We start from the raw sequence: 72,089 nt of genomic DNA, 5'->3' as shown, positions 1-72,089 counted from the left end.
GAGGTGACAAAGTAGAAATTACCACCAAGGTCCGTGGCAAGGAAATTGTGCTTTCCGAGGGCCGGTTGGCCGAGCTCTTGAAATTGACCACCACGGGTGTGTCTGACTATGACCGAAAGGGGTGGATTGATACCCAAACCACGGGATACAAGGACTATCTTGGGTACTTACTCGGGAAAGAGGACGGGTTCACCTCGGCCACTCGACCAAACCGAAAGTGGCTATCGGCAGAGCAAAAGATATTGGTTATGATTGTAACCGATAGCCTCTTGCCCACCAATAACAAGAGCAAGGATGTGGGGAGCTTGGAGTGCACCTTTGCGTATCTCCTAAAACATAAAATCAAGTTCAACCTGCCGGCACTCATGCTAAAGCACATAGAGTTCTGCAAAACAAACAACCGGCTTAGCCTACCCTACGGGATGATCCTAAGTTGGATCATGGAGAAAAAGGGGGTGGACCTAAGCCACACCGAGGTCAAACCCGCCAACGGCATGGTTTTCAATGCCCAAAACCTCCGCCGCAAAGACATCTACTACACCGAGGGAGGACACTATCTCACCCTCGAAGAAATTTGCCAAAAACCCGAGGAGGAACGTAGGGAATTGGTTGATCGATTGGACATCTCCAACAAAAAGCTCAAGCGAGCCATGCAAGATTGCGGAGGTACGGAGGGAAACGAGGGACAAGAAGAGGAAGACGGGCCTAACCCGTCAGTGCACCCACAGCCAGGAGGGAACCCGAGGGGACAAAACGAGGGTTCGGTCAACGAACGCATACTCGCTCAGCTCGACCGGCAGAATCAAATCATGGAAGAAGGGTTCTCATCCTTGATTCGCACCACACGCGCACTCGATCAAAGGGTAGCAGCGATCGAGGCCGCCTTGGGCACTCGCGGTGCATCCAGTTCCAGCGCAGGAAACCGAGGTACAACCGAAAAATTCTCTATCACAACACCATCAAAAGTTCAGCCTACCCCAAGCCAAGACAAACGTAAGGCCGCAACCCTAATCAGGAGGCCGAGCTACGAGGTGTCTAGGGGTGAAAGGATGGACTATAACACCGGGCTTCGGGGACGAAGCCCCTTGTAAGGGGGGGAGAGTGTAACACGCCGTGTTACGGCCCCTAAAACCATTTAATTAATTAATCAATAGCCCAAGAGAAAGAATAAATCATAATGATTAATTAGGGAAAAAGGCCCACCATAGTCCATGGGCCCTCATATATAAACCAAACCCCTAAACCCAATCCTTAGTTCCAAAAGGAATAGAATTAGCGAGCCTATAATATTAGTTCCTAATTAGGACTCCTAAATATATAAATATGGGACTTAGGAGGCACCTAGAACTTCCCACAAGAAAAACGCCCCACCACCAAAAGAGCTCCAAGAATCCCCTTAGGAGAAATCAAGAAAGCAAGGAAGCTTAGAGAAAGACCCTTCATAGCCAAGGAATTAATTAAGGCTAAGAGGTAACCCATGTCTCAACAAAACCTATTTTCATAGTTATGATTCCCCCATTAGGGTTTCCCCCATATTATTGTGTTTGGCGAGTTATGATAATTATTGTTGATGTTTGATGTGATGATCCCATGAGGGATCTTGATAATCTTGATATTGGGAGATTCTTGATAATTATGGAGTTCTTGATGATTATATGGAGTTCTTGATGATTATGTGTTGTTCCTGATAATTGTGTGACGTTCTTGATGCTTATAAGTTATTCTTACCGAATCTTGCAATTAGAAGACAAATCGTATTCTTGTTGATATAAAAGTGATTAGAACCCTAGGTTGTATCGTATGATATCATTCTTGGATTATCGGGTGGGGAAATCGCATGTTTGGGTGTTGATTATATTTAGAAAAGCATGATAAGTTATGTGCCGTTCGTTTCTCGTATTTGATCCGTTAATCGTCTACGTGTTGTTATTAATTGCGTTGTAAAGTGTCTAAGCATGGTTTCGGGTTCCACAACGGTTCCCGGGGCGTAATTGTGTGATAAGAGTCAGTGGGGGGTAGGTGGGGGGTAGGGGACCCGCCACCTACCCACGGCCGAGAAGTCGTCTCCGGCAGCGGGCAGCCGGCGGGCGGGCAGCTGCCCGTCGGCGACCCGCTGCCCGGAACAGTGAAACCGGCGGGCAGCCGGCGGGTGGCCCCCCACCCACCGGCTACCCGCTGGAAATTCCCCCAACTTGGGATCCCGACTTCCCCGTTTGATGTTCCCCGTTCCCCGTGGTGTCCCAACGGACTCCGTTTATCGTGCCTATGTCTAGTGTGATGTTTCGGGTACCGTTCGTAGGTTTATGAGTCTATTATATTGCATGCTAGTTGAATTGGTATCCCGTTGACCTAGGTGGAAGAAGTATGAACCCCTTAGGACTATCCTTAGTAAGTGATGGACCACGCATAGGTTTTGTTATACGTTTTCTCCCCCTTCCTAATGTGTAATGTGGGTTGCATGTGCTTGCTACGTGTTATGTGTGTGTTACCCCAATTCGGTTGCGATCGGATTGGTTATCCTGAGCTGCGGTTCAGAAGCTGGCTGCGGTCAGATTGATACTCTTGGGCTGCGGTCCACCGTTTGGTTGCGATCAAACGTTTCTATACGAGCTGCGGTTCGTCCTTTTTCCTGGCTGCGGTCAGATGACATTCTCTTGGGCTGCGGTCCACTGTTTGGTTGCGATCAAACACTATGATGAGCTGCGGTTCATCGGTCGGTTGCGATCGACCCCTCCGTGTTGCGATACGGGGCAGGGTGCTGCGGGGCCGTGTCAGAGCTATATGCGCTGGCCCTCATGTATGGGCATGCGATTGGTCCTGTGGCGCCAACAAAGTGTGTTATGTGTTGTGACATGGACGAGTTGTGATTACGAGTGTCTTGGGGGATGTGACTATGGGATTTATATTGGGGATTGTTCATGTTGGGTTATGATCATTGTTTATGCTTGCCTTATCTGCCTTATCCGTTGTGAACTGCATATGCTCGTTATAACTGTTGCTTGTGTCTGGCCTTATCTGTCGAGTTATTCCCGGTTTTAAAGCTAGAGTTCGTAGGATATATCTTCATGCTCAAAATGGTTTTCGTATATCTATATATATCTCTATATGTATTGTATTTCAACGCGTTGGAGTGGGTTACCAGCATCTCTCGCTGAACAGATATATTTGGCTTTCAGGCACAGAGGACTAGAGCACTGGAGCGCGCTAGAACTGGAGCGTAGAAGTAGAGTAGTTCCCCTTTCGGCCTGCGTGCCATATTATGCATTGTGTTTCAATGGGTATTAGTTAGACAGCCTGTGCACCTGGGTTCTCTAGCCCAGGTGTGGCATAGCACCCCGTACACTTATGATATACTTTGGGATGTAATGAGATATTACCTTTATTATATAAGCTTAAAATGTCTTGAAAATCTGGGGTGTTACATAATCACTTTTATACCCACAAGAATACGATTCGTCCTCCAATTACAAGATTCGGTGCAAATAACACATAAGCATATACAATTATCAAGAATGACATATAAACATCAAGAACTCCACATAATCATCGAGAACATCATAATTATCAAGAATCTCCCAATATCAAGATCACCCATGGAATTATCCCATCAATCATCAATAATAATATCACAAATCATCAATACACAATAATATGGGGAAATCCTACGGGGGAAATCATAGCTATGAAAATAGGTTTTGTTGAGACATGGGTTACCTCTTAGCCTTAATTAATTCCTTGGCTATGAAGGGTCTTTCTTTAAGCTTTCTTGCTTTCTTGATTTCTTCTAGGGGGATTCTTGGAGCTCTTTGGGGTGGTGGGCGTTATTCTTGTGGTGGGGGGTTTCTAGGTGCCCCTTAAGTCCCCTATTTATATATTTAGGTGTCCTAGTTAGGAACTAATATTATGGGCTTGCTAGTTCTATTTCTTTTGGGACTAAAGATTGGGTTTAGGGATAAGGGCCCGTGGACTATGGTGGGCCTTCCTAATTAATTATTGTGATTTAATTCTTTCTTTTGGGTAATTGATTAAATGATTTAATTGATCTTAGGGGTCGTAACACGGGGTGTTACACTCTCCCCCCCTTATCGGGAAGCTTCGTCCCCGAAGCTTGGTCCTTGCCGAGTGACTTTCTCTTAGTTACCTGGTTTGAAAAGTTCGGGGTAGCGTTCCCTCATTGTGTCTTTGAGCTCCCACGTTGCTTCCTCGGTCCCATGGTTGGTCCAGAGGACTTTCACCATTTCTATGGCTCGGCGACGGGTGTTTCTTTTCTTGGTGTCCAGGATCCTCACGGGTCTTTCTTCGTATACTAGTGACTCGTCGAGGTTCACGACCTCGGGTTGAAGCACGTGGCTCGGGTCGTGTACGTATTTCTTTAGCTGGGATATGTGGAATACGTTGTGTACTCGTTCTAGTTCGACGGGTAGGGCGAGGCGATAGGCTAGGTTCCCAACTTTTTCTATGATTTCATAGGGGCCGATAAATCGAGGGCTGAGCTTTCCTTTCCTTCCGAATCTCATCACCCCTCGTGTGGGCGAGATTCTCAACCAGACCTTGTCCCCGGTGTTGAACTCGGCTTGTTTCCTCTTTAGGTCGGCATAGGACTTTTGGCGGTCCTGGGCAGCCTTCATCCTCTCCCGGATGTGCTTGACCTTGGTGATTGTATCCTGTAGGTGTTGGGGCCCTAGTGTTATTGGGTCGACCATGTCTTCCCAACATAAGGGGGTTCTGCATTTTTGTCCGTATAGAGCTTTGTAGGGTGCCATACGAATGCTCGCGTGGTAACTGTTATTGTATGAGAATTCAATAAGGTCTAGGTGTTCCTCCCATGTCCCTTGAAAGTCCAACACGCAGGCTCTTAGCATGTCTTCGAGAGTCTGAATGGTCCTCTCGGTTTGGCCGTCCGTGGTGGGGTGGAAAGCAGTGCTTAGTTTTAGTTGTGTCCCCAAGGCTAATTTAGTGATTTCCAGAATTGTGAGAGGAACCTGGAGTCTCTATCGGATACGATGTTTCGGGGGACTCCGTGATACTTCACTACTCGGCTCAAGTAGGCTTGGGCTAGTTGTGTCATTGTCCACGTTTCCTTCATGGCGATGAATCGCGCTGTTTTGGTTAGTCGGTCCACTATGACCCAAATCTTATCCTTGCCGGTCTTCGTTGGGGGTAGTCCTCCGACGAAATCCATGGATATGGAATCCCATTTTCCTTGTGGTATCTCAAGGGGTTGTACGAGTCCCTTGGGCTTGCATCGTTCGGCCTTCACCCTTTGGCAATTCAGACACCTAGCCACGAAATCCGCGATTTCCTTTTTCATGTTGGGCCACCAAAACGACCTTTTTACATCTTGGTATAGCTTGTCACCCCCTGGGTGAACCGAGTATGGGGAGTTGTGTCCTTCCTCCAAGATTTGTTGCTTCAAGTGGGGGTGCGTTGAGGGCACGCACCACCTACCTTGGTAACGGAGACAGCCGTCTTTGTGTATTTTGAAGGGTCCTTCCTTCCCCTGGGTTAGGTCGAGGCGGATTTTATCTAGTTCCGGATCCTGCTGTTGCCCTATTTTGATTTCCTCGAAGAGCGTAGGTACGACTCGTGTGTTGAATAAGTGGATGTCGGGGTGGTTTTGACCTTGTTTTATTATTTCCAAATTCAGTCTTTGGAAGTCCCTGTACAGTTGGTCCGGTAGGATCCAAGTGGTGTTGAGGGAGTGGTTAGTCTTCCTGCTTAGGGCATCCGCCACCACGTTAGCTTTTCCCTCATGGTATTGGATGTCCAGGTCGTAATCCTTTATGAGTTCTAACCACCTCCGTTGTCTCATGTTTAGGTCTCTTTGGGTGAAGATGTACTTTAGGCTCTTATGGCCCGTGTAAATCTTGCATTGCACCCCGTATAAGTAATGCCTCCAAATATTTAGTGCGAACACGATGGAGGCTAGCTCGAGGTCGTGGGTGGGGTAGTTTTCTTCGTGGGTTTTGAGCTGTCTGGATGCGTAGGCTATTACTCGGCCTTTTTGCATTAGCACGCACCCCAACCCCTTCTTGGATGCGTCACTGAAGACCTCGAATCCTTCCTCCCCGGAGGGGATGGCGAGTACGGGTGCCGTGGTTAACTTATCCTTCAATTCTTGAAAGGCCGAGACGCAGTCGTTGTCCCATTGGAAGGGGGTTTCCTTTTTCATGAGTTTGTTGAGGGGTTGGGCTATCCTGGTGAAGTCGGGTACAAATCTCCTGTAGTAGCCCGCCAAGCCTAGGAAGCTTCGGACTTCGGTGAGTGAGCTTGGTGTGGTCCATTCTTTAACGGCACGGATTTTGGCGGGGTCCACCTTAATCCCTTCCTTGGTTATCACGTGACCCAGGAAGGCCACGCTGTCTTTCCAAAATTCGCATTTAGAGAACTTGGCGTATAGTTGGTGCTCCCTTAGAGTTTGCAGGGTTAAGCGGAGGTGTCTTTCATGTTCTTCCTTGTTTCGGGAGTAGACTAGGATGTCATCAATGAATACAATGACGAAGTCATCCAAGTGGGGTCGGAATACTCGGTTCATGAGGTCCATGAATATGGCAGGCGCGTTGGTGAGTCCGAAGGGCATTACGGTGAATTCATAGTGACCGTAACGTGTCCGGAAGGCTATTTTCTGAATGTCCGGTTTGGCCACCTGTATTTGGTGATACCCGGATCTTAGATCAATCTTTGAGAATACCCCTGCCCCTTTAAGTTGGTCGAACAAGTCGTCGATTCGGGGAAGGGGGTACTTATTCTTTATCGTGACTTGGTTAAGTTCCCTGTAGTCGATGCATAGGCGCATGCTCCCATCCTTCTTTTTAGCAAACAACACTGGCGCTCCCCATGGGGAGGTGCTAGGACGGATGTAGTCCTTGTCTAGCAATTCTTGCAGTTGCGTCTTTAGTTCCTTCATTTCTTTTGGTGCTAATCGGTAGGGAGGTTTAGAAATTGGGGCAGCGCCCGGTACGAGATCTATGGTGAACTCGACTTCTCTGACTGGGGTTGCCCCGGGGATTTCGTCCGGGAAGACGTCGGTGAATTCGTTTACCACTGGAATGGTTTGTGGTTCGGGGGTTTTGGTGCTGAGGTCCTCGACCAAACATAGGAAGGCCTCGCTTCCCTTGTTTAGGTATTTCTTCATTTTCATCATGTTCACCACTTTGATCCCGGCTTCCTGGTGGGTCCCATGGTATGATACCCTCTTACCGTTTGGTCCCCGTAGGACCACTTTTTGTTCTCCGCATAGGATTTGTGCTTGGTATTTCCCTAGCCAATCCATGCCCAAAATCACCTGTACCCCATCCAGTTTGAATCGGATTAGGTTGCTAGGAAATTCCACCCCTTGTATGGTGATCATTATATTCTCGTACATGCGGTCGCATTCTAGGATTTCGCCAGAGGCCACTTTGACCTGGAGTCGGACCTTGGTGCTGGTGTTGAGGCCGAGCCGAGTGGCAAACTCGGTTGCTATAAACGAGTTGGTAGCCCCCGAGTCAAATAACACTGTGGCGGGGGTGGCGTGTACTAGGAAGGTTCCGGAGACTATGTTGCTATCCCCAATTTTGGCTTTGCTTAGAGTAAGGATTCTTCCTTGAGCGGTTGGCGCTGTGACTTGGCGGGGTGAGGCGGCCCTGGGGTTTTTAAGGCCGCGGGTGGGGTTCATGTGATTTCCTTCTGATTTCCTTTTGTTTCCCAGGCGTGTTTCCCGGGGTTGGTTTGGCACTTGTTGTAGTTGGGATGCCTTGGCATAGGCTTCCCTGAGGGTTCCTGGCTCTTGTGTGGCCAGGGCTTTTTGATATTCGGGGTCAAGGCCTGTTATGAACCTTTCGATCCTGATCCTTTCGGTGGGTACTAGCTCGGGGATGAGGCGAGCCAGTCGGTGGAATTGTTGGTAGTATTCCGTGATCGAGGTTGCACCTTGTCTTAGGTGGAGGAATTCTTCGTATATGGTGGCTCTTAGGTGGTTGGGATAGAATTGTTCTCGTAGCCGCGCTTTTAGGGTTTCCCAGTTGAATCCGGGGTCTTGTTTGCAGGTGGGTCCTTCGTGAGCCCACCAGGTGTCGGCCTCGTGTCTGAAGTAGAAGGAGGCCATTCTTACTTGGTGGTCCTCGGGGCATTTAGTTGCCCTGAATATCTTGTCGAAAGTCCCGATCCACTCCTCGAGGGTCGTAGGGTCTTCGTTTCCTGAGAGGGTGGGTGGTTGGTGTGTCGAGACTTGGTGGTGGATCTCCAAGTTCTCGTTTGGTAAAGGCTGGGGAGCGGTAGTACTTAGTGCCTGGGCAATTTGGGTCAGGCGTTGCAGATTCTGAGTCAGGAATTCCTCGGTGGGGAGTTTCGGTGTTCCTACCTGTCCTCTTCTCGGTGCCATCCTGGAGTTCATAGGTCGATGTTATTTTGCGTCCTTACCTTGATGCAATAAGCGAAGGGGGGAGTTTCTTTAAGTTAGAAAGGGATAAAGTGAGGAGAGGTTATGTGTAGGTTTCACAATCTCACCGCGCGTCCTAAGATTCCTAAATCCTATGTTCCTAAGTACCTAGTGTTTAAGCTTAATGTCCTAAGGTCTAATCTTAAGAGTCTTATCCTAGGGTCAACTTTAGGCTCTGATACCAAGTGTAACACCCCAGATTTTCAGGATATTTAAAACTTATGAAACAAAGGTGAAATCTTATTAAATCCCAAAAACAGAATACAAGAGTACGGGGTGCTATGCCACACCTGAGTTAGAGAACTCAGGTGCACAGGCTAACTAACTAATGCCTCAATAATGTAAATGTGTGAACATGGCACGCAGGCCGAAGGGGAAACTAACTACTTCTATGTTCCAAGTTCTAGAGCGCTCCAGTGACTTACTGTTCTGTGCCTGAAAGCCAAATATATCTGTTCAGCGAGAGATGCTGGTAACCCACTTAAACGTGTTGAAATACATTACATATAGAGATATATATATAGATATACAAAAACCATTTTGAAGCATGAAGATATATCCTACGAGACTCTAGCTTTTAAAACCGAGAATGACTCGACAGATAAGGCTAGACACAAGCAACAGTTATAACAGGCGTATACAATCCTCCACAGGCAAGACAGATAAAGCTGAGCACAATTAATAATCATAACCCAATGTAAACAATCCCCAGCATAGATCTCATAGTCACATCCCCCAATATAATCATAAACACACTCATCCATATCTCATCACATAGCACACTTTGTTGGCGCCACAGGACCAATCGCATGTCCATACATGAGGGTCAGCGCATATAGCTCTGACACGGCCCCGCAGCACCCTGCCCCGTCTCACATTACGGAGGAGCCGATCACAACCGACTAATGAACCGCAGTTCTATATAATATTTATATACCTGACCGGTCTCTACCAACCTGGTTAACAGTTGGGATGGTTCTCAACCAATTCAACTACCCGTATAGTGGACCTTTGTCCTATATAATATTTATATACCTGACCGGTCTTTACCAGCCTGGTTAACAGCCGGTATGGTTCTCAGCCCATCCGACTGCCCGTATAGTGGAACTTAGTCCTATATAATATTTATATACCTGACCGGTCTCTACCAGCCTGGTTAACAGCCGGTATGGTTCTCAGCCCACCCGACAGCCCGTATAGCCCGATTGATCTCAACCAATTCGGGGTGACACGCACACATAACACGTAGCAAGCACATGCAACCCACATTAACACATTGGGAAGGGGAGGAAACGTATAACAAAACCTATGCGTGAACCTTCACATGCTAAGAATAGTCCTAAGGGGTTCATACTCCTTTCACCTAGGTCAGCGGGATACCAATTCAACTAGCATGCAATATATAAGACTCATACAACCTACGAATGGTACCCGAAATATCAAACTAGACATAGGCACGATAGACGGAGTCCGTTGGGACACCACGGGGGTCGGGGAAACATCAAACGGGGAAGCCGAAATCCCGGGTTGGGGTATTTTCCAGCGGGTAGCCGGTGGGTGGGGGTCCACCCGCCGGCTGCCCGCCGGCGTGCACTGTTCCGGGCAGCGGGTGCCCGGCGGGCAGCTGCCCGCCCGCCGGCTGCCCGCTGCCGGGACTGCCCGACTTGGCCGCGGGTAGGTGGCGGGTCCCCTACCCCCACCTACCCCCCACTGACTCTTTTCATCACAAAACTCCCCGAGAACCATTGTGGAACCCGAAACCATGCTTAGACACTTTACAACGCAATTAACGATCAACACGTAGTCAATTAACGGATCAAATACGAGAAACGTACGGCACATAACCTATCATGCTTTTCTAACATAATCGACACCCCAAACATGCAATTTCCCACCCGATAAACCAAGAATGATATCATACGATACAACCTAGGGTTCTAATCACTTTTATACCCACAAGAATACGATTCGTCCTCCAATTACAAGATTCGGTGCAAATAACACATAAGCATATACAATTATCAAGAATGACATATAAACATCAAGAACTCCACATAATCATCGAGAACATCATAATTATCAAGAATCTCCCAATATCAAGATCACCCATGGAATTATCCCATCAATCATCAATAATAATATCACAAATCATCAATACACAATAATATGGGGAAATCCTACGGGGGAAATCATAGCTATGAAAATAGGTTTTGTTGAGACATGGGTTACCTCTTAGCCTTAATTAATTCCTTGGCTATGAAGGGTCTTTCTTTAAGCTTTCTTGCTTTTTTGATTTCTTCTAGGGGGATTCTTGGAGCTCTTTGGGGTGGTGGGCGTTATTCTTGTGGTGGGGGGTTTCTAGGTGCCCCTTAAGTCCCCTATTTATATATTTAGGTGTCCTAGTTAGGAACTAATATTATGGGCTTGCTAGTTCTATTTCTTTTGGGACTAAGGATTGGGTTTAGGGATAAGGGCCCGTGGACTATGGTGGGCCTTCCTAATTAATTATTGTGATTTAATTCTTTATTTTGGGTAATTGATTAAATGATTTAATTGATCTTAGGGGTCGTAACACGGGGTGTTACACCAAGCAACATTGTTGGCATTGTCATCGCAGACGACAAGTAAATCTCCTCCAACCATTGCAACTCGGTTTCCGGTGGCATCATCATCATCTTGCTCCTTGTCTCTTTTCAACTTGAAGCAATGTTTCTTGATATGTCCTTTCCTGCCACAATAGTGACATTTAACATCTCTACCCTTCTGACCCTTTTGCTTGTTTCTCCCCCTATCTTCTGTAACCAAAATCTCTGACTGAGAAGTGGAGGTGTCCTGAGATCTTCTTTTTGCTTCTTCATTCAAGATACCACTCTTGACATACTCCATGGTCACAACGCCGTTGGGAGCAGAATTGGTCAAAGAAACCCGAAATGTTTCCCAAGAATCAGGTAGAGTGTTAAGCAACCAGAGACCAAGTACCTCATCCTCAAATGTGATGCCCATGCTTGACAACTGATCAAGAACACCCTGAAAATCATTAACATGATCATTGATCAACGTACCTTCCCTGTATCTTAAGTTCATCAACTGCTTCAACAAGAACAGCTTGTTATTGCCTGTCTTGGAAGCATACAGGGTCTCAAGCTTATCCCACAGGCTCCTGCCATTCGTCTCATTAATAACATGGTTCAGAACATTATCTTCGACCCATTGTCGAATATAACCACAAACTTGTTGGTTATATGGTTCAGAACATTATCTTCGACCCATTGTCGAATATAACCACAAACTTGTTGGTTATCAAAGTCCCATTCCTCGTCTGACATATTTGTTGGCTTTGCACTCGCAAAAACAGGTAGATGTAATTTCTTCACAAACAGGAGATCCTTCATCTTGGCCATCCAAATGTGAAAATTTCTACTGTTCAACCGCACCATATTTATCGTATTTGCCTCCATGTCAAATATACCCGATCAACAACCAGAGCTCTGATACCACTTTGTTGGGAAAAATCCCACTACCTGTGACAAATCAAAATCACAGAACCGACAAGAGCACAAATACGAGATGGTACGAAATAGCCAAAATAAATAACAGATACAAGGGACACAAGATTTACATGGAAAACCCCAAAACCACGGGGAAAAACCACAGACCACCACCAACACAATATTCCACTATAACAAATCTTAGGTACAAAGTTGCTGGCTACCACCCGAGCCAAACACCCTAAAAATCATCAAATACAACAACTAGGCCAAATACAATATATCACGTTCACAGGCCTAAAAAGGGATACCAACTCGTACTCAAAATATTCAACCACCACGAACAAGGTGAATAGAATACAAATATTACGAGCTTACCCAAAACGATGATGCTTGGAACAAACACTGACCTCTACAAATATTTGATGAAGAAAAGTACCCTAAAGATCTTCGGCAAACCTCACGACAAATCCATCAGACGTGCGACAAAACCTGCCGACACACGCCACCGTCGTGCCACCAAAGAAGCTAGGCAAACCCACGACAAAGTAGCACAAAAAGAAGAAGAAATAGATGTTTCTCCTTCAACTGCTGCATACGGCCGTGCAAAGAGAAAGAAAGAAAACCGAATTTTTCTTTCTTTTTGGCCTACTGCTTCTGCCGAAAAAATACAAAAGGAATATGTGTAGTATGTAGAAGTGTCTGGTGTTGTGGTGAGGAAACAATGAATTTTCCCTCCTTTTATAGATACAGGCAGCCACCTTGGAAATAAAGAAAGCTAATTAATTCATCAACTTCCTCCCATAAACCTTAGGAAACCTCTTCCCATAATCCTTAGGAAACCTCTTCCCATAATCCTTAGGAAATCTCTTCCCATAAACCTTAGGAAACCTCTTTCCAAGTTCCGTTAGGAAATCTTTTTCCAAGTTCCCTTAGGAAATCTCTTCCCAAGTTCATCCCAAGCAAACTTCTGCCCAACAACTTCATTCCAACATCCACTCTTTAACTTCTACCCAATAACCCATTCTCCAACCCAAATAATTGTCAGCAAACTTTTCCATCAAGCTAACAAATATTGCAGTGGAATAGGCTTGGTCCAAAATGAGCTATTTACCACATAGGAGGGAAGCCCCAACCTAACAAGAGGGAGCTCGCTGGGCTGCTCAGCTTGCCGACGTCGACCACCGAACTCCACTGCCGCTACTTCTGCCGGAGAAGAAAGGAGACTGGCGCTGCCTTGGATGGACTGATCGCTAACCGGAGGACAACGCTACTGCCGGTGACTTGCTTTGCTTCTTCACCGGAAAACAGAGGAAAGGCCGGAGCTTTGCCGTTCGTTGGAGGAACGCTTCTCGCCGGAGGTGCTCGCTGGAACTCACGATGCGGCTTCTCACGCTCGTTGGTTATCACTTTTGTTTTCCACCATCGCTGCTTGGCCGAGGAAAGGAACGGGAAGGGTGGGTTTGGGATCCGAAGAGAAAGAACGAGAGAGAGAGGGAGAGGGAGGTGATGGGAGGTGGTAGATGCTTCGCCGCCGGAAAGGTGATAGTGGGAGAAGCGAAGAGCAGAGATAACGGGAGGGTGCTACTGCCTAACTTAGCTCACATTTCAAATGGGGAAGATGAGGAGATCGGCCGAAATGAAACATAACATCTCCATATTTCATCTATTTTGAGTAGGTTAGGTTTCTATTTTGGATTTGGGTTACAAAGAGGAGATTGGGCTCACACTTGTGTTTAGATAGTTGGGTTGGGTGACTCTTTTGGGTCAAAGACCATACACACCCATAATTTGGGCATACAAAAATAGTATCATATATATATATATATATATATATATATATATATATATTTACACATATACTCATGGGCTTGACTATTTAGGATCAAGACTTATATAATATATAGTCTTAGGATAAATAAGCACTTGGGCTCAAAGAATAATTATTAGGCCTTAGGGATTAAAACCATTTTGGGCTCGGAATGTTTGGATACAAAAATACTGGTTCACCACACTAAATAGACCCGAGCCCATTTCAAAATAAATATCTATATAAATATTTTTATTAAAATATTTAATATCGGGACTATAATTTATTTTTCGGAAAATACGGGGTGTCACATCCTTCCCAGGAACTTCAAATCCCTCAGGTTGGTACATGTAAAGTTCTTCATCAAGCTCTTCATGTAGGAAAGCAGTCTTTAAATCATGTTTCTCCAACTCCAAATCAAAAAGAGCAACAAAAGCAAGTAGAACACGTATAGAAGTATGACGAACAACTGGAGAAAAAATCTCGTTAAAGTCAATACCTCATGTTGATCGAAACCTCGAACAACTAATCGTGCCTTCTACCGTGCTTTTTCAACTCCAGGAATGTCTTCTTTCTTTTTGTAAATCCACTTACAGCTCAATGGGCGTTTACCTTTCGGCAACTCTACCAGCTCCCAAGTCTCATTCTTATGGAAACTTTCTATCTCTTCTTGCATAGCAACCAACCACTTGGAAGAGTTGGCACAGGAAATAGCCTCAGAATAGCATGATGGATCACCATCAACCTCCTGTGCAACTGAAAGAGCATAAGCAACCAAGTCGGTTTCATCATCACTAGCATACATAGCAGGTTTTTTTATTGTCCTCCTAGGCCGATCTTGGGCAATAGAGTACTCTCGCTGTGGCTCGACGAGAGGTGCGGTACTAGTAGATACATCATCTTTAGTATTACCATGAGTGGTAGTAAGACTATTAGTAGGCATGAACTCAAACTCCACCTTCTCTCCAGTACTTTGGTCTCACCTGTACTGGAACTTTTCCAGAAGAAAGTAGTGCATTTTCATCAAAAGTGATATCTCGACTCAGAATGATTTTCTGAGAATCAGGAGACCATAGGCGATACCCTTTTGACTCAGAAGCATAACCAAGGAAAATGCATTTGACAGCTCTCGCGTTTAATTTACCCGTACTGGAATGAGCATATGCAGGACATCCAAAAACTCTTAAAACAAAGTAGTCAACAGGATTATCTGACCAAACTTCCTCTGGAATTTTGAAGTCAAGGGACGAATGTGGAGATCTATTCACCAAATAGCAAGCAGTAAAAACGACCCCATAACCCAACATTCGAGAGCATACAACGAGCTATTTCCAGTAGAGTCCTGTTCAAATGTTCGGCAACACCATTTTGCTGGGGTTTACCAGGCAAGGTCTTGTGCTTGGCGATTTCATTTGCCACACAGAAGTGATTCAAATTTGACTCACAGAACTCCAAGCCATTGTCTGTCCTAAGCTTCTTGACTTTTTTCCAGTCCGAGTCTCAACAAGTATTTTCCACTTTTTGAAAATAGAAAATGCCTGATTTTTATGTTTCAAGAAATAGACCCAGACTTTACAGGAGAAGTCATCAATAATAGACATAAAATATCTACAACCTCCCATAGACTGAAATTTAGTCGGTTTCCATAAATCGAAATGTATGTATTCTAATATATCTTTGGTATGGTGTGTAGCAGTAGAGAAACTAACACCCTTTTGTTTTCCAAAAACATAATGCTCACAAAATTGTAATTTACCCGTACCTGAATCACCAAGGAGACCTTTCTTGCTCAGAAGATACATGCCTTTCTCACTCATATGCCCTAGACGCATATGCCATTGTTGAGTGAGATCCGCATCAGACATCGATGAGGATACCGCTACTGAACCTGTCATAGTACTGCCATGCAACACGTACAAGCTTCCGGAACGAGAAGCTTTCATGAGAACAAGAGAGCCTTTTATAACCATCAAAACTCCACCTTCAGCTATGTATTTGCACCCCAGAGACTCCAAGGTGCCCAAGGATATCAGATTGCGTTTCAAATAAGGAATATACCGAACATTGGTAAGAACCCTGACAACGTTATCATTAGTTTTAATCTGCACACTTCCAATTCCACTAACCTTGCATTGGGTATCATTACCCATCAAGACAACTCCACCATCAACCGGTTCTAGAGAGACGAACCAGTCTTTGTGAGGACACATGTGGAATGTACAACCAGAGTCCAGAATCAACTCAGTTTTGCTCCGTTTGTCACCGGAGCTAACAGATAGCATGACATCACCTTCTGAATCACTTTCAACAACACTAGCTTCAGCGGACTTCTTTTCTCTCTCTTACTTGTTTTTCAGGTTGAAGCATTCAGTCACATCATGACCATGCTTCTTGCAATACTTACAGGATTTGTTGGACTTACGTCCTTTGGACTTGGATCTAGATTTTTTTATTGCTACTCTTTGTTTCAAGTGAACGACCCCTTACAGTCAAGCCTTCACCTTTGTCCTCAGACTTAATTTCAAAGTCAAAATTTTTTTTTGGACAACGGGTTTGACTTAACGTTGTCAAAAGTAAGGGTATCACTACTATTACCATACAACATAATTTAATTTATTTGAAATACTTGTATGATTTAGGGAGAGAGACAAGCAATAAAACAGCACGATCCTCATCTTCAATTACGACATCAATATTTTCTAAGTCCAATAAAATATAATTAAATTCATCCAAGTGAGAGTTAATAGAAGTACCTTCCGCCATACGGATTGTGTACAAACGCTCCTTCAGACGCAGCGTGTTCGCAAGAGATTTGACCATATAAAGCGACTCCAGCTCGGACCATAAATCTAATGTAGTCTTCTCACTTACCACCTGACGTAGAACCTCTTTAGACATGCACAATTGGATGGTTGAACGTGCCTTGTCATCCAAATATTTCCAATCGTCTTCTACCATTGCAACTGGTTTCTTCTTCTTCCCAGCTAGCGCTTTCTTCAAACCGTTCTGGGTTAGAACTGCTTCCATCTGAACCATCCAGATAGAGAAGCTAATTTTCCCGTCAAACTTCTCGATATCAAACTTGGTAACAGTCGATATCTTTGAAAATAACTCTCAATTAAACCGCTCTGATACCACTTGTTAGGAATATAGCGGAATAATGCGGATGCGAAGAATCGAAAATTGAGAATTATAGAAGTTAAATAATAGTAGGGAAAATAAAATGACAAAATAATAAACGAATATATATATATATATATATATATATATATGTATGTATGTATATATATGCGTAAGGGACAAAGAGAGAAAGAATTAAATAAGATGGAATCAGAATAATGAGCAATTTTAATACAAAGCAAATAACTAGACTATTTATACACTAAGAAGAAGCAGAAGATGCGGCAAACAAATGGAGAACCACAAAGCTCGGAGAGGATGTGTAAGAGAAGACCATGTTGCATGCGCGTATGTGGTTGTGTATGACATGGTCTTAATGAATTTGGACCACAAAAATATTATGGTTTAACATAAAGTTTAATGATAAATCAAATGAGGTGAGATGTTGTTGTTGTTGTTGTTAATGATCAAGTTTGCATTGTTGATGAAGATGGTGATGTCGGCAGTCTGTATTAATTATATAAGTTAATGCTTTAATGTTGTTAAGACTTAAGTAGTATTAGTAGTGTTTATGGATTAAGTAATCAATGTAGTAGAATGTTAAGGAGTTAGGTTAGTAAAGAGAATACCTACGTTTGAATCTTGTTGAGGATTAGTTGGGCAAAAAGAAGTCTAGGGTTCAAATCCCCCTTTTTACATTTTAGTTATTTTAGTCCCAACTTTTATATTATGATCTTGGGTGGATTAATGAGGTGTTAATAGCCTGTATTTGATAATGATTATGGCAAAGGAAGTTGGGATTAAGTGAAGTAGTTATGGTTTAATAAAGACAAGGAAAGAAGTACTAAAAGAATGATATTAAGATATAGTCTAATGCTATTATTGTTAATAATAATAGTATGGGTAATGAAAGAGAATCGGTTGATCTACAGGTTCCTCGTTAAAGTGGTTAGCTCGGGAGTGAGCTCAAGAATCAAGTACTTGGCTTTGGAGCACGATTAAAGGTATAACCCATGGACTCCCAAAGCTATTTCTATACTCTGTGAAGTCTATTTTTGAGTAGAAATGAGTAGAAATGCTAATTTATTGAAGTGTTTGAGCTATTAAGTGATCTATTATTGAGTTATGCTGTGTTGTTGATATTTTGGAAGTTTTGGAATGTTTGAGAAAATTATTGCAGGTGAAAGGAGTCCACTGGTGCACCAGACAGTGTGCACTAGTAGAAATCACGGACCTGACCAATGACCCTCAAGGGAGGCCGTTGGCCAGCCCCGTGGTTAGCCGGCTCTAGGGGGCGGCCCTAGGAGAGGGCCGTTTCCCTGAGCCGTGCAAGTGACGGGCCAAGGGGTGGAACTCGTCAAGTTCTGCCAAGAACCCCGTTAAGTAGAACCTGTGTAGTGGCCGGGCCCTTGTGGGTCAGTTACGTGTCATTTCGGACCAGGAGTCGCGAGCCCTTGTGGGTCGGAACCTCGGGGTCGTCTTGACGCACGTTTAGACTTTGATTTCGTTGAATTTGGTGAAGAAATGAGCTCTTAGTGTTAGTTTTTGTAAAGAAAATTACTACAAAAGTTGTTCCAGTGAATGAAAATGAGAAGTATTAGTGTTTGTTTATCTATCTGAAAAGCATGTTATTATCTGATAGAGAAGCATGAACATTATTTGTTAAAGTCTTGCTAGAAAAGCATGCCTAAAGTGTATATTATGATTTATTGAGATTTTTGCCAAGTTCCTAAATGTTGAAGTTTACAGAGCATGAATTCCCTGAATACTATTACACAATGAATGAGCATAAATTGAGTACTTTGAGTTTTAAGTGCATGTTAAATACTTGCTAAGTGTTTGTTGAGAAGATTTTCCAAGTTATGATTTACAAGCATGATTTTAAGTGTTCTTTGAGAGTTCACAGTAACTTGGAATTGAAGCATGTTTACAGTAAATTGCATTTTGAGCATATCATGTTTTAAAAGTGCATAAGTGGTCAACGTGAGTCTAAGTATTATTTCCAAGAACTCATATCCATTTTGGAAAGTCATTATCTTGTCATATTAAGAATTTGCTGAGAAGTTATGTGCATATTTGCATAAGTAAAGTGCTGCATGATTCGAGTTGCATGAGTGATATCTATATGTATATATTGTGAGGAAAATCTTGTTTTGGAGGACCCGTTGGGACTATATATGTACTTTCGGAGTAAAGGTGAAAGAAACGGACATTGCGATCCGATATCATGTAATGCGGGGTATTCCCACGTTACGAGGTTGGAAACTACCCGCCAGGCTTGGAATCCTGGTCAGGGGGTGTGCACACTGATAGTTCGATACCTGATTCCACAGAGTTTGAGTTTTGGAACCACGAGATTGGTTCTGTGGGAGGGATGAGAGATTGGCCGGCTAGATGCCGAACCCAATAGGTTCATTCACATTATGGTGAAGTCCTACCTCGCCCACGAGTAAAGAGAAAGCAAGTCATCACGACTCTAAGAAAGCAAGTCATTGCGACTCTAAGGAAGCGAGTCATTACGACTCTAAGAAAACGTGCCATCACGACTCTAAGAAAGCGAGTCATTTTTTGCTCTAAGAAACCTCCACAGAAAAAGTATTCTTTTTACAAAAGAGTGTATATGTATATCTATACTTATACTATAGCATCATCTTATGAGTTATATGTCTTGCACGAGATTGCATGACTAGTAGTAGATAGCATGAGATTGCTTATGAGTTATATGCCTTGCACGAGATTGCATGACTAGTAGTAGATAGCATGAGATTGCTTATGAGTTATATGCCTTGCACGAGATTGCATGATTAGTAGTTAATAGCACGAGATTGCATGATTAGTAGTTAATAGCACGAGATTGCATGATTAGTAGTTAATAGCACGAGATTGCTTATAAGTTATATGTCTTGTACGAGATTGCATGATTAGTAGTTGATAGCACAAGATTGCTTATGAGTTATATACCTTGCACGACATTGCATGATTAGTATTTAATAGCATGAGTTTGCTTTATGTGTTATTTGATAGCATGAGATTGCTTATTTGATTATATGAGAAAACATGAGATTGTTGAGTACTTGAGAAAGCTTTAGATTTGTTTACAAGTTTTGAAACTGTGAAGTGATGTTCGTTGTATAAGCATGCCTATTCGTTAACTAGGTTGCAAGCATCTAGAAGTTAATGCCAAAGTATGATTTAAGTGATTAAGTTGCTTGATCTAAGAATGTGGAACAAATGTTTTCCAAAAGTATATATTGTATTACTTTACAGGGTTGAGTGGCGTTATACTTAGCTTCGTGCTAACGGTTTTTTTTTTCTACTTGTTGTGTGTTAACCCCTTTCAGGTGGGCCTAGTTCGTAAGAACGAGAAAACATGTTAGACTAGTTTAGCTTAGATAGCTTTGTAGTCTAAACCCTTATGTTATTTTGGATTTGTAGTTGACTACTTTCTTTTGTTGGTGTTGAACATCGGGGCTTGGTTCCCCAAGTTTGGTTGTAGTACTTTGAGCTTGACTCTTTTAGATTCCTTTTGTAGCATGTGCAGTCACCGTGGGCGGTGATTGTGGCGGTGACACCTCTTTATGTTTATTTAGTTGTTTTAATCCGCTACTTTAACTTATCTTCAAAGGTTTAGTTTGTTAATTAAGTTTAAGAAAAGTGGGGTGTTACAGTTCTTTGGTAGCAAATGTTAACCCTTTGCAGAATATAGGGTTTGTCATTTCAGTTGGTCTAAAAATGGGCCATTTACTCTCTTCTTTCTCACCATCACTCACAGGGTCCTCATATGATAAATTAACTCAATCATCACCTCCATTAGTAGCATGCAGGCCATTCTCTTCACAAACTACTATTGATCCCACACCTCCATACTCAACTGTTTCATCAACATATTTTTCAAACTCTATATCATCCCTTCTCCCTTCATTCATTTCATAATCAGAATCAATAAAGTGTTCCAAAAATTCATGATCACTATCACTTTCTTCTTCTTCATCATCTCTAGAATCCCTATCACTTTCTTCTTCACAGCCTACAACCTAAATTTCTAACTCCCTAGGATTAGCTTCCAAACAATGATTACCCAAAGACTATGTTTCAGAATCAGAAACCAACTCAGTCAACCCACTCCCAATTTTGATAAACAATTTCACCTGTAGATGCAATAACCTAATTCTTCTACTTTTTCCCTTAATGTAATCAACCCCCTCATCCACATTCATGTAGTCCCACCAATCTGTCATACCTCCTACATATTCTGATTTAACTTTTCCTCCATGTCTAATCTTAAGTGTGAATAAATTACTTTCATGCACTCCATCTGTTTGAAGAAAAAAAAAACACACACACACACACAAACACACACACACACACACACACACACACACACACACACACACACACACACACACACACACACACACACACATATATATATATATATATTTACAGAATTGCATACTAAAGTCAAAGCAAATTATAATACATTAGGAAAAAAGCAAAAGCAAATTATAATAATTAGCAGTTAGCAAATAATTAGCAATAACAATTCTGATCACTTCTCAAATAATCCAAACAGAAGCATTTTTAGTTAAATAAGTCAAAATGCATAAGCCAAAATTTCAAACCAAATTGCATAAGCCAAAATGCATTAGCCAAAATTTCAAACGCACGCAACATACCTAAGCCAAAATTTGAAACCAAATCATAAACCACAACTTCATAATTTAAACTACTAACAAGATTTTTTCCAGTAAGTTTCCAGTAACTACTAATGAGTTAAATCCATATAAAAAAACTACTAACAAGATTTTTTTTGGGTATCGTATTTTGGCGTGCATTTGTTTTCAATTCTTCTTCTTGAATCCCCCATGGTGTGTTGCTTCTAGTTCTGCGTTTGCTCCCAGTGCCAGCTGTGTGTAAGTTTGTCGTGTGTTTGTTTCTAGTAAGTTTGCTCTATATTCGCTTCGAATGAGAGAGAGAGGAGGAGGGGGAATTGTATCGGCGGCAAAAGATTGAAAAGAGGGAGAAAAATTTGGAAATGTAATTAATAATTAATTTGATAAAAAAAATAAAAGGAAAATGAAATTACCATATTAACCTTGTTATTAACTGTCAACTAATGGAATCTTTAACAGAGGACTAAAGTGGGTAAAACCATTAAAGTCAGAGACTAAATAGAGTACAAAAAGTCACTTAGGACTAAATTGAGTAAAATCACTATAGTCGAGGACTATATTGGGTATTAACTCTAATAAAAGATGCTATAGTTCTGCATGAAATCTTTTTGACATATTAACTTCTGCAATGAGGGGGAAATCAAAAATTGGTTTGGAACCAATTTGTTTGAACTTGTAAATTGGCTGATAATGATGTGGGACACTGAAGTGATGTTTCCTCTTTGTCAGGTATTCTACAATACAGCACAATACTATTGTGATCACTATGGTCACAAAATCGTGAGTGTCTTCTTCCTAACCTCCTCTACGACTATTAGCTTTTTGTATTTTAGTTACCTTCGTAACAATTTTTTTCTTCTTTTTCTTATTTCTAGGATCCTCGTGTTGTCCTTATTGGTCTTCTTTTGATTCTCTCATCATTTCAATATCTCAATCAATGGACAAGGTATAAGCAGGTAACCACATACCATTCAGGTTCAATCTGCAATTTGGTTGTCATGTTTTTATGTCATTACTTTTAATGGAAAACAGATCTTGATGTGTTGGCATGGAAAAATAAAGAATACACTGTCATGGTTTCTGATTTTGTTTTTCTTCCTAGACTGAAGTACCCTACAAATTGGTGATCCTAAACTACTTTTTTGTTTGCATGCCCTTAATAGAATCACCATCCACATGCAATGTCCTCTTATTCTTAGGGTTAAACACAGATGTTCCTCACATGTCCATCTTGTAACCATTTTTTTCTGCATACACTATTAGAACAATTCTTCACTTAGTGTATACCTACACAGATGATAACCGCAAATTAATTCTTTGATCACATATACCTATACATATGATGACTGCAAATTATTTCTTTGCTATATTTCTTACCGTGTATAAGTTAATAGTTATGCCGAAGTTTAAATCCTAACAGAATAAACCATCTGTTAAGCATTTACTCCACTTAAACAAAGAAAAAGAGAAACGTAGTCTAATGGTGTGGAAATAAGAAATTAATTTATGGGTTCGATCTTAGGCTTCTTCACACCCTTTGAAGATGATGAACAATCTACATTTGTTCTCTTTAAAGACTACTGCTCGGAAGTGCGCTTATCAACCAAGATGACTTCTGGGAGTGACGAAGATGTAGCTTCCAGTGGTGGTATATGCTGGATGAAACTAATTATTAAAAAAAAAGTAGGGTCAAAACAATATTATTGAAGGAGGCAGAAACATGTTTAATGAGGACTTGTTCTAAATTCGCATTGAACTCAGTTTCATCAGCAAGCTTCCTAACCACTGTCCATTCATCACCTTTATTGAGTAGTTTGGCTTGATGTGTCTGCACGATAGCTTCGTCTTTTTTCACTCCAAGCACGGTAAAAGCAGCATTACCACTATATTTAAATTGGTCATTCCATGTGACAATCCTAAACATCATTGTCTTCCCAATCAAGCCTTCAATTTCATTGGGCATACAACCATCCTAGGTCAACCAAAACAGATAAAAAAAATATTATACACGGGATAATAATAATACATTCAAAACTGTATAGTTGATTGCTAAGATATATGGATTCACATACTTCATAATACTTTTCCAACAACTCGCTAGTAGTAACTCCTAACAATGTCGAGCAAACATTGTCCCAAAGTATAAGATGGCCATCTTGGTCGTCATCCAAGACAACAATCACCACTTTGTACTTAATTATTCTGCATAGCCAGTGTTTATCGCATGCCTTACAGTATATTTGGTCTGTATAGTCTTGAAGCTTCCTTCCACACCCCTTACTCTTATAAGCATTGAAGTACCATTCGCCTTCTATGTCTAGAATTTCTCCAAGTACCCAAAATTCTCTGACCTAAAAATTAATTACACAATACGTGAGAAATATAATGAGTGGCTTTTCAAATGATTTCAATATAAACTCTAAACCTGGATTTTTACCTTCTTGTTGTCATAAATATCCTTCAAAGATGTAATTGTGACATTTTCACTCGATAAAGCTTCAAATGATCCAGATCCAGTCATTCTTGAACTTGAGCTTATACTTCGTATTGGAGTCAAGAACCTAGGCATACTGATTTAAACGGGTTACCCAAAATTATCAAACGTGTTTGAAATAAAATATGATACGGAGTGGGAAAAATTGAACTGTCACAATACCTCTCCTTGAAATTGAGGAACTCAGGGCATTCATAGTTAAACAGAATCTTTGTTGCAGTGTAGAAACTGGATATCCTAACCTCACAATCTAATATGATAAACAATTTTAAATAGTTATAATCGAATCAAATAAATTTATGTCTGCCACTGGATATTTACTTTCCTTCATTCACCTTGGCTCTATACAACTGTAGTATAACGATAAGTGGATCTACCAAATCAGCATTAAGTAAGGCAAGACAGAATCCACGTACTCGTCTCACATGGTAATCGTGAGCCGACTCCCCCTGAGTAAAAACGACAATGAACGTGATGACGCCTAAATTTATACTTAAACACATCAAAAGGCCATTTAAACAAATACATATTCAATGACAAAATCAATTAACCTTTGGGAATTTGAATTAACTTGGATAACTTTTGGCTTAGTAATCGAAACTACACGGCCAATCAAATCTGCGAAAACCAAACAAAAGTTTTTTTTTTCTTTTTTTTGAAAGGACCAAACAAAAGACTTTAGATGTTCATTCATGAATATACTATTAGAAATTTAGTATAACAAAAAGAAATGAGAACACATCCAGTATAGAATAAAATTTAAAGAGGAATTTACCAATTAGCCGATTGCTATCCACTCCTCTGGGAGCCTTCAACGATCCAAAATCCTTGAGTTTGAACATGTGTTTGGGAAAATCAGATTCATCTAGATTCGTAACACTAATCAAAGTGTCGTGGTTCGCTTTCATAATGTACTTATGCTTGTACGACTTAAACCTCATGCGACACGTTTGCACAACGAAATTGTGAATATCATAGGCTTCCCATTCCTTCAAGAGTTTGTTGAATTTTACGACAAACTCTTTGGGGATTTGTAAATGGATGCAAGCTCCCCGTGGAAGATCAAGTCATTGTAGAATAGTACATGTAATGAGAAATTAGTGACCATGAAATTTAAAAACCAAGGCAGAAAATATAATGCATTTTAAAATAAGCAATAATTGCATATTAGCCTAGATAAAGTGTTAGGAATATAGTGGAATAATGCGGAAGCAAATAATCAAATTGAGAATTATAAAAGTTAAATAATAGAGAAAATATATAAATGACAAAAGAAATTATGAATAAAGAAAATATATATATTATAACTCAAAAAGGAATTGAGAAGAAATAATAAATATATATATATATATATATATATATATGTATGTATATATATATATATATATATATATTTGTGTGTGTGTGTGTGTCTACGTGAAGACATAAGACAAAAAGAATGAATTACAATTGATGCATTTAATTACAAAGCAAAGCATCCTATTTATACTAAAAAGAAAACGAGAGAAATGCGGCCATGCAGATTGAGTGGGCAAGAGATATGCGGCAAGAACGGGATGCTGCAATTGTACATGGAGACGTGTACACGCATGCGACGCAAACATGGTGAAATGGTCTTGATGCATTAATTTGAGCCACACATAATTTATTTCTTAACAATCTCCACCTTGGATCAAATTCAATGTGGGAATTAACAACTGGAATAGCCGACTAAACTCAAGCACCACTCGATCTTAGCAATAGGAATAACATCAGAATAGTAGGATGGATCACCATCAACCTCCTGTGTGACTGAAAGAGCATAAGCAACCAAGTTGGTTTCATCATCACTAGTATACCTAGTATGTTTTTTAACTGTCCCCCTAACCCGATCCTTAGCAATGGAATACTCTCGTTGTGGCTCAACGAGAGGCGCGGTACTAGTAGATGCATCATCATTAGTATTACCATCAGTGGTAATAATACTATCAATAGGCCTGAACTCAAACTCCACCTTCTCACTAGTATTTTGCGTATCACCTGTACTAGGATCTTTTCTAGAAGAAAGTAATGCATTTTCATCAAAAGTGATATCTCGACTCAGAATGATTTTCTGAGAATCAGGAGACCATAGACGATACCCTTTTGACTCAGAGGCATAACCAAGGAAAATGCATTTGACAGCTCTTGGGTTTAATTTTCCCGTACTGGAATGAGCATATGTAGGACATCCAAAAATTCTTAAGATAGAGTAGTCAACATGATTACCTGACCAAACTTCCTCTGGAATTTTGAAATCGACGGACGAATGTGGAGTTCTATTTACCAAATAGCATGTAGTAGAAACGACATCGACCCAAAAATCACACTGTTTCCATAACCCAGCATTAGAGAGCATACAACAAGCTCTCTCTAACAGAGTCCTGTTCATACGTTCGGCAACACCATTCTGCTGGGGTTTACCACGCAAAGTCTTGTGCCTGCAATTCCATTTGTCACATAGAAGTCGTTGAAATCTGACTCACAGAACTCCAAGCCATTGTTTGTCCTGAGCTTCTTGAATTTTTTCCATGTCTGAGTCTCAACAAGTATTTTCTACTTTTTGAAAATAGAAAATGCTTGATTTTTGTGTTTCAAGAAATAGACCTAGACTTTACGAGAGAAGTCATCAATAACAAACATAATGTAACACCCCCGATTTTACCACATTTTTAAAAACTTAATTTCAAAGGAAAACATCTAATCATCAAGACATAAAGAAAGCGGAAGCTATAAAAAAATCGGTAAGTGTTATGTCACACCTATCTCAAACATAGGTGCACAGGTGGGAAAACAATCAACTCAACAAAACAGTAAACGTCTAGGCACACAAGCCGCTAAACTAGGCACACAGGCCAACAAAAGGTAACGTCTAAACATGGTAGCTACTCTATCTAGCGATCCACATCTAGTGCTCTCAGCACCTACTCAAAACCTGTAGAATCAAGGGATAACACTCGGTCAGCGAATATTGCTGGTAACCCATCAATACGCGTTAAATAACATATATAGATAAATATAATCAAACCATTTGGAACGGGAATACAATATATATCATTTTAAAACCAAAGAGAGAAGTCAACACCAAGACTCATCAAACACTCTCAAAAGAAACGAGGATCATCATCCCCACGACATCAACAAGACTCCAAACATGAAAGACAACAGAACTCAAGATGCATCCTACTGATCACAAAGTAGAATACATCAAGACATGCTCATAAGCAAGGAAAACACATTCACACGGTGACAACTACATGCCACAGTGACAACTACATGCCACAAGTATCATAGTTCCAACCTTATGCCCTGTTCCAACCTTATGGCTACCCCCTACCTTATTTCAGTTCCAACCATTACCTCCTAGTGCCACCCTGTACTTCTAAGTCCAACCTTATGCCTCCGGGGACCGTCGTCCCCCCTCCAACAACCACCCACATTACCGCCGAACTCTCATTACATGAGGGTACCATTAATTTCATTCACACAACCACTTACATGTGAGAAAAGCTCCAATAACAAACCACCAATCTCAATCATAGTCACACAAGGTCATCATCATTACCAAGAGGACTAAGGCTCAACAATAGCCTCAATCAAGTATCAACAAAGGGTACAACGATTTGCATACGATCACATCATAGGAATCAATCAAGAGATCACAATAAAGACATGAGACCATACTCAACATCAAAGGATTACAATCTAACATCAAATGATTGTCAACACAAGTTGCCAATCCCAATAGGAAGTAACAAACCACACATACTAGCATTTCAACATCAAACTAGCATGTTTGTCAAGCGGGTAAACCAAAAGTAGTTCCAAAGAACATTCAAGACTCACGTTAGCCCAACGAATCACAAAGTTGGACCCTTAGCATGATTCAAGACACCAAATCCTACATGGATTCCTAACACACCATTCTAGACATACGAAACATCAAGAAGACTCACAAATAGCCCATTAAAACAACAATGGAAGGTCAAAACATCAATACCGAGACGAAAGAATCACGGGGAACAAATCCCCGGACAACACCCATAACGTACCCCACGGGTGGGGCCACGGGTGGACCTCCGCCCGTGGGTACACACCCACGAACCACCGGTTCCCCGCGGGTGGGGCGGCGGGTAGGCCTCTGCCCGCTGTTCCGCCGGCGGGTACGTACCTGTACTCCAAAGATATCCCTTCGGGGATTTTCAACAACAAGGCCAAGTTCAAGTCCAAAACACCCAAAATCTCACACACAACAACAATATGACTTGAACCCAAGAAATAGCCAAGCAATGGCATTAAAGAACCCTAAGAACAAGCTCTAAACATGCATCACCACAAGATAATGCATCAAATCGCACAAATCAACACAAGAACAACAAGTAGAAGCCAAGAATCATCATATAATTAAAAAAAATATGTTTTGTAAAGCATGGGTTACCTTTGTAGCCTAACAACTTCCTCTTTTCACCCTTAAAAGCCTTTCCTAGAGCTCCTCTTCCACACCAACTTCTTACACATAACAAAACACAACAAAGATCCTAACTTTAGAAAAAGACACCTAAAAGGAGGTTAGAAACACCAAAAAGCTAAGGATCTTACCCTTCGCTATGCTCAAGATGAAGAAAGTAGGAATCTTGGGAGAAAATCTTGCAAGACTTGGATGCTCAATTTCTAGCTTGGAGAAGAAGCTAATTCATTCTAGAGAGAGGCTAGAGTTTTTGTGTTTTAGGGTGAAGGGTGAATGAAATGAAAGAGTCTTGCTAGGTTAGCTTGAATCACAATTCTTAGGTAGAAAGACATTCCTACCCTTACTAATGTTGGAAAGAAGAGGGAACAAGGACACAACTCAAGAAGCACAAGGTACAACCCTTTAACTTAAGTGACTAGTCAAAATCTAGTCCTTTGACTATTAAATTTTAGGATTTTTGGAAATAGATTAGCAAGGAAACTTGGATTAGTTCTTCAATTAATCCCCGATTAGTGTTTGGATTTACGGGGTGTCACACATAAAATATCTACAACCTCCCATAGACTGGAATTTAGTCGATCCCCATAAATCGGAATGTATATATTCCAATACATCTTTGGTACGGTGTGTAGTAGTAGAGAAACTAACCCTCTTTTGTTTCCCAAAAGCACAATGCTCACAAAATTGTAATTTACCCGTACCTGAATCACCTATGAGACCTTTCTTGCTCCGGCTATGCATGTCTTTCTCACTCATATGCCCTAGACGCATATGCCATAGTTGAGTGAGATCCGCATCATACATCGATGAGGATACTGCTACTGAACCTGTCACAGTACTGCCATGCAACACGTACAAGCTTCTAGAACGGGAAGCTTTCATGAGAACAAAAGAGCCTTTTATGACCTTCAGAACTCCACCTTCAGCTATGTACTTGCACCCCAGAGATTCCAAGGTGCCCAAGGATATCAGATTGCGTTTCAAATCAGGAATATATCAAACATTGGTAAGAGTCCTGATAATGTTATAATGAGTTTTAATATGCACGCTTCCAATTCCACTAACCTTGCATTGGGTATCATTACCCAGCAAGACACGCCACTACTAACCGGTTCCAAAGAGACGGACCAATCTTTGTGAGGACACATGTGGAATGTACAACCAGAGTCCAAAATTCACTCGGTTTCACTTCGTTTGTTACCGGAGCTAACAGATAACATAACATCGCCTTTTGAATCACTTTCAACAACACTAGCTTCAGCGGACTTCTTTACTCTCTCTTACTTGTTCTTCAACTTGAAGCATTCAGTCACATCATGACCGTGCTTCTTGCAGTACTTACAGGATTTGTTGGAATTACGTCCTTTGGACTTGGATCTAGATTTTTTTTTTTTTTTGCTACTCTTTGTTTGAAGTAAATGACCCCTTACAGTCAAACCTTCACCTTTGTCCTCAGACTTAATTTGTAAGTCAAACATTTCTTTGGACAATAGGTTTGACTTAACACTGTCAAAAGTAAGGGCATCACTACTATTACCATACAGCATAATTTCTTTGAAATGCTTGTATGATTTAGGGAGAGAGACAATCAATAAAACAGCACGATCCTCATCTTCAAATACAACATCAATATTCTCCAAGTCCAATAAAATAGAATTGAATTCATCCAAGTGAGATTTAATAGAAGTACATTCTGTCATACGAATTATGTACAAACGCTCCTTCCGGCGCAGCGTGTTCGCAAGAGATTTGGTCATGTAAAGAGAATCTAGCTCGGACCATAAATCTAACGCAGTCGTCTCACTTACCACCTCACGCAGAACCTCTTTAAACAAGCACAATTGAATGGTTGAACGTGCCTGGTCATCCAAATCTTCCTAATCTTCATCTGTCATTGTAGCTAGTTTCTTCTTCTTCCCAGCTAGAGCTTTCTTCAAACCGTTCTAGGTTAGAACGGCTTCCATCTGAATCTTCCAGATAGAAAAGCTAATTGGTGGTCATTGGTGCACGTCACGAGTAGTAGTTGGATAGGGGGCTGCCAAGTGAGCGTGATTTGCATTGTTTCGTGGATGTATCGGTGTCCCGGGCTATAGAGAGGCGAGATTTGGTGGCGTGCAGTACAGTGCTGATAGGGAGTTTGAAGCGGTAACTTGCAGTCCAATCTTGTGCAATGGTGATCTAGTTGCAGGAGATGTGTGGGCTTGCAAGGAGGCACTCTCGTGGCTTAAAGGAAAAGGTATTGAGAATGTCCATGTCTTGTTTGATTGTGTCAATTTGTGTAATGTCCTGCGTGGGGAACAATCTTGTTGGTATTATGTTGGTTTCTTAGTCCATTAGTGTAGTATGTTACTTTATTCGTTTAATTTTGTGTCATGCTTTTATGTTAATTGTTTGTTTAATATTGTTTTCCATATTTTAACTAAAAGGGGTGCTAGGAAGATTGTCAGTCTTAGAATGGTATACCGCTTGAGTCTATTGTTAATTTGTGTTATATATCTAACAATTTGTTTCCCATTATGGTTTATTGAAGCTATTGTTTTGATTAAAAAACTAATTGAGGCATATCTTCAAGGAACAAAATATAGTTGTTTTTATCTTTGAGTTAAAAATGTTTTTATATATGGTAATGAAGTAGGCTTTTCTTTTGAGGTGTTTCACTCCTTGATGATTAAAAAAAAAACAAATTAAAATGATTATTATTTCTTTTGAAACAATATATAAATAATTGTGTAAAAATAAATATTTAAAAAATTATAGCTTTATTTACCCTTAAAACAATCAAAATGTAAAAATAAATCTTATCATTACAATATCTTCTTCCTCCAAAAGGTTGAATCCCCAACCTTGGCTCATCACACCTGACCCTGTAAATCACGGCAACTCAGTAACTTAGCTTAAGGGCAAAATGCTTGGTGCACACAAGAGATCTGTCAACTTTAGGCATAATACCACACTGCCGCTGCCGAGATTCATATCTCGGTCTCTTATCCCAATTTCTATCTACTAAACCAGTAAGTTAAACTCGTTATTATTAGTTTATTACATTTCATATCAATAACAGTTGAAAGAAGTTACTATGTTTCTTTTTTGGTAATTAATTAATTTAATTTTTTTGGCAATATTACATTTAAAAACGATTATAAACGCAAAATATGTTCAAATTTAAGATTGGTTACAACAAGTATTAAATTTGGGTAAAAGATTTTTGGGTAATCCTTTGATTTTTCAATTGGATGCGTTGAAGAGTTAACATTTCACTAAAGGGCTCCCGGAACTAGTTTGATCTTCAAGGAAGTGGTTGTATGTATAGTTTGTTATTTCTTTGAAGGTCTCCCAAACTCAAATGACTTAATCTTTAATAGAGGGTTGAATCAACATGCTGGACATGATCCTCATGGAGGGGATTTTATATTATATTCTCATTTGATCTTGTCCTATACATGTGTGTATGATCAAATGAAAACAATGTCCTCTTACAAAAAGTGATGATTGATCGATCTTAACCGTCAGTTATTGTTAGATATATTAAATATAATATATTTAATATAATATATATTAAATATAATATAATATATCTATAATATATATATAATATATATTTGAGAAGAGAGAGAGAGAAGGAGAATTGAATTCACTTGATTGATGTTTGAAAAAGATTGATACACAGCCTTTTTATAGTAAAGGAGAAATAATAATAAAACTAAAAATTAGGAATGTATGCTCCATGTACTCCACATACACTAAGCCACATACTGCATACACACCACCCACTACTTAATTTAATTAACAAACTAATTAACTCTTGGTTTAACAATTATAATAATAATATTATTATAACATTGCCTCCTTTAAACCAAGTTGGATATATTGGTCATCCCAATTTCCTTCTTCAATTTAAGAAATGTCTTCGTCTTCAAGTTGGATATACTGACTTGTATTTCGTTCTGTAAACCCACTTTACTCCAATTGGCTTCTTCCCAAGAGGTAAATCTGTTAACTCCCAGGTACCATTCTTTTCAATGGCACGTATCTCCTCATCCATCGCCTTAAGCCAATGAATTTCTGTAGCAGCCTCCTCAACGGATAAAGGGTCACAATCTGCAAAAAGAGCAAATTGAATAATCTCTTCATCCGACAAGTCATTATCATGACCCAAAACATAATCTTGCAAGCGAGCTGGTAAGTGGCGCTCGCGCTGAGATCGCCGAACTGACGATTCTGGCTGTGAAGGAGACTGGACATTATCTGGAATTGGTTGCTCTTCAACAATATTTTCAACAGCAGGAATAACAACTGAACTTTCATCTTTAGCTAACCAATCCCAGGCACCATATTCATCAAAAGTGACATCACGACTTATAACAACCTTTTTAGTTTCAGGATTGTAGAGTTTATAAGCCTTTGAAGCGTCACTATAACCAATGAATATGCACTTCTCACCTTTATCATCCAACTTCTTTCTCAACGGATTTGGCACATGTGCATATGCCAAACATCCAAAAACCTTGAGATATTTGATAGAGGGTTTTCTCCCACTCCAAGCTTCTTCGGGCGTCTTATCACGGACACTTTTAGTTGGACACCTATTCAACACATAGACAGCACAAGCAACAGCTTCTGCCCAAAAAGGTTTAGGCAGATCCTTGGATTTCAACATGCACCTCACCATATCCATGATAGACCTATTCTTCCTCTCAGCCACTCCGTTTTGTTGCGGAGTGTATCTGGCTGTCATTTGGTGCTGAATACCCTTTTCCTTCAGAAAATTATCACAAGCAATATATTCTGTACCTCTATCAGTTCTCAAGATTTTAACTTCATAACCACTTTGCTTTTCAACAAAAGCCTTAAATTGTTTGAAAATATCACATGCTTCAGACTTTTGCTTCAGAAAGTAAACCCATGTTTTCCTACTGAAATCATCAATGAAAGTAATAAAGTACTTACAACCTCCATGTGAGGGAACCTCCAACGAACACAGGTCTGAGTGAACAATCTCCAACTGTTTTGTAGCTCTCCTTGACTTGCCCACGGGAAAGGGATCTCTATGCTTCTTCCCAATCACACAAATCTCACATATACGATCAGGGACATTCACAACAGGTAAATCAGAAACAAGTTCCTTTCTCGCAAGATAGTGTAATCCAGAAAAATGAAAATGCCCAAACCGCATATGCCATAACCAATTATCATCACAAACTTCAGAATTAAAGCAAGCAAGGAGAGTATGCTTAATTTTCAAAGGAAATAGTCGATTTTGAGACATATTTACCTTTGCAATCAAAACTCCTTTAGCATCTTCAATGGTACAACACCCCTGAGCAATATGTATCTTATATCCTTTTTCTGACAACTGACCCAAACTCAACAAATTTTGGTGTACTTCAGGAACATAGAACACATCGGATATAAAATTGTGAGTACCATCCTTCAACTGAATAGAGATTTTACCTTTTCCCAAAATTGGCACTTTTGACTTATTGCCAAATGTCACTTCAGACCGGACTGATTCATCCAGTTCAGAAAACAATTCTTTCTTCCCACACATATGGTTACTACACCCAGTATCCAAGAACCATATGTTCTTATCTGCAGAAAAACTATCGCTGGCTAAAAGTAAAGTTTCAGAACTCTCACCAGACTTTTCAGCAGTGTTTTCAGCAATGTTTGCTTGATTTCCACGATTGTTGTCCTCATTATACCAACAATCTGCAATCTTGTGCCCATACTTGCCACAATTGTAGCAATGAAATGGAAATTTACCTTGTTTGGTATTACCTCCACCTCTTCCTTGGTTGGAGTTACCACGTCCTCCTCCTTGGTTGAAGTTACCACGACCTCTTCCACTAGAACCTCCTCTTCCTCTTCCACGACCTCTACCAGATCCTCCACCTCTTTGATTAGTGCCAGTCACATTAAGGGTGACTTGACTCTTCAAAGATTCTTCTACTAGTGGTTCTGATTTTGACGCAATCCTGTCAATATGACTTTCTACCATACCTTTCAGCTCTGCAATTGACAAGAGCTCGGTTTTGTGTGACTCTGTGATCGAAGCCACCACATGGTCATACATCATCGGCATAGTTCGAAGAACTTTTTCAACCACTGCACCATCTTCAATCGTATCTCCATATAGCCTCATTTTATTCACCATATCAATAAGACGAGTGAAATACGCATCTACTGTTTCTGTAGAGGTCATCTCACAATTATCGTACAACCTTCTCAACGACTGCAACTTAGACTTCTGTGCCCGATCAACTCCTTTGTGTGACACCTTTAAGATGTCCCAAGCTTGTTTTGCTGTTTGAGCACGAGCTAATTGCCCAAAAATGGAATAATGAACACCTTGGTGAATCTGACCCAAGGCCAATTTATCTCGCCGTATAGCACCAGCATCAGCTCCTTCGGGTAGACCGGGATCAACAAAGCTCCAAAGATTTTGAGCTTGCAAATGTGTGGACATCATAATTTGCCAATAATTGTAATCGAGTTTCCCGTCCAATTTGGGACCCGTCCATACAATATTGAAATTTGCAGCCATATTTCACTACGAAAAATATCTCGGGGTTGAAAGGTTGACTGGCTCTGATACCAAATGTTAGATATATTAAATATAATATATTTAATATAATATATATTAAATATAATATAATATATCTATAATATATATATAATATATATTTGAGAAGAGAGAGAGAGAAGGAGAATTGAATTCACTTGATTGATGTTTGAAAAAGATTGATACACAGCCTTTTTATAGTAAAGGAGAAATAATAATAAAGCTAAAAATTAGGAATGTATGCTCCATGTACTCCACATACACTAAGCCACATACTGCATACACACCACCCACTACTTAATTTAATTAACAAACTAATTAACTCTTGGTTTAACAATAAACTAATTAGCTCTGATACCAAATGTTAGATATATTAAATATAATATATTTAATATATATTATATTATATTTAATATATCTAACAGTTATGATTCATTAATGATTGATGATTTTAGTAAAAAGAATATGTAAGACAATTTTATAATAATTGAAACTTTTAAGAGCGGAGTTTATTGGAATAAGGGTCAAATAGACCATCCAATTACACACCAAAATGCAATTAGGTCATTGAACAATCGTTATACTTTGTACCACAGCGCACACAGCACTGTGCACCCCACGCCTCTCAAAAAGACGTCGTTTTGTTAAGTGTGTAGGAAGTTGACGCGATTATGTACATTATGCCATTATGGTATACAATTATGTACATTTGCTTATATAATTATGTACATTTTTTGTATACAATTATGTACATCCGAAACAAGAAATATTATGTGTATTATGTTTAAAATTTATGTGTATTATGTTAAAAGTTTATGTGTATTATGTATTATGTTAGATTATGTGTATTATTTTTTCAAAAAAAGTGTATATTTTTTTATACAATTTTGTGCATTTTAGTATATAATTATGTATATTTTTGAAACATGAGATTATTTTTAAGAAAATTAACAATCGACACAGGAAAGCGGAATTTAAAAAAAAAACAATTCCAAAACGACGTCGTTTTGCACTAGGGCGCGAATGCAATGCGCGCCCTGGTGCATGATATAAATTGCCGCTATTGAACTAAAAAAAATTACAATTGGATCTCTGAACAACACAAATTCTTGTCATTTTACCTAAAATGATTTGTTTACCTCTTAATATGCTGACGTGTCGGTTTCTTTAATTAAAAATAAATTTTTATATTTTATTTTAGTAATTTTTAATTAAATAATTATTTTAAAATTAAAAAAAAAAAATAGTTAGAGACCCCTTCGTCTCCGACCAGCCATGGAGAACCCTTCATCTCCATGGCTGGAAGGAGGCGGTCAACCATGGAGACGAAAGGCTCTCCAAGACTGGCCGGAGACGGAAGGGGTCTCCGACTGTTTTTTTTTTTTTTTAAATAATTATTTAATTAAAATTATTAAAATAAAATTTTAAAAATTATTTTTAAATAAAGAAATCTACACGTCAGCATATTAAGAGGTAAACAAGTTATTTTAGGTTAAATTGCAAGAATTTGTGTTGTTTAGAGATCCAATTGTAATTCTTTTGAATTTAGTAACTTAATTAAATTTTGGTGTGTAGTTGAATGACCTATTTAATATTTATTTTAAATTTATTTTATAATTACTGAAAAGTTGAAAATTTTGTAATAATAACGTTATAACGTTCTCAAGATAAGAAGTGTGATGTGTCACACACTCACGCAAAGTTTTATCTTTCACCCTCCCTAAATCCCTAATATATATGTTACTCCAACATACTAGGAATATGAATTTATGCGTTACATAGATTGGCTGCTATCTCACCATTACGTTAATTCTTAAATTCTTAAATCCCTAGAAATCCATAGCGACAAGAGGATTAAAGGGGAGAACAAGATATAAAGTAAAACAAAAATCAATCCACCATTTACAGTCGGTACTTTCCCAATATCTCTCTTTAATTTCTGTCCGTTTCTCTTATCAAGTTCTTCAATTGATGAATGCTGATACAAATTTGATTCCTCGGTCGCTGAATTCGATCATATCTGCTGTTTCGGCGTTTAATTTATGTTTCGCGTGGTTTTTGGATAAACCCTAAATTTTCGTGCTGCTGTGACCTGCGTTTGAATATGAGTTGAAGTGGTATGATTGGTGGGTTATGTGTGCTTTTGTATTTCAATTTGAGTTTTGTCGCTCCAGCTCCGTGAATTTCTCCCACAACTTTCGTTCTTGTTATGCTTGAGCACAATTAATTATTTTGAAAGATACACTGACTGGCGCCTACGTTTTGCTGTTTCATGTTTGATTCCTGGATTCTGCTTTGTTTATCATCAAAATTTGCGTAAAAATTGTACCTTTATTTTAAGCCGGTTGGGTAAGGTGGCTTTTTATTGTACCTTTATGTATGTTATCTTGACTAGTTTCAACTTGATAAATGGAATGCTAGAGAACTATAGTGTATAAACTAATGAATGATTATTAGCAAAGGGGTTTTTTTAGGAGCAGCTTTAGGGTGGTAGCCTTCCATTTCCATTTGGCAAATGAGGGTCAGTTTGTATTATTGTGCGGTAATAATTGTCATTCTAAATTTAGTTGCTGTTGTTTCCACAGATTACTTTTGCTGAAACTACCAATTTGCTGTTTTTGTTAGGTACATGATCTGTTAGTGTTGAGTTTATAATGTCCGGGAAGTCTAGGTTTGAAGCACCTGCTAGCCCGGACTCGGGTTTTGCAGGCAACTTCAGCAATGGGCAGAGAGGCAATTATTCTGGTTCCACTGGTGGTGCTGACAGCCGGATGTTTGGCTATGGGAAGGTTACATCTCGTATCAGTGGTGCGGGAACTGGGGAGATGCCTCCGCTGTCACAATGTCTGACATTGGATCAAATTAAGATGGGTGATCAAAAATATCCACGGTCAGGTGAATTAAGGAGGGTTCTTGGAATTTCAGTTGGGAGCACCTTAGAAGATAATGCTTTTGGTGCTACGCATTTGAAGACTTCTCCTCCTGTGTCTACAGAGGAGGTAAAACGCTTAAGAGCTAATCTTGCAGATACATGTGGTAAAGCTAGGTATCCTCCTTCTCCATCCTCCAGGCTCCAACAACCCCCCATGTATCCTTGTCAGTGGGTCTTTTATTTTACTCATTGAGATGATTATCTTATTTGTCCCTTTTGTAATTAAGATACTTCTCAAGGGTTGGAACAAGGTGGTGTGACTGGTGTCATTTAATCAGTTTGTTATTCTCACTTATAAGAAAAGCTCAATCTGTTATTCTGTTTATCTATGTCCTCTGAGACCTAGGATTTCTGCTTGGGGCATTGGCAGACAATCAGTTCAAATAGAGAGATTTGATTTGTGTAACGGACAAGGTTTCAAAAGCGCTAGGCACCAGTTTTTTTTTTTTTTTTTTTTTTTTAATAAATTTTTTTAAAGATTTGATAATTAGAAACTATTTAATACTTTAATAGTTAATACTAAAATATTAAATATTAACCTAAAAAACATCTAGAATTGTAAATTGTACTATAAAGATTTAAAAAATCAAAACACAACTTCACTGTCACAACTCACAGTATCAATATTAGAGTAGCTGATTTTGAATTTTCTTTACATTTGTTGGGTTTGCGACCGATTTGAACGATTTAGGCTTATTTCGCTCAAAATGATGTCGTTTTGAGCGAAATAACCTTTTTTTTTTTTTTTTTTAAAGGAACAATAGCTAATCCACCGCGGCCTAGTCGACTCCTAAGCGGCCGGGCGCCTAGAACAATGATAGGGTGAAATTCTAGGCGGCCGATCGGCGCCTAGAACCTAGGCGCGATTTTTTTAACAGTGGTAACGGATTATATATTGTCTTTTGTGTGCTTAATATATTGGTTTAAAATTTGTGCTTGGTGTGTTAGGTAGATCTTTGATAATTTTTAGAAACATGATATTTGATTTACTTACCTTCTGGGTCATATAGTATTTAGTTTTGTTTGCTTAATATATTGAGTTCTCATCTTCTTTTCTTTTTGTTTTTGTTTTGTTTTTTTTTTTTTTTTTTTTTTTTAACAGTGGCAGAGCAAAAAAGTTTGACGAGCTCTTGCATAAATTGAATAAATTTGGTGAAGTCACAAAGAAGCAGCTACGTAATGAGGCATTGACAAATGAAAGATCAGGTAGTTCGAATTTAAAGATGGGAACTCAGGTTCATAGAGGCCTTTCAGATCAAGCGACTCTGAAGACAGAGGATCGCACTAAAAATGTTAATCTAAATAAGCGTGTTCGCACATCAGTGGCAGAAACTCGGGTTTGTAATTAATATACAGCAATTTGAGTTTTTTGAATTTGTAGCAACTACTATCCTTAAACTTTCACTCTCTTTATTCAACAAACAAAGCAAAAGAAGACTTTTATGCTTAAGTTATATCTATTGTTTACTTTCCCCCTTCATGGAGATGACAAAAAGATGGTTTTTCTTTTTCTTTCCTTTTTTAAAATTGATTTTTTGGGATGAAAATAGAAGTGTAGAACTTGTTGCAGAGGTGATGCTTGGGTGGAAATAATGCTGTTATGTGGATTGTTTAAATTACTGTAATTATTCTTGCCATTACATGTCTCTAAAGGTATTGTTTGATTTATAATAAAGCTTTAGCAGTTTAGCACTTTACCTTAACTACCAGCCTGTATCTCATTTCGTGTTTCTCTACTAGCCAAGTTGCGAACTGCATACATGTTTCGAAATGTGGATTTTCTGCTTAGTGATTACTGTTACACATGTGAATTCTTTTCATGGCTCATTTTCTTCCTCCTAATTCCCTTTCTTCTTTTTAACCTGTACTGGACACATTTTAGCAACCAAAGTGTTATTCTCGAGTTATTAATTTGTTGTTATTTTACTTATATTAATGCATGTTGTACTGCTTTTTCCTCTTTGCTTGGCTAACAAAATATCTCTTTGTACCCAAAAAAGAAAAACTGAAGCAGAATTCCTGATTCCTATATCAACCACACACAAAATTTTTCCTTGTTGTTTTTGTCATCTTTATTGAAATAAATTATGAATTTCCTTTTTGTGTTATCCTTCAGTCTGAATTCCGGGGCAATGGTCAACCCAGGCAGCCGTTACTAATGACAAAAGACCGAGATAAAGTAAAACAAAGTAATGCATCAACTGATACGGCTGAAGAAAAGATTCGCAGATTGCCAGCAGGAGGTGAAGGCTGGGACAAAAAAATGAAAAGGAAACGCTCAGTTGGTTCTGTCACTTCAAGACCCAGTGATAATGATGGCGAACCGAAACGAAATGTGCATCATAAATTTAACAGTGAACTGGGGTTATCATCTTGTGATCCACATAGTTTGAGGTAATCACTTTGATGCTATAAAGGAGTTATTGGATATTTGGATGACAATAGTCACAATACTTGTCTCTTCAATTTCATACTACATTTTAGAAATGTTTCAAATATTTCTACTTAAATATGGAAAAAGTGGTTCAGATTATTTTGAAAGAGTCTGGCATCTGGCATTGATGCTACCATTTAAAATTTCCTGCTACAAGTGTAAAAGTGTGCGTTAAAAGATAAACTTGGACATCAATAATCACAATCTTTTAACAGAAAATTATCTTTCAATTGATTAACATGCATATTGTATTTAAATTAGTAATAATGATAATACTTAATAATGTTTTGTTCAATTTTTTTTTTTTTAAATGATCAATTTTAACGATGGTAAACTGAGAATTGAATCTGTTGTCTGAGAGTCTAGTTTGTTTTGCCATTCTGGTTTTTACTTTATCATTGGTATGGTGTTAACCTAATATGGTTTCCTTCTCATTGGCAGATCAGGAACATTTGGTGGTGCTGGTGGCAATAGCAAGTTGGAGGGTACTTTGTCTACTACTAGTGCTCGTGCCACACTGAAAAATGAACGAGAAAAATCTCCTCTCTCTAGGGGTTTTACTGCTGGGTTAAATAAGGAGAAAGCTTTAGCAAAAGGAAGCATTAAGTATGTATTTGGTCGCTCTAGATCTCTAATGGGTCATATTTTCAGCATGGCTTACATAACTTGCCTTATGTGTGTGTGTTGTGTTTTTTTTTAACCTTACTTTCATGGATTCTGGTTTTAATCTTCAGTTTATCAGTGTGGCTCACTGCTTCTCTTTCTGCTCCACTTGTAGACTCAATAGTTGTGAGGAGAGTCATGCTGCCAGTCCCAGTCCAATAACAAAAGGAAAGGCATCAAGGGCATCACGAAGTGGTTTGGTGGTTGGAAATAATTCATCCCCTACTATTCCTCGTATACCTGGAACTTTGGAGAGCTGGGATCAGCCATCTAATCTAAATAAAAGCCTTTGTATAGGTGGGGCCAATAATCGCAAGCGCCCATTGCCTGCAGGGTCCTCCTCACCACCCATAACTCAATGGATTGGACAGAGGCCTCAAAAAATTTCTCGGACAAGGAGGGTTAATCTTGTATCTCCAGTTTCAAACAATGATGAGATGCAAATGTCGTCTGAGGGATGTTCTCCTTCTGATTTTGGTGCTAGATCAACTTATAACACAGTAAATGGTTCTCTTCTATCAAAGGGGGCAACCAGTGGCACCCAAAGTTTCAAAGTCAAACCTGAGAGCGTTTTATCCCCTGGCAGATTATCAGAAAGCGAAGAATCTGGTGTTGGTGAAAACAGATTTAAAGAGAAAGGTACAGTCAATAGTGAGGGAGAGGAAAAAACAGTAAATGGTATTCAGAATACCAGACCTCCTATGGCACATACGAAGAAGAATGAACTTGTCAAAGACAACGTTGGTGATGGTGTACGAAGACAAGGACGCAGTGGAAGAGGTTCGTCATTTGCAAGAGGTGATATTTCTCCTGCTAGGGAGAAGTTGGATAACTTATCTATGCCCAAGCCACTTCGGGGTATGAGGCCTGCTTCTGATAAGAACTGCAGGTGCTGTCTCTTTTCTGTTAACACCAAATATGTTTTTGTATTTATTGATAAAACTTTTAATATACCTTCAATCTTCTTATGACATCATCTTTATTTGTATTGTGGCAGTAAGTCAGGCCGACCTATGAAAAAGCAATCAGAACAGAAAGGGTTTTCTCGTCTTGGGCTTCCAGTGAGTGGTGGTTCCCCAGGTTTCACTGGTATGCTTATAAATTTGTTATTTATCCTGAACACAAAAGATATTTTCAGCTTTTATATTCATACAACTATACAAGACATCCCTCTCTTTTTTGTCCTGCTTACTCCCCTACTCAAATGTTAAAAAAAGAAAGAAATATGTATATAAGAAAAAGAAAATTGAATTCTGTTATGTTGCAGGTTCCTATACTTTACTACTTTGTTCAATTTAGTCCATGCACTTTACATATTGGTATAATTAAGGATGAAAATGGAACACTGTTAGACTGAACTGTTAACTACGCTTATGTGGAAATGAGATAAGCACTTACATTTCCAAGTGTGCTGATGTGGCAATGCCATATGAGCTTTTTTGTATTTTTTAAAATTAAATTAAATGAGAAAATTAAAAAAAGAATGCTGTTGTCAGCTATGGTTTCTGATGGCTTTCTTATGATCATTGAATTTATTTAATTTTTTTAAATATTAAAAAGATTACGTGGCTCAGCATATTTAACTGTGTTAGTTGTACAAGGACCTCATAAGTATCTCATATGAGAGAGAGTGATGGACAGCTTGTGTAAGTTGTGTATGCATTAATATATGATGCAGGAGTCCAGGAGCTCAGACCAATTAGGACTGCGATTTGGTTTTCCGTTTTGGATTAGGATTCTCTTTTTCAATTAGGATGCTTTTTAAAGTTTTCCTTCCAGTTAGAACTCTTGAATTATTTTCCTCTTTCATTGCAACTCCTTTTACATTTTAGATTCGGACTCTAAGGCTTTTATAAACACTTGTTTAGCCTTAACAGTTTTCAAGAGTAGTTTATTAAACAGATTGAACAGCTTGTTGTCTTTTGTGAGGTCCCCATTTGCACATGTGAGCATGTCTTTTGAGTCTAAACTTGTTTTAGGTTTGTTTATCGTCGCTTAACACTGTTTCAATATGCATAATATGATTATATTAGTGTTAGCTTCCAAACTGAAGAAAATTCTGGTATGACATGCAATACTGTCAGGCCACTATGTTGGCTGAAGAGGAAGGCAGCATTAAATCCAATTCTCAATCTTTCTCTGCTCAAACATATAACTTGCACTTGTGTTTTGTTTCAGGGGAATCAGATGATGATCAGGAGGAACTCCTATCAGCTGCAAAGTCTGCTTACAACTTTAATAGTAAGTGTTTTTATGACATACCTCTCTGCACCATCCTTGAATATGGGGTGGAAAATAAGGGAATGAAATGCCAATTTTGTATATGCTGACGACTTTTTGGTTTGTTTCTTGCTTTTGTAGTTCATGCTTGTTCAAGTGTATTCTGGAAGAAAGTGGAATCCTTGTTTACAATGGTCAGTTCAGAAGAGAAGACGTACTTATTAGAGCAGGTGATAACCAGAATAACTAGAAAATTCATAATAACCATAAGATGCCTTCCTTTACTGCATCTGTTTGATAGTTTGTCTGAGCTCTAATCAAGTTTCATTTTGTTTCAATCAGTTGAAATCAGCCAAGGAACTTCATACGGATCTAACTCACATTTCATGCTCCAATAATGGTGTTATGGTATTCCTGGAGACTAATACCTCTTTTTTAAAGCATCAATTAATCGCATAGAAAATTTTCAAACCTTTTTACCTTATTTTTTCATCTCCACTCTGTTACGTCTTTTTAGTTGTGGAGCAACTGAAGAGTTTGTCTTTCCAGTTGTCCTTTCTCTGTTTCTTTTCTAACTCTCATGACAAGATTTTCTACAAGACTTTTATAATTTTTTGGTGTTTTTTTTTTTCAATTAATTCAATTTTGAATGGTACTGATAATTAATGAGCTGGACATACATGTGAAACAATTTATCAACATATTGTTCAAAAAATTGCTTCTGTTGTTGTTTTAACTATACTTTCTTTTTCAGGGTGATAATGTGCAAGATGAGATTTCCGCCTCTGATGTTCTTTCTGATGACCAAGATAGATGCAAGAAGAATTCAATTGAATCAAAAGAATCAGCTAATACATCATATGTTGTAGATAGATTCCAAGAGTCCATGTTATATGCAAATCTAGACTCTGACAGAATACAGAGCGAAGAAACTTCACTTTATCAGAGAGTATTATCAGCTCTCATTGTGGAGGATGACATTGAAGTATACGAGGAAAATGGTTTTGAAAAGGATTCACCTGATGATGCATCCCCTTTTGTTGATTCTGGAAATAAAAACAGGGGAGGGATGGAGTTTGAATGTGAGTCCAGAATATCTGTTCAGTTACAGAAAAATGGAACCACAAACAGATTCGCTCAGTGCAATGGGCATAATTCTTGCAATAGCACACGTGCTCAGGATCCTCCTTGTAGTACAGAAGTGTTGCTTGGTGATAGTGGATATACACATTCAGATGCCAGACTGTTGGTTGACCTTTCTAGATGTAATGACGACTGTCCAGAAAATTCATTGACAAGTAGCTTTGACATTTCCTCCTTTGATCACCAATATGCGCAAATGCCTGTTAATGATAAACTCTTGCTGGAACTGCAAAGTCTCGGCCTTTGTGTAGAAACTGTGGTGTGCTTCTCTTATCATAATGCTTAGTATATATATATTTTGTCTGTGCGTATACATATTCATCTGTACTTGTGTTTGCTTTAACTTGAACTTTTCCTCCCTATTTTGGGGTCTATTTCAGCCTGGTTTAGAGGATAAAGAAGATGACATGATCAACCAAGAAATTATGCAGCTAGAGAGGGGATTGAGTCAACAGGTTATTTCATATCAGACTCAACCTACATCATGTTTTTTAGCTCCACTTTTTACCAAATTATATCAATAACTTAGTTTTTATGCAAAACCCTGTATTCTTCTTCTAAATATGGTGTTTCTTTTGAAGCTATATTTGCACTCAATTTGACATAGAGTGTGCATCTTATTGAATTCTGTATTTTAATGGCTGTAGATTGGTAGAAAGAAGACACGCCTGGATAAAATGGCCAAGACTATGGAAGGCAGAGAAGATGTGGATTGCTGGTAAGATTTTTTGTTCTAGGATAACATTTACGGTTGTGGGACTAAGAGGGGGATTAGGAAGGATAGGTCCAGTAGTTCTCCTTAATCCCATGCTTTGTTTGATAATTTCAGATTTTCAGCCCACGATTAAGTGAAATGGGCTTCACCTAACTAATACTAACATTTAGGGCTGTTTGGTTTGAGGAGGATAGTTCCAAAGGGCAAAGGAAAGAAAATGCAATGACAAAAATAGGAAGGTTTTAAAAAATAGATAATTTTAGGAAAAACTCATTTGGCACTTGTCAGAAATGCATCACCCAAATGAGTTTCTTGAAAGTTCAAAATGATTTTTTTTTTTTCTCGCTAAAATACAAGAAACGCATGTGGGATACGCGTTTCTCAATCATCACCGTCTCTCGTATTATACGTTATGTTCTTGTATTTTAGCGAAAAAAAATTCATTTTGAATTTTTATGGAACGCATTTAGGAGATGCGTTTCTGACAAGAAACACATGTCCCAAATGAGTTTTTCCCAAAATTGTACATTTTTTAAAACCTTCCCGTTTTTGTCATTGCCATCTAATTTCTTCCTATTTCAGTTATTGACCCTAGGTCCAATACTCCTTAATTCCATCCCTGGTTTGATTTTTTGGCCCCAGGATTAAGTGAAATTGGCTTTACCTTTCAGGCGGGATTAGATAGTCTCAGGTAGGGTGTGGGATTATAATCCCACATTCCCACCACAAAAATCTGAACAGGATTGAAGAAAAATACTCGTTCTCAGGAATAGTGAAATTGGCCTTACCTTTCATGTGGGATTAGATAGTCTCAGGTAGGGGGTGGGATTATAATCCCACCACAAAAATCGAACTTGAATGAAGGAAAAATTTGTTCCCGGGAAAGTTGACTTCTACTAAATAGGGGACTGCTAATTGTAGAATATCATCCCCTTAATGTCAGCCACCCATTGATAATACGAATCATTAACCGCCCGGAGAGTTGTGCATTCTTGGAATCCCAAAATGGGAAAGATTGAGGTGGTTTATTTGAGAAGGAAAAACTACTTAGAGCAACGCGTGTTCTATTTTTTTTTTTTTTAACAACACGCCCAAGGAGATGGCGTTTTTGGTTCCTTTTAACTAAAAATCAAAATTTGTGTATTCTTTTCGTATTTGTATAATAGTGTATAACAATTAAAAAAATTGACATTATTAAGTAATGATTGCAGTAATAATTAGAATAATTGAACTCAATACCAAGTTTTAGATTTTGATTGAACTCAATATATAGATTATTGGTTCAGATATTTTTAGTTATGTTATATCGTAATACAAGTTTGGTCCGGATATCAGATTTTGAAATTTCACATATATTAGAATTCAAAGTAAAAATTATATATATTTATATACATGTTATTCAAATGAATATATCCAAAAAATCCACTACTACAATTATAGGCTTTTACATTAGTTATTCATTTTTACTTTTTACATCGATTATTAAAGTGATGTAAAAAATACCGATGTAATATATAAAATTATAGATGTCGGTTCGCTAACCAACGTCTAAAGTACCATAATTATGTCGGTTATGCCCAAACTAATGTAATTTTTTTTTTTTTAAAATAATAAATACCTTTGACGTCGATTTTATAAAAGAACCGACATCTATACAAGTATACAAGAGTATAGACGTTGGGTTCTCTATTAAACCGACGTCTATACAAGTATACAAGAGTATAGACGTTGGGTTCTCTATTAAACCGGCGTCTATACAAGAGTATAGACGTTGGGTTCTCTATTAAACCGACGTCGTTTAATTTATTAAATTAAATTTAATAACAATATACGTCGTTTAATTTATTCGACTTAAAAAGTAAAAATTATATATATTCCATTTAAAACCAAAAAATACAGAACACGCCTCAGTCCTAGTAGTTTTTCCCTATCTTATACCCCATTCATATCCTTCCTCCAATTGGATCCCGTGCACAGTCAACTCCTCATCGGAGAATGCACCCTTGATAATACTCGGGATCGCTAAACTCCTTTTTTTTCAGAAGTGTATATTCTGCCATAATGGTGTGACTTCATCAAAAGACCCCTTGGTTCTTTAACTTAATTTGAAATTTCCTTTTTCATTTATTTTTTTGAAACTATGTTTGACATTGACATACAATTTGGTTGTATTCCAGGGACCCGGAGCAGGTTGCAATGAATAAACTTGTTGAGGTGGCTTACAAAAAGCTCTTGGTAATTTATAACTTTTAACATTTCCATATGGATGCATGAGCAGTATGAAAAATCATCTCTTCATTTTGACATTCTTTTTTAAAGTGGTTTACTGCTGTCCTTTCTTACATTGCATGAATTTCGTAGGATGAAATATTTTTAACCTTTTGGAATAAACAGGCTACTCGAGGAAGTCTTGCTGCCAAAATCGGGGTTCCTAAGGTGTCGAGACAGGTGGCTTTGGCTTATGCGAGGAGAACACTAGCTAGATGTAGGAAGTTTGAGGAATCAGGAACAAGTTGCTTTAGCGAGCCATCACTTAGGGACATTATTTTTGCCCCCCCTCATCAGATGGTTGAGGCTGAGCTTTTAACAGGTATACTGTCCTTGCAGTTGATAAAAATGAACGCCTTTAATCATGCTAAGACCCTGTCTATTAGGTTTTTTAATCTACGAAAAATGCTGATTTGACTAAGCAGCTCATTTCAGCCAGTCTACTTTCTGCCTTAAACTTCCACCTATTTGGTATTCTGCGTGTGCTATCAGTTACTCTGTATATGCTTTACGTAATGATGACAGGCGACGAAATACTATGAATAACGCAACCAACTATTGTGTTAATTTGTCTTTCAGGGCCCTTCATTGGCAGTGCTGATGGAGATATGGATTCTCGTGATACATCTAATCACCAGTCTGATCAGGCATTTGTTAGAACCGGGCCAATTTCAAACAGAGGAAAGAAAAAAGAAGTATTGCTTGACGATGTCAGTGGCACTGCCTCTCGGGCAACGTCCACTCTGGGTGGTGCAAAAGGCAAAAGAAGCGAGAGAGATCGGGATTCAGCAGCGAGAAATGAAATTCCCAAAGCTGGGCACTTATCGCTGGGCAACTCAAAGGGCGACCGCAAGACCAAAACAAAGCCAAAACAGAAGACAGCTCAGCTGTCTACATCAGGGAATGGAACTTACAACAAGAAGTTTTCAGAACCAGTAATGCCTCTGAATTCTGGAGAATCGGGCAACGCTAATGGAAAGATGAAAATCGAGGGTAATGTTCCTTTAAATTCACCCAGACAGCCCAAGGAATCTGCAGACTTGTCAAATTTGCCATTAAACGACATTGATCAGATAGGACTAGATGATGCACCTGATATCGGTGGAGCTCAGGATTTGAATTCTTGGTTCAACTTTGATGATGATGGCCTACAAGAACACGACGACTGTATTGGCCTTGAAATACCCATGGATGATCTTTCAGAGCTAAACATGTTTTAGTTGTCACTTACCGGTGTACATTCTTGTGCATAATATGAACTGCTAGGGACTGGAGAAAACATTTGATTTCTTGTTTGGACAGAAGTGCTAGCCCTAGCTATATATAATGCCCAATTGGTAAACTGTAATTATGCCCATTCTTTTTGTATACTCTGTTAAAGTCTCAAAAGCAATGCTCACAGAACTCCAAGTTTTGTGTAGTTTAGCCTATAATGAATTTTGAGAACATTTTTTTAGTGAGCAATTTTGCTAAATCTATTTTTTTCCTTTCATGTTTAGTCATCAACTATTGTGTCAATTTCATATTTAATTCTAATCTTTAATCTCTATGTTTTCTATTTTTAGTTCCTCATTTGCATACCATGAACTTATTGTCAATAACTTTGTAACTTCATTCTCTTTGTATATACATTAGTACAATTAAAGTATACTAAAGTATTCTATATCAATATCTTTATGATATATTTATCTTTACTAGAAATGGAAATGGTACTAAGCTATGAAAGATGTGTACTTTGAGCTTCATATTGTGTTCTTTTGACATTTTGTGATTCACTTCTTTTACTTTTCACATTTAGATCTCTCTTGCTCTCTCTCTCATCAGATCCCTCTTCCAAAAAGTTTTCTCAGGGTTCATCAGCAAGGAGAAATGGGGCTCACCTTCACCAAGCTCTTCAGCCGGCTTTTTGCCAAGAAGGAGATGCGTATTCTAATGGTTGGTCTTGATGCAGCTGGTAAGACCACTATTTTGTACAAGATCAAGCTGGACAAGAACATGAGCTTCACAGTTTGGGATGTCGGTGGCCAGGACAAGATCCGCCCATTGTGGAGGCACTATTTCCAGAACACTCAGGGACTTATCCTTGTCGTTGATAGCAATGACAGAGACAGAAGGGACGAGTTGCATATGATGTTGAATGAGGATGAACTTCGTGATGCTGTGCTACTTGTATTTGCTAACAAACAAGATCTTCCGAATGCAATGAATGCTGGTGAGATAACTGATAAGCTTGGTCTCCACTCTCTCAGGCAGCGCCATTGGTACATCCAGAGCACCTGTGCAACCTCTGGAGAGGGTCTTTATGAAGGGCTTGATAACAACATTGCTAACAAGGCATAAAGCAATTCAGAGCTCATGTGTGTTGATATCCTGGATGCAGGCAGGGACTTCTGAAATGGCTTTGTAATACACTGGTTGGATATATATAAACAATGGCTAGCTTCTTATTAACATTGTTGGATTAATGGTCAAAGACTTGAATTAGACGTCTCGCCCTGTTCTCGTTGTCATTGGTTATCAATGTTGTGCTATTCTCAAGTGTTTTGGGATTTATAAGTTTTTTTTGTTAGACAATGTGATTTGTTTATCATTGTTAATTTAAGGGCAAAGTACAATTTTGGTCCGTCAATTATTTGTTAGGTTGAAATGTAAGAATTGTTTTTCAATTAGTTTACGTGTGATTTTCCCATTGTCAAAAAACTACACATTTAGATTTCTTTAATGCTAATGATGATAATCAATGTTATCGTTTTGGTTGATTGTTTAACTATGTAACAAATCTGATATTCTTCTATCAAAATCTGGGATATGTACTTGAGTTGTAAAATTGTTACTAATTGCTTAGTGGTGTACAGAGGCCGGTAAAGGGCTAAGTCTAGTAATTGGTGGCTAGGGTGAAAGTCGTGTCCAACACCCAGCCTCTCAAAAATGTTGTGACAGTATAAGAAAATAAAGTTGCTCTATAGTTTTTGACATAATGGTAAACGTTTATTCTGAAAGTGGTATTAGAGTTAGGTAGCAGGTAAGATTATTCTTTTTGCCATATAAGGGTTAAATAAGCCTCTTCATATAGCAAAAATACAATTACATCATTGAACTGAAAACAACTTGATACAAAATTTGATGTTAAACCATAGCTACCTTGTGGTGAATGGACATCATTTGATCTTTCAAGTGCCAAACCATATCAATGGCTGCCTTTTAGTTCTTCTTCATTCTTTGAAGCATCAAATCTCTGCAATAACCCAACAGGCATTCTAACTACCCCACAGGGGTAGGGAAAAAGCTCGTCTACCTTTCGCAACAAAAATCCAGCGTTTGGAAGATGAAGACCGCGGTTGTATTCTTTCTCGTCAAAAACAGTCCGGTTCAGTGTTTTCTTGTAAGTTGCAGTAGCAGACATTGGATGACCCCTCGCAATCGAAGCCTGCACTAAAGTGCTAGTATGTGTTAACCCATGACCTTATAAACCCATATGTTCTCTCTTATATTTTCAATGTGGGACTCTTAACAGTATGCACATATTATGTTTTCCTAATCTTAATGTTAGCGAGGAAAACGAGATTTTCAAGAGATATTAAGGAAAACACGATATGGACTAACCGAGTGATTCTTCCGCAGTTCAAATAGCCAAAATCTCCAGTCTTTCAGTTCTTTACCATCGACTCTCACAAGTATGTTCTCCCAACTAGTGTGGTGAAATTCGACGTTGTCCAATCTGTGCCCTACACCTTCACCCATGGCTTTTACGAACGCTTCCTTCAAACTCCAGTATCTGCAGTGTGAAGTTCAATGTCAGATGGACCTCTCTCAACTGTGGGCAACAAAACACACGATTCTTCAACTTCTTGTAACCTCATTCAAAATTATTCTAAGAGAGTTATCAATTAAAACCGCATTTTGAGTGATCATACCCCGTATTTACAACTAATATTTGAACTCACAAAACTTGATTAGTTTGGGTATGAGTAAGCCTAAAAGTTTGTGGATTTTAAGAGCATCATACCTATAAAACTCTCCTAACATTTGATCGTCAGAGCCTGCATTTAAAATTGCGTTCCATTCAAATCTCGAGAAGTACGATGAGAAGCTTTGAATGAATTCTCTAACTGATTCTTTCTCGGGGATGTAATGATCAACAATATCCAGCCCAACGAGGCATATTGGTTCAGAAGCTATTGCCACATAATCACCTTGATGAGAAGCATTGAAGTTAAAGTTCGGAAAATCCAAGACCGTACTGCCATATACCTACAAAAGATTGATGCAAAAGCAATACTATTAGATTCGTCAAGATAGCTCTGCGTTGCAAAAAGTTAAGAGCTAAGCCACAATTAAAATCAAAATAATAGTTCGTGTAATATCGATCTAAGGTCAATTGAGAAGGCAGACCATAGAAATAGGGAGGAAAAACAATAAGTGTAGGATAATGAGCATTTGCATACCAAGCAAGAGTTAAAAATTAAAGAGCATAATGGAAGTCATTGTGACTAAAATGGCCTTAGCACAACTGAGCACAATCTAGCCATACCAGATACGGTTTCCCCTCAACAGTGCGCCTAATACATATCTCATTGTACGGGATTCCCAATACTTGATGTACCAAAGCATACTGCAACAATCTGCTCACCAGAGCTCGTTTCCTATCTTCAATTTTGACAAATCTAATAATATAAAGCATTAGTTAAGTCCACAATTTAAATCCATTTGAAGAGATTTGATTGATATCTTAGGCATCTATGTAAAATTTAAGCAGCATCCATATCAAAATTGAGTTGCTGATTCACTCTATTGCACATCAACAATCAGATATCCTCTGCCCATTATTATAATCAATCAACAATCTGATAACTATACTCTGGTCCAACTTCTTTATAGATCATTTGCTTAATCAAGCTAAAAAGTATATCCATAGCCTATAATATTCGCTAAACATGTAAAAAGTAGATTGTGCAGTAACTCATAATAATTTGATCAAAATCAAGAATTAGACAAACCCAAATACACAAAGAAACCTTACTTTGATTTATGGGAAACTTGTAGCACTACCCGAAGGTGGGCTCTGGGTAAAGCCTGCCCTAGACCCTAACCGACAAAAGACTGAGGTAAACCAACCTAGGACGCTCATAGCTGATCGACTTAAACAAAGAAAGCCAATAGACAAATTCTCGGGGACTGAAACTTGAAACATTATGACTATCAAGTCAATTGTCCAACTAACTTGGATCGGGTTTCCAACCCAAAGAAACCTTACTTTGATTTATGGGAAACCCGTAGCTGCTACCCGAAGGTGGGCTCTGGGTAAAGCCTGCCCTATGACCCTAGCCGACTAGCTGACAAAAGACTGAGGTACACCAACCTAGGACGCTCATAGCTGATCGACTTAAACAAAGAAAGTCAATAGACAAATTCACGGGGACTCAAACTTGAAACATTATGACTATCAAGTCAATCGTCCAACTAACTTGGATCGGGTTTCCCACCCAAAGAAACCTTACTTTGATTTATGGGAAACCCGTAGCCGCTACCCAAAGGTGGGCTCTGGGTAAAGCCCACCCTATGACCCTAGCCGACTAGCCAATAAAAGACTGAGGTACACCAACCTAGGACGCTCATAGCTGATCGACTTAAACAAAGAAAACCAATAGACAAATCCACCTCAGAACCTAAAACATTATGACTATCAAGTCAATTGTCCAACTAACTTGCATCGGGTTGCCCCCACAAAGAAACCTTACTATGGAGTATGAAAGGGGTTATTTATGTCAGCCTCATAGTAAGCAGCAGGCAATCAATGAGGCAGAGTGGCAGACATAATAGCCAATACTGCTCACCTCAAATTCAAAGAATTCCAACATAAACAACATACCCTAAACTTGTAATCATAATCTATATGCTAACTAAAAAAATCAAGAAAGGCAATCAAAACACCATATATCTATGCATATCAGCCTACTCTTTATTTCTGCATATACTTGTTATATATGAGTGGTTATTAGCAAAAAAGCATATAAATTTAGCATAAAACAATGAAATAGAGAAAGTTGCAGGAGACCTAGTGATGGAGGAATGTTGATGGTTGGGAAGAAAGGACATGGCAAAGGAAAAGCCATGGGGTGTTGGGTCCCACTCCGAGATGTCAACTACCCATCTCTGAACACCGTTTTCCAATTCCATTCCCTCTCTCTCTCTCTCTCTCAATTTAAAGTTCAATTTTTTGTTGTGTCTTTTGTTCTGTGTTTCTCATGACTCATGAGGGACATTTAATTCTGTTCTTGTTGCCGACCCAAATTAAGTTGTTTTTTGTGATCCGTTACTCTACATTTTCTATAATACAAAGCAGTATGATAAAATTTTTAATTTTTTTTTGACTAAAATAGGAAGAAAATAAAAATTTTAAACTCTAGAAAACGAGTATCTGTTTTTGCCTATTTGGTGTTGACCCTTGACAGTTTTTATCAAAAGATTTTTTTTTTTTTTTTTTTTTTTTTTTTTTTTTTATCATTTTGAAGTAGTTTTTTTTTTTAATTTTTTTTTTTAAAACTTATACTCCAAACATACTAGTCGAAATGTGTTTGACAATTTTTTTGGCAAACGTTAAATGTATTTGATAAAAAAAATTTATTTGAATCGTGACTAACTCAAATCGTGTCAATAAAATTGATTGACATGATTTGCATCACTAATTTGTTTGACAAAAGTTTAAAAAATTATTGAGTTAATTACAAAAATGGTTCATTGACTATAACAAAATTATTAATTTGATTCTTGACTATTTTTTTAACCAATTAAGTCCCTCAACTTTAAAATTTTTAACCAATTTGGTCCTCCATTTGTTCGACCGTTAGTCAATCGTTAACTTGAGACCAAATTAGTAATTTCGCTATAGTCAAGTGATCATTTTGGTAATTAACTTTAGGGGAGGGCAATACGATTTTGTTTTCTCGAATCGAACCGAACCGAACTAGTTTGGTTTGGTAATATACCGAACAACCGAACGGTATTGAATTCTTGTATACCGAATGGTTCGATAAAAAATCGATCTGAGCCCATCTGAATTGTTCGGTAAAAAATTGAACTGAATCGAATTCCGTTTGATTTTTTTTTAAAAAAATATAATAATAATAATAATAATAATAAATAAATAAATAAATAAATAAATAAAAAGTAAATCCAAGTCCATTGTTGATTGCTCTGCCGTTCAGCTCATATTCTCACGGGTATCTCTCGTAAATGTTTTATTTGATTTCTTTATGGTTTGTTATCAAAAGTTCTATATTATGTGTTATGGTGTTTACATAGTCCATATCCAAAGTCTAATATATAACAAAATAGCAATCCAAAGTTCAAACGGTATACGGTTCGGTTCGGTTTTTACCGAACAATGCAGTTAGGTTAGAGTTTTTACCGAACCGTTCGGTATACAAGAATCTATTACCGTTCGGTTGTTCGGTATATTACCGAATCTAACTAGTTTGGTATGGTTCGGTTCGAGAAAACTGAATCGAATTGCCCACCCTTAAAGTTAATTACCAAAATGGTCCCTTGACTATAGCGAATTACCAATTTGGTCCGAAGTTAACGGTTGACTAATGGTCAAACAAACGGAGGACCAAATTGGTTAAGATTTTTAAAGTTGATGGACTTAATTGGTCAAAAAATATAGTTAAGGACCAAATTGTTAATTTCGCTATAGTCAAGGGACCATCGGTAATTAACTCAAAAATTATTTGACTATAGACTGACACTGAATCAGTAAAATGAAAAATAAAAATAAAATAAAATTTTTGGAAGATTAAATCACCTATTGCCGAGGGAACACTGAACTTTAATTTGGCCTTCGTATGCAACAAGAAATAGAGAAAAAACTGTTCAAAAAAAAAGAAATGGAGAAAAAACGAATTAAACGTTGTTGGATTTAGTGAGGCCAAGAGTAGCCACTAGCTAGAGCTACCTTGAGAAACACTTAGACATTACGTTTATAAGGTGAGAGCCAAGTATCCTAACCAACTAGACTAGAACGAATTTACTTGTGTTTTTTTGACCCACTTTATTTTGTTCCTTGCTTCCTTGGCCTGAAGCTGAATACCCAAAATATATCTACGCGTACAAATAAGCCAAATGCATTTTCCCGACAACTAAAAAAAAAGGAAAAAATGGTCGAATCGGTCACCGAAGTCAAACAATAGTGCAATTGAGTCCTTAAGTTAAAAAAGTTCCATTTAAATCTCCTAAACCAATTAAAATATTTAATTGAGTCCTAAATTACCTGTTTGGTATGTTGGTGCTTTCTAATGTTGACACATGTCTCATTTTTTAATTATTTTTTTTTCTAAAAATACATTTTGTTTTGTTTTGTTTTTTTTTTGTTTGTTTTAATTTAAAATTTTTGAAATATATATTTTTATTATTAATCCATATCTGGCTGCCGCCCAAGGTCGTTTTATCTTCCTCTTGTTGGTGCTTCTTGTGGGTTGCTCTAGCTGCCTTCTCTTACTTTTTGGTTTGTTCTTCGTCTTTTTTCTTTGGCGGCAACACTGATATATGATGTTGGTCTCGGTGGGGTTAGGTTAAAATTCTGGGGGGGGGGGGTGGGGGTGGGGGAGTGAATAGGATTATATAGATTTAAAAACTTTTGCGGTTCGTTAAATTACCTGAGATGTAACCTTAATGTTTCGAGAGTATGCAAAATGGAAATTATATAATATAAACACTTTTTAATCTTATTAGCACGAAAGTTTGTTCTTGAGAATATTAAGTTTGTTGTGATAATATGCAATGAAAGCACTAAGTATATAATGTAAGAGAGAGAGAAGAATTTTATAGTGGTTCAGCCTACACAGTCTACTCTACTCTTCTTCTTGAAACTCTTAGAAGGATTGCACTATCCCTTAGTACAATATTGGACGTTCAAGCTTTGAACACCAAGCCAGCCTTGAACTCCACCAAGTTTTTCGACTATAACTAATCCCACCTCCGTCTCTTTCTACTACTACCAAGTAGAGAATAAATGAGATGTGGTTCATCGATTGGTTGCGATCAATCTCCTTGTGCTGTGGTACAAACAGGGTACTTCGGGGCTGTGTCAGAGCTATATGCGCTGACCCTCATGTATGGGCATGCGATTGGTCCTACGGCACCACCAAATGTGTTTACGTGTTTGAAATAGTGATTGAATACTGTTATGATTGATATGGAATAGTCTTGTGACCTTAGGGTGCATGCTAGTATCTTTATATGCGTAATTAATTCTGTTGAATGTGCCTACCCTTGCTTGATTGAGTCTATTCTCGGTTTTAAATTAGAGTTTCATAAGTATATATGTATTCCGGCTTCAAAATGGTTTTCCTTATATATATCTACCTATATTGTATTTAACGCGTTGGAGTGGGTTACCAGCATTATTCGCTGAACAGATATATTTGGCTTTCAGGCACAGATGAGTAGCTCCGGAGCGCGCTAGTTGGACCCGTGGGCTTAGCTAGTTTTGTTCTTTTAGCGGCCTGCGTGCCATGATGATGTACTTGAGTTTGGGATTTAATGATAGTTTAGCCTGTGTATCTGAGTTCTCCAGCTCAGATGTGGCATAGCACCCCAATAATTATGTTTAGTTATGCTCTGTTTGGGATTTAATGATAGAATTGCCTTTATTTCATAAGCATTAAAAGTTTTAAAATTTAGGGGTGTTACATAGATACTTTGGAGGGAAGATTGAAGATCTAGAGTTTCTATAGCTTGGGTTTTTCACTTCTCACCACCATTTGAAGGGATCTAGCTTGGATTTGGGTAAAATTTACTTTTGTTCTTCATCAAATAATATCTTGTTTTACCCATTTTGATATTGCTTGATCTTGGTCTTTGTAATGTTTGGCTAAAATTCTAGTAGTGGATTGGATCTCATTTATTTGTGCTAAATATGTATTGATTCATTTGTTTGGCTTTGTGTTGATGTCTTGTTGTAAAGAGACTTTGTATGGACTCTTGTGTATGGTGTACAACATATGCTTGAGGTTTGAGTAGGATTAGGTCGACAAGAGATTGTGGCTTAATCCTAGACTTGTCTCCTTGCATTTCCTGCCCTCAGATCCGAGAGGATAAGGCCTGGAATGAGCTGTAGACAAAGTGTTTTTTGAAATGCTCATAAGGAACGTGGTCACGAAACGGTGGTTCCACACCTATGAAAGACCTAATAACCGAGCGGTGAACGCATTGGAAGTCATCTCACATGATTAGATCAACACTAGCCTAGATTCACCTCACACGCACAAAGGAATGAGAATGCCGATCCACTACGCTTTCTATTTTATAGTTTCTTTTATTTCTTTTCTTATTTCTTTTGCTACGCTTTTTCCTTACACTCTCTTGAACACATGCTCGAACCTACGCTCCTTGTACCTAGTTTATCTCTCGTTAATGCACTGTGATACGTGATTGTCTTGCACTCTTTTTACTCCGACTTGCCAACCTTGAGTACGACACTCGGGGTAGTTCTCACTCCCCGTTTTAACTCTTTCTACCTCTTCCCATACACGACCCATGCAAATCGAATCTTTTGACAACGCTATCTAAAATGAGAATCGTAAACGAAAAGCATCTCGGTCAGTGATCCTAGTTGTTCTTAGTTTACTTGGAGGGGTCACCATATTTCCCTCGATCTTCCTCTTATTCGATTCTGGGCTTCTCCGAGGAATGTGTTACAATTGATAGAATTCGGCTGCTTTGGTGCAGGCTTCCTTAAGAGTCTTTGGCTTGCTCACGGTCAAGGCTTTTCTATCCTCAAAGTTGAGCCCAACGACAAATTTCTTTACTTTAGTTGCCTCCGTAGGGACCAACACGTGTGCGAAATGAGCCAGTTCTAGGAATCTCTTGTGGTATTCTACCACTGTAGTGACTCCCCTTTTCAAGTGAAGGAACTCCTCGTACATAGTCATTCTCATGTGCGAGGGATAGAAGCGTTCCGGAAGCTTAGCCTTGATCCCCTTCATTTCCCCGTCTTCGATCCGAGAAGGCAAAACCCGGAAAGAAGTGAGGGCAAAGTGTTTGTTTAAATACCCCATAGAGAGCAAGAGTTCCTACGGGCGGCGTTAGACCGTTTCGGATTATGCACTAGTGTAACACCCCGTGTTACGACCTTCAATCCCGGATTAATTATTTAATTAATCCCGTTAATAATAATTAAATATGATTTAATTCGGTTAGGTTTCCTTTAATTAATTAATAAGGTCCACCATGAACCGTGGAACCTTGCCTAAATTAGAGTCTTAAACCTATTAGGAATAAAGAAAGTAAACCCTTTACTATTCAGATTCTAATTAGGAATTCTAGACCTAGTTATCTATTAGGAATAAAGGAAGTAGGCCTTTTACTATTCAGACTACGATTAGGATTCCCTTTAATTAATTAATATGGTCCACTATGGACCATGGACCCTTATCCCTAAAATAAGCCCTTAGTCCTATAAGGAATAGAATTAGTAAACCCATACCATTCAGACCCTAATTAGGAGTCTAAAATATATAAATAGGGATATAGGAGGCACCTAGATCTTTCACCACCATAATCTCTCACCACACAAGAAGTTCCAAGAATCCCCTTAGGAGAAATCAAGAAAGAAGAAAGCTTAAAGAAAGACCCTTCATAGCCAAGGAATTAATTAAGGCTAAGAGGTAACCCGTGTCTCAACAAAACCTATTTTCATAGCTATGATTCCCCTCTTAGGATTTTCCCATATTATTGTGTATTGATGATTTGTGATATTATTATTGATGATTGGTGGGATGATTCCATGGGTGATCTTGATGATGAGAGTGTAACACCCCAGATTTTCAAGACATTTAAAACTCATAATAAAGGTAGAATCTTATTAAATCCCAAGATATAAATACAAGCGTTCGGGGTGCTATGCCACACCTGGGCTAGAGAACCCAAGTGCACAGGCTAACTAACTAATGTCCTCAAAGCGTAAATACGTAAACGTGGCACGCAGGCCAAAAGGGAAACTATCTACTTCTAAGTTCTAGCGCACTCCAGTGACTTAATCTTCTGTGCCTGAAAGCCAAATATATATGTTCAGCGAGAGATGCTGGTAACCCACTCCAACGCGTTGAAATACAATACATATAGAGATATATATAGATATACGAAAACCAATTTGAGCATGAAGATATATCCTACGAACTCTAGCTTTAAAACCGGGGATGACTCGACAGATAAGGCCAGACACAAGCACAGTTATAACGAGCATATGCAGTTCACAACAGATAAGGCAGGTAAGGCAAAGCATAAACAATGATCATAACCCAACATGAACAATCCCCAATATAAATCCCATAGTCACATCCCCCAAGACACTCGTAATCACAACTCGTCCATGTCACAACACATAACACACTTTGTTGGTGCTACAGGACCAATCGCATGCCCATACATGAGGGTCAGCGCATATAGCTCTGACACGGTCCCGCAGCACCCTGCCCCGTATCGCAACACGGAGGGGTCGATCGCAACCGACCGATGAACCGCAGCTCATCATAGTGTTTGATCGCAACCAAACAGTGGACCGCAGCCCACGAGAATGTCATCTGACCGCAGCCAGGAAAAAGGACGAACCGCAGCTCGTATAGTAACGTTTGATCGCAACCAAACGGTGGACCGCAGCCCAAGAGTATCAATCTGACCGCAGCCAGCTTCTGAACTGCAGCTCAGGATAACCAATCCGATCGCAACCGAATTGGGGTAACACACACACATAACTCATAGCAAGCACATGCAACCCACATTACACATTGGGAAGGGGGAGAAAGCGTATAACAAAACCTATGCGTGATCCATCACTTACTAAGAATAGTCCTAAGGGGTTCATACTTCTTCCACCTAGGTCAACGGGATACCAATTCAACTAGCATGCAATATAATAGACTCATAAACCTACGAACGGTACCCGAAACATCAAACTAGACATAGGCACGATAAACGGAGTCCGTTGGGACACCACGGGGAACGGGGGAACATCAAACGGGGAAGCCGGGATCCCGAGGTGGGATAATTTCCAGCGGGTAGCCGGTGGGTGGGGGCCACCCGCCGGCTGCCCGCCGGATGATACTGTTCCGGGCAGCGGGTCGCCGGCGGGCAGCTGCCCGCCCGCCGGCCACCCGCTGCCGGGCGGTGTTTCTTGGCCGTGGGTAGGTGGCGGGTCCCCTACCCCCCACCTACCCCCCACTGACTCTTTTCATCACTTTACGCCCCGGGAACCGTTGTGGAACCCGAAACCATGCTTAGACACTTTACAACGCAATTAACGACAACACGTAGACAATTAACGAATCAAATACAAGAAACGGACGACACATAACCTATCATGCTTTTCTAAATATAATCAACACCCAAACATGCGATTTCCCCACCCGATAATCCAAGAATAAGATCATACGATACAACCTAGGGTTCTAATCACTTTTATATCAACAAGTATACGGTTCGTCTTCTAATTGCAAGATTCGGTAAGAATAACACATAAACATCAAGAGCATCACACAATTATCAAGAACAACACATAATCATCAAGAACTCTATATAATCATCAAGAATTCCATAATCATCAAGAATCTCCCAATATCAAGATCATCAAGATCCCTCATGGGATCATCACATCAAACATCAATAATTATCATCATATCTCGCCAATCACAATAATATGGGGGAAACCCTAAGGGGGGATCATAGCTATGAAAATAGGTTTTGTTGAGACATGGGTTACCTCTTAGCCTTAATTAATTCCTTGGCTATGAAGGATCTTTCTTTAAGCTTCCTTGCTTTCTTGATTTCTCCTAAGGGGATTCTTGGAGCTCTTTTGGGGTGGTGGGGCGTTAATCTTGTGGGGATTCTGGGTGCCTCCTAAGTTCCCTATTTATATATTTAAGACTCCTAGTTAGGGCCTGAATGGTATGAGTTTACTAATTCTATTCCTTATAGGGCTAGGGCTTACTTTAGGGATAATGGTCCATGGTCCATAGTGGGCCATATTAATTAAAGAGGATCCTAATCATAATCTGAATAGTAAAAGGCCTACTTCCTTTATTCCTAACAGGCTTAAGACTCTTATTCGGCAAGGGTCCACGGTTCAGGGTGGACCTTACTAATTAATTAAAGGTAAACCTAACATAATTAAATCATATTTAATTATTATTAACGGGATTAATTAAATAATTAATCCGGGATTGAAGGCCGTAACACGGGGTGTTACAGAGAGGTTCTTGATAATTATGGTGTTCTTGACGATTATATAACGTTCTTGATAATTATATGGTGTTCTTGATATTCTTAATGATTATATGAGGTTCTTGATAGTTAGATGATATTCCTACCGAATCTTGATTTTGGAAGATGAATTGTGTTCTTGTTGATTTAAAAATAATTAGAACCCTAGGTATATCGTGGAATTCGTATGGTATTATTCTGGATATATTGGGTGGGAATTCGCATGATTGGGTGTTGATTATGTTTAGAAAATCATGATAGGTTATGTGCCATATGTTTCTTGATCTTTGATCCGTTAATTGTCTAAGTGTGTTATCAATTGCATTTGAAAGTGTCTAAGCATGGTTTCGGGTTCCACAAAGGTTCCCGGGGCATTTTTGGTGAAAAAGAGTCAGTGGGGGGTAGGTGGGGGTAGGGGACCCGCCACCTACCCGCGACCTATTTGGGCAACGCCGGCAGCAGGCAGCCGGCGGGCGGGCAGCTGCCCGCCGGGCACCCGCTGCCCGGAACAGTGCCGTCGGCGGGTGACCCCTCACCCACCGGCTACCCGCTGGTTTGTACCCCACCTTGGGATTTTGGCTTCCCCGTTTGATGTTCCCCCGACCCCCGTGGTGTCCCAATGGACTCCGTCTATCGTGCCTATGTCTAGTTTGATATTTCGGGTACCATTCGTAGGTTGTATGAGTCTTATATATTGCATGCTAGTTGAATTGGTATCCCGTTAACCTAGGTGAAAGAAGTATGAACCCCTTAGGATTATTCTTAGTATGTGAAGGATCACGCATAGGTTTTGTTATACGTTTTCTCCCCCCTCCCAATGTGCTAATGTGGGCTGCATGTGCTTGCTATGTGTTATGTGTGCATGATACCCCAATTCGGTTGCGATCGGATTGGTTATTCCTGAGCTGCGGTTCAGAAGCTGGCAGCGGTCAGATTTACACTCTTGGGCTGCGGTCCACCGTTTGGTTGCGATCAAACGTTTCTACATGAGCTGCGGTTCATATTTCCTGGCTGCGGTCAGATGACATACTCTTGGGCTGCGGTCCACTGTTTGGTTGCGATCAAACTATGATGAGCTGCGGTTCATCGGTCGGTTGCGATCGACCCCTCCGTGTTGCGATACGGGGCAGGGTGCTGCGGGGCCGTGTTAGAGCTATATGCGCTGACCCTCATGTATGGGCATGCGATTGGTCCTGTGGCGCCAACAAAGTGTGCTATGTGATGAGATATGGATGAGTTGTTGTTATGAGTGCCTTGGGGATGTGACTATGGGATTCATATTGGGAATCGTATATGTTGGGTTATGATTATTAATTGTGCTTATCTCTACCTGTCTTGCCTGTTTGTAAACTGTATATGCTTGGTATAATTGTTGTCTGTGCTTAGCTCTATCTGTTGAGTCTATCCCCGTTTTAAAAGCTAGAGTCTCGCAGGATATATCTTCATGCTTCAAAATGATTTTCGTATATCTATATATATATATCTCTATATGTAATGTATTTCAACGCGTTGGAGTGGGTTACCAGCATCTCTCGCTGAACAGATATATTTGGCTTTCAGGCATTGATGAGTAGACACCGGAGCGCGCTAGAGATTCGAGGCGTAGTGTAGATAGTTTCCCTTTCGGCCTTCGTGCCATCTACATTATTACGGAATTTAGTTAGTTAGCCTGTGCATCTGAGTTCTCCAGCTCAGGTGTGGCATAGCACCCCGTACCTTTATGTTTAACAATGCTCTGTTTGGGATTTAATAAGAGAATACCTTTATTATATAAGTCTTTAAAAGTTTTAAAATTTCGGGGTGTTACAACTAGCCATCCACTTCTCTTGACTAGTAGCGCACAATCAAATCACCACATGTGACACCCCGCAAACCTAAATACTAATCGAGGATTAATTTAAGAATTAATCCAAGTTTCTTTGCTAATCCATCTCTAAAAATCCTGAAATTTGATAGTCGAGACACTAAATTTTGACTAGTCACTTAAGTCAAATGGGTGTACCTTGTGCTTCTTGAGTTGTGCCCTTATTCCCTTGTCTTTCTAACCTTAGTAAGGGTAAAAATGACTTTCACCTATGAATTATGGTTCAATCTACCCTAACAAGACATTCTCATTTCATTCATCATTTTAACCTAAGACTCAAACACTCTAGCCTCTCTCTAAAATGACCTAGCTTATTCTTCAAGCAAGAAGGTGAACCCCCAAGTCTTGCAAGATCCTTCACCAAGATTCCTACTTTCTTCTTCTTGAGCATAGGAAAGGGTAAGGTTCTTAGCTTTTTGGTGTTTTCAACCACCTTTTGGGTGTTTTTATCTAAGGTTAGGATCTATCTTGTGTTTTGGTTTGTGTATGAAGTTGGCGTGGAAGAAGAGCTCTAGGAAAAGGCTTAAAAGGGTGAAAAGAAGAAGTTGTTAGGCTACAAAGGTAACCCATGCTATACAAAAATTATTTTCTTAAATGATGATTCTTGGCTTCTACTTGTTATTCTTGTGATGATTTGTGAGATTTGATGCATGATCTTGTGGTGATGCTTGTTTAGAGCTAGTTTTTAGGTTTCTTGAATGCCATTGCTTGGCTATTTCTTGGGTTCAAGTCATATCATTGTTGTGTGTGAGATTTTGGTTGTTTTGGACTTGAACTTGGCCTTGTTGTTGATTTTCCCCGAAGGGAAATTGTGGAGTACGTATTGTACCCCGCGGGCGGAACGACGGGTGGAGGCCTACCCACCGCCCCACCCGCGCGGGGAACGTGGCTGCCTCGGGTATGTACCCGCGGCCAGAACCACGGGTGGAGGCCCACCCGTGGCCCCACCCGCGGGGAACGTTGCTGGCGATGTGCGGGGATTTATTCCCCGTGATTCTTTCTTCTCGGTATTGATGTTTTGACCTCCCGATGTTGATTTATTGGGCTATTTGTGAGTCTTCTTGATGTTTCGTATGTCTAGAACGGTGTGTTAGGAATCCATGTAGGATTTGGTGTCTTGAATCGTGCTAAGGATCCAACTTTGTGGTTCGTTGGGCTAATGTGAGTCTTGAATGTTCTTAGGAACTAATTTTGGTTTACCCGTTTGATAAGCATGCTAGTTTGATGTTGTTATGCTAGTATGTGTGGTTTGTTCCTTCTTATTGGGATTTGCGACTTGTGTTGACAATCATTTGATGTTGGATTGTAATCCTTTGTTGTTGGGTATGGTCTCATGTCTTTATTGTGATCTCTTGATTGATTCTTATGGTGTGATCGTATGCAAATCGTTGTACCCTTTGTTGATACTTGATTGGGGCGATTGATGGGCCTTAGTCTTCTTGATGATAACAATGACTATGTGTGACTATGAATATGATTGGTGGTGTATGACTTGAGCTTTGCTCACATGATCGGTGGTGTGTGAATATGATATTTAATGGTACCCTCGTGTACTGAGAGTTCGGCGGTGAATGATTGGCGGTGTAGGTGGGGGGGGGGGGGGGGGGCGACGGACCCCGACGGTATAAGGTTGGACTCAGAGGTACAGGGTGGCACTAGGAGGTAACGGTTGGAACTGTTATAAGGTCGGGGGTAGCCATAAGGTTGGAACAGGGCATAAGGTTGGAAGTTGACACTTGAAACTATGAATCTTGTGACATGAAGTTGTCATTGTGTGAATGTGATTTCCTTGCTTATGAGCATGTCTTGATGTAATTTACCTTGTGAATAGTAGGTTGCATCCTGAGTTGTATTGTCTATGATGGTTGTGGTCTTGTCTTTGTTGAGAGGTTGATGATCCTCATTCTTGTTGAGAGTGTAGTGGTATTTGATGTTGACATCCTTTCTTGGTTTTGAAATGATATATACTGTATTCCCAGTTTCAAATGGCTTTGCTTATATCTATCTATACTATGTTATTTGTCGCGTATTGATGGGTTACCAGCATTATTTGCTGACCGGGTGTTATCCCCATGTTTTACAGGTTTTGAGTAGATGCCGAGCGCGCTAGATGTGGACTCTAGATAGTATAGATCCCATGCTAGTCGTTTATCTTTTTGTTGGCCTGTGTGCCTAGATTAGTGGTTTGTGTGCCTAGACTTATGCTGTTTAATGTTTATGATAGTTTTTAGCATGTGCACCCATGGTTTATGGGTGTGGCATAATGCTTTCCCGATTTTAATATAGCTTCCGCTTAATGTTGTCTTGATGATTAGCTGTTATCTCTGAATTTAAGTTTTAAAAAAGTGTGTAAAATCGGGGGTGTTACAGTTGGTATCAGAGCCTAGGATGTTAAGAGTTGAACCTTAAGAAGCTAAGTGTGATTTGAGACTATAAGTTGACCTTTAAGTGCCTAAGTGTTTAGGACTTAGGATTATTAAGACGCGCGATGAGCTATGAGTTGTTTGTTATTTGTTGTGTTTGTTCCGTTGTTTTTGTTTAGTTTTAGTGTTCTCGTCTTTAGCGCCGGGTAAGGGTGCGCTGTTTCCTTGTGCCTGCCGTAACCGTGTTGCTTTTGTAGAATCTTGTCTTGGCTCCGCCTCGTCATCGTGCCCGCACCTCGGAGACGCCGACCAACGAGCAGCTGGCTCAGAACCTGCAACATCTGACTCTGACGATGCAGACATTGAGTGACGCCCTCTTGGACAACAACAACCTTCATCCGCCGCCGCCTGCCAGGAATCGAGACGTGGGTCGCTTAGTTTCGGGGCATAGGCCGCTCGTCTTTGCTGGAGAGGAAAACCCTATGCTGCTTGAGGAGTGGATCATGTCCTTGGACAAGATCTTCACTGTAGTGGGTTGTCCGGATGATCGCCGTGTCGAGTTGGCTTCGTTCTACTTTAGTCACGAGGCCGACCTTTGGTGGGTGCACGAAGGCCTAGCGTGCCAAGAAGAGCCTGGTTTCGACTGGTCAGCCTTGAAGGACATGTTAAGAGAGAGGTTCTACCCATCCCAAGTTAGAGCGGCTATGTACGAAGAGTTCTTGCATCTCTAACAAGGGTCGTCAACTGTGGTGGAATACCACAAGCGCTTCCTCGAGTTGGCTCGCTTTGATCGGATGTTGGTTCCCACCGAGTTGGCTAAGGTGGAGAAGTTTATTGCGGGACTCAACTATGAAGCCCGGAAAGCTTTGACTGTGAGCAAGCCTAGGACACTTAATGAGGCCTATCTGAGCGCAGCAGATCTATATCGAGTGCAACAGCTTCAACGAGGGTCCTTTGAGTTCGCCAAGAAGAGAAGTGAAGGAAGTGGATCTCACAGTTTCAAGAGGCCAAGGCAAGATTTCGAAGCAAGAGCTGCACCTCCTCAGTCTCAAGGATTGACTCGGACCGATAGTGGGGAAAGAGGGAGGCCCTTCGGATGCAAGAGATGTGGGAAGGACCACATCGGGAAGGATTGCCAAGGGAACGCGCTTCAGTGCGGGGAAAAGGGGCCACAAAGCTTTTGAGTGCCATCTCCAATCCAACTAGAGAGCCTTGCCATCTAACACGAGACCCAGCGGACCTTCAGGAGGGACGAAGCCGGGACTGAGGGCTTAGTGGATGAGGAGTCTGCAGGTAACCTTCTTGAGCTTACCTTCTATCTTAAGTGTGTACTTTTTTGTGTACGTTTTTCGTGTGATTCTCCTTGTTATCTTTTTGAGAGAGTTATTCCTTTGTGCCTATCTTAAGTGTGTACTTTTTTGTGTACTTTTTTCGTGTGATTCTCCTTGTTATCTTTTTGAGAGAGTTATTCCTTTGTGCCTTGATTGTAGTTTTATTTCCGAGGTTTTATGGGTATACTTTTAATTAGGACCTCACCCCTTTTTTTCACCCAAAAACTAAACCGTTACCGGGAAGTTTAATTTGTAGCTAGAAAGTTTTGAACTCGAGGCTCATAGTTTCTAAACCAACCCTTGAACCATCTAGACCAATTGCGTTTCTTAAACTATATCCCACTTAAATTCCTTTAAACCTTTTACCCTAAACTTACCCAAAAATCCCCAAATTAAAGATCTTCTTTTCCCAAACCCTTCCCTCTTTTTCTTTCTCCCACCCGCGAGTAGCAGTAGCCGAACCCACCCCACCCCGTCGACCTCATCTGCCCGTCAGTAGTCGACCAGCCGCCCGTCGCCCTGTCACCGCCCGACGCCGCTGGAAACCGCCGTCGCCGCTCGTCCCCATCGTCGCCTCGCCGGACAACTTAGGCCGAGAAGAAAGGGAAAGAAGGAAGGAGAATAAAAGAAGAAAAGAGAGAAGCTTGGGGTCTATCTCACCTTGGATATCTCAAAATCATGCCTAGAAGGTCAAAAACCGCGAGAAGAGTGGAATGGGTGGATGCCCATTACTTGGTTTTGGAAGGTAAAGCTTTTGACCCTGACTCTTTTTCTAGTTCTATGTTGGAGTTTTTGAACTACCAAGGCTTGTTGGATGGGTATCTCGCAATTAGTACCGAGACTTACCCAAGATTGGTAAAGGAATTTTACCATCACATGAGTGTGACCAAGAATGGGGAAAAGTTGGAAATCACCTCTAAGGTGGGAGGTGTAAAAATTTCCTTGAACGAGAAACGGTTGTCTCAACTCTTGAGTTTGACGATCACGGGAGTCTCACAGTATAGTGGTGACTCTTGGATCGAGACAGACATTATGAGTTATCGGAATTATTTGAGCTATCTGTTGGGAAGGACAAGTGGTTTTACTCAGGCCGCGAGGCTAGAGAGGAAGTGGCTTTCTGCTGAGCAAAAGATCTTGGTAATGCTTGTTTCTGATTGTTTGCCGCCTAACAATAACAAAAGTAGCTTGCTGGGTAAATTGGAATGCACCTTTGCCTTCTGTCTGAAGTACAAAGTGAAGTTCAACTTGCCTTCTTTGATGTTGCAACATATGGAGTACTATAGAGATCATAACTATAGTACTCCATATGTTGCAACATATGCCTTCTTTGATGTTGCCCTATGGTATGGTTTTAAGTTGGATTTTCGTAAGGAAAGGGGTGAATGTTGAAGACTATGTACCCAAGTCTGTGGGCAAGATGGTTTTGGATGCCACAAATCTCCGAAGCTGCAACCTGTTTCAGTTGGATGATGGTGACTACATCACTCTTGAACTAGTCGCAAGAAAAGCCCTTGCTGAGAGGAATTCTTTGGTTGAAGAGCTTGAGTTCCCCGTTGGGAAGCTGAATCAGGCAGTGCAAAGTTTGGGTGGGGATGCTGAGGATGAGGAAGAAGAAGAGGAAGCCGAGGAAAGTGACCCCGAGAGCGAGGAGAGCTTAAGGAGGAAGGAAGTGAGGACTAAGAAAGAGCATGATGCTATGACCCACGAGGAACGTGTGGTGGCCATCTTTCATCGGCAAAATCGGATGATTGAGGAAGGTTTCTCCTTCATGAAGGCTCAGTTTGTTACCGTGAACCAGAGGCTGGATAGGTTGGAAGCTAGTTCTAGCTGGGGAAGAGCCGAGGAAACTTCTGACGAGGATGCCGAGGATTCGGAAGATGATTCCTCCTAGACCGGAGTTTGGGTTAATCTCATTTTCTTTTCTCGTTCGTTGTTTGCCGGCTGGTGGTTGTTGCTTGTTTAGTTGCGTGTTTTGTTGTGCTCCCTTGTTTGCCTCGGTTGTTAGCTTGTTGTTTGTGTGGTTTGTTAGTTGCTTTGCTTTGTTCGGGTTTTGGTTTAAGATTAGTGTAGAAGGGTATTAGTTGTCCTTAAGGTTGTGTTAGTGGTATAGTCGTAAGGAGTTAGTGTTTCTCAATGTATCTCTGTCTAGACGCTACTCTTGGCCTCAATAAATCCGACAATGTTTCATTCGTTTTTTCTCCATTTCTATTATTTTATATACAATTTATTCTCCATTTCTTGTTACGTACAAAGGCCAAATTAAAGTTTAGCGTTACCTCGGCAATAGGTGGTTTAACCTTCCAAAATTTATATTTCTTTTTTATATTTCATTTTACTGATGCCACCGGTTTTAGTCTATAGTAAAATAATTTTTAAAAGTTTTGTCAATTAAATTAGTGATGTAAGTCATGTCAATATATTTTATTGACACGATTTGAGTTTGTCACGAGTCAAATAATTTATTTATATTTTATCAAATACATTTGACTTATTTGTACACATATAACTACCCTTGTCCAAGACTGAAGAATGTGCTGGTCAATTAAAATAATTATAAGTATGCATTGCTTTCAATTGTTTACACATCTAGTAACCAGTGAGACAAAGAGACAAAAGCTTTAAAATTTAAATCCAAATGCTGCTTATTCATGAAGATCAAGATCCATAGGCCAAGATCTCTTTGTTGGAGAAATAAGAATTAGTTTCTTCAAACTTGTATTCTTTACTCGGTAGTTGCAGAAAGAGACGGAGTACATTGGTTATAGTCGTAAAACCTGGTGGAGTTCAAGGCTGGTAAGGTGTTCAAAGCTTGAACGTCCAATATTGTACTAAGGGATAGTGCAATCTTCCTAGGAGTTCCAAGGAGACGAGTAGAGTAGACTGTGTTGGCTGAACCACTATATAATTCATCTCTCTCTCTTTTACTTTATATACTTACTGCTTTCATTGCATATAATCACACGCAAACTTAATATTCTCAAGATCAAACTTTCGTGCAAATAAGACAAAAAAGAGGTTATATAGTTTCCATTGTGCATACCCTTGAAACGTTAAGGTCACATCACTGGTACTTAAATGAACCGCAAAAGTTTTTAAATCTATATAAGTCTATGCCCCCCCCCCTTAGACTTATACCCTAATACCACCGGGACCAACAAAATAAATCAGTGTCGCAGCTAAAGAAAAAAGAGGAAGATCAATCCAAAAATTAGGAGAAGGCAGCCAAAGCAGCCTACAGGAAACACAAACAAGAGGAAGAAAAAACGGTCATCCCAAATATGGATTAATAAAAACAATGTATTTCAATTTTTTTTTTTTTAAAAAGCAAAATCTATTTTTAGAAAAATAATTTACAAATCAATAATTAAAAAATGAGTCACGTGTCAACATTAGAAATCACAAGCTAACCAAACAGGTAATTTAGGACTCAATTGAATATTTTAACCGGTGTAGGGGATTTATATAGAACTTCTTTAACTTAAGGACTTAGTTGCACTATTGTTTGACTTAGTGCGACCGATTTGACCATTTTCCCTTTTTTTATTAGTTGTTTGGCAAATGCATTTGGCTTATTTGTATGTGTAGATATATTTTAGTTATTCAGATTTCAGTAGAGGAAGGAAGGAACAAAATTATGTGGGTCAAAAGTTATAAGTAAATTTGTTGTAGTCTGGTTGGTTAGGATACTTGGTTCTCACCTAAGAGACTTGGGTTCTATTCCCGGTAACAGAATTATTTTTTTATAGTCGTAAGGACTAAGTGTTTCTCACGGTAGCTCTGGCAAGACGCTACTCTTGGCCTCAATAAATCCGACAACGTTTATTCATTTTTCTCCATTTCTTTTATTTTATATACAATTTATTCTCCATTTCTTGTTACGTACGAATGCGTAATTAAAGTTTAGCGTTACCTCGGCAATAGGTGGTTTAACCTTCCAAAAATTATATTTCTTTTTTATTTTTGATTTTACTGATGTCACTGGTGTTAGTCTATACTAAAATAGTTTTTAAAACTTTTGTCAATAAAATTAGCGATGCTAGTCATGTCAATATATTTTATTGACATGATTTGAGTTTGTCACGAGTCAAATAATTTATTTATATTTTTTCAAATACATTTGACATATTTGTACAGATTTAACTACCCTCTTCCAAGACTGAAGAATGTGCTGGTCAATTAAAAAATTTCCAAGTACACATTGCTTTCAATTGTTTTCACATCTAGTGACCAGTGAGAAAGAGAGACAAAAACTTAAAAATTTAAATACATATTTCAAAAGACTTGTGCTGCTTATTAAATAAGATCAAGATCCACAAGCCAAGATCTCTTTGTTGGAGAAAGAAGAATTATTTTCTTCAAACTTGTATTCTCTACTCGGTAGTTGCAGAAAGAGACGGAGTACATTTGTTATTGTCGTAAAACCTACTGGAGTTCAAGGCTGGTTTGGTGTTCAAAGCTTGAACGTCCAATATTGTACTAAGGGATAGTGCAATCTTCCTAGGAGTTCCAAGGAGACGAGTAGAGTAGACTGTGTTGGCTAAACTACTATAAAATTCATCTTTCTCTCTTTTACTTTATATATTTGCTGCTTTCATTGCATATAATCACACGCAAACTTAATATTCTCAAGATCAAACTTTCGTGCAAATAAGATTAAAATGAGGTTATATACTTTCCGTTGTGCATACCCTCGAAACGTTAAGGTCACATCTCTGGTACTTAAATGAACCGCAAAAGTTTTTAAATCTATACAAGTCTATGCCCCCCCCCCCCCAAACCACCACCCCCCTACACTTATACCGTAATCCCACCGGGACCAACGACATAAATCATTGTCGCCGCAAAAGA

The 72,089-nt window shown here is 39.4% G+C and overlaps 3 protein-coding genes and 2 long non-coding RNA genes across 9 annotated transcripts; 3 read left to right on the top strand and 2 right to left on the bottom strand.

The window, feature by feature from the left end:
- Positions 1 to 21,961: 21,961 nt before the first annotated feature.
- On the bottom strand, positions 21,962 to 37,490 carry LOC109176887. Its single transcript, XR_002053478.1, has 3 exons — positions 37,479 to 37,490; positions 33,915 to 33,918; positions 21,962 to 22,082 (listed from the first exon to the last, which is right to left on the bottom strand). It is a non-coding gene; the product is annotated as an uncharacterized LOC109176887 (long non-coding RNA).
- LOC109176882 lies at positions 36,813 to 48,933 on the top strand. 4 transcript variants are annotated; one of them, XM_019326279.1, is made up of 17 exons: positions 36,970 to 37,178; positions 37,678 to 38,098; positions 39,087 to 39,321; positions 40,101 to 40,378; positions 40,860 to 41,024; positions 41,197 to 41,970; positions 42,079 to 42,170; positions 43,260 to 43,322; positions 43,443 to 43,531; positions 43,644 to 43,709; positions 44,056 to 44,703; positions 44,825 to 44,899; positions 45,092 to 45,162; positions 47,337 to 47,394; positions 47,554 to 47,749; positions 48,007 to 48,686; positions 48,732 to 48,933. In XM_019326279.1, exons 2-16 carry the CDS (start codon positions 37,707 to 37,709, stop codon positions 48,645 to 48,647), a joined length of 3,843 nt encoding a protein of 1,280 aa, XP_019181824.1. In that variant the 5' UTR covers positions 36,970 to 37,178; positions 37,678 to 37,706; the 3' UTR covers positions 48,648 to 48,686; positions 48,732 to 48,933. The 4 variants fall into 4 exon arrangements, with proteins under 4 accessions (XP_019181825.1, XP_019181824.1, XP_019181826.1 ...); XM_019326280.1 differs by lacking the exon at positions 36,970 to 37,178 and adding an exon at positions 36,813 to 36,963 and having other exon boundaries at positions 48,007 to 48,933; XM_019326281.1 differs by having other exon boundaries at positions 36,970 to 37,169; positions 48,007 to 48,933.
- LOC109176888 lies at positions 45,174 to 46,023 on the top strand. The gene is made up of 2 exons (XR_002053479.1): positions 45,174 to 45,352; positions 45,755 to 46,023. It is a non-coding gene; the product is annotated as an uncharacterized LOC109176888 (long non-coding RNA).
- Positions 48,934 to 49,220: 287 nt separating the features above from the next.
- On the top strand, positions 49,221 to 50,096 carry LOC109176885 (ADP-ribosylation factor 2-like). Its single transcript, XM_019326285.1, has one exon. The coding sequence runs from the start codon at positions 49,297 to 49,299 to the stop codon at positions 49,765 to 49,767; it is 471 nt and encodes a 156-aa protein (XP_019181830.1). The 5' UTR covers positions 49,221 to 49,296; the 3' UTR covers positions 49,768 to 50,096.
- A 304-nt stretch (positions 50,097 to 50,400) lies between these two features.
- On the bottom strand, positions 50,401 to 53,757 carry LOC109176884 (L-aminoadipate-semialdehyde dehydrogenase-phosphopantetheinyl transferase-like). Of its 2 annotated transcripts, none has more exons than XM_019326283.1 (5): positions 53,483 to 53,757; positions 51,959 to 52,091; positions 51,434 to 51,678; positions 51,031 to 51,202; positions 50,401 to 50,854 (listed from the first exon to the last, which is right to left on the bottom strand). In XM_019326283.1, exons 1-5 carry the CDS (start codon positions 53,602 to 53,604, stop codon positions 50,615 to 50,617), a joined length of 912 nt encoding a protein of 303 aa, XP_019181828.1. In that variant the 5' UTR covers positions 53,605 to 53,757; the 3' UTR covers positions 50,401 to 50,614. The 2 variants fall into 2 exon arrangements, with proteins under 2 accessions (XP_019181828.1, XP_019181829.1); XM_019326284.1 differs by having other exon boundaries at positions 50,707 to 50,859.
- Positions 53,758 to 72,089: the final 18,332 nt, after the last annotated feature.

The sequence above is a fragment of the Ipomoea nil genome, unplaced genomic scaffold, assembly GCF_001879475.1.
Source record: "Ipomoea nil cultivar Tokyo-kokei standard unplaced genomic scaffold, Asagao_1.1 scaffold0761, whole genome shotgun sequence".
Classification (NCBI taxonomy): domain Eukaryota; kingdom Viridiplantae; phylum Streptophyta; class Magnoliopsida; order Solanales; family Convolvulaceae; genus Ipomoea; species Ipomoea nil.
This window is presented reverse-complemented; position numbering and strand designations above follow the sequence as displayed.

Coding starts and splice junctions, on each gene's coding strand:
- LOC109176884 (XM_019326283.1), bottom strand. CDS start 53,604: ATGGAATTGGAAAACGGTGTTCAGAGATGGGTAGTTGACATCTCGGAG. Junction 51,679..51,958: donor TTGAGGGGAAACCGTATCTG/GTATGGCTAGAT, acceptor AATCTTTTGTAG/GTATATGGCAGTACGGTCTT. Junction 50,855..51,030: donor AACTGCGGAAGAATCACTCG/GTTAGTCCATAT, acceptor ACTTTAGTGCAG/GCTTCGATTGCGAGGGGTCA.
- LOC109176882 (XM_019326280.1), top strand. CDS start 37,707: ATGTCCGGGAAGTCTAGGTTTGAAGCACCTGCTAGCCCGGACTCGGGT. Junction 42,171..43,259: donor TGGTTCCCCAGGTTTCACTG/GTATGCTTATAA, acceptor GTTTTGTTTCAG/GGGAATCAGATGATGATCAG. Junction 43,532..43,643: donor AGACGTACTTATTAGAGCAG/GTGATAACCAGA, acceptor TGTTTCAATCAG/TTGAAATCAGCCAAGGAACT.
- LOC109176885 (XM_019326285.1), top strand. CDS start 49,297: ATGGGGCTCACCTTCACCAAGCTCTTCAGCCGGCTTTTTGCCAAGAAG.